The 72089-nt window shown below is 43.6% G+C and overlaps 1 protein-coding gene across 1 annotated transcript; it reads right to left on the reverse strand.

Annotated features, from left to right (window-relative positions):
• Positions 1-23868: 23868 nt before the first annotated feature.
• Positions 23869-43164, reverse strand: Smim13 (small integral membrane protein 13). Its single transcript, XM_059263129.1, has 2 exons — positions 42975-43164; positions 23869-24228 (listed from the first exon to the last, which is right to left on the reverse strand). The coding sequence occupies exons 1-2, from the start codon at positions 43048-43050 to the stop codon at positions 24041-24043; spliced, it is 264 nt and encodes an 87-aa protein (XP_059119112.1). The 5' UTR covers positions 43051-43164; the 3' UTR covers positions 23869-24040.
• Positions 43165-72089: the final 28925 nt, after the last annotated feature.

Below are 72089 nucleotides of genomic sequence, written 5' to 3' on the forward strand. Positions count from 1 at the left end.
ACCTTCTTTCCCATGGAAAGGAGATGCTAAGTGGCATGTGGCTTCTCGAAACCCAAGTGTGAAACCCGAGGGACATAAACGAACGCCACAAAGAGGACTGTCTAAATTATGGATGATAGGCACCAAAGATGCACACATCATCTAAACCAGCGCAGAACAGCCCTGCTGTGCAGCTAGCTCTCCTCTACGAGTATCCACACCCCAGGACTGAGTCACAGAACAGCGAAGAATGGACCTTCAGTTGCCTGCTAGGAGCTGTGAATGCTAAGGTCACAGACTGAAGTTCATGGCCTCTGGTTTCAGTAGCTTGTGAAGAATTAACCTCTCTGCCCAAAGTGTTCTTTGTCTAAGCTTAAATTTCATTTTGGAAACTCTGGGCCAGCTCTCCCCAATTAAAATGAATCATGTTTCTGCCCTTGCGAAAAAAATCTTCAATGTTTCCGAACAGAGTTGGTGGAACTTGGGAAAGAAGCTGGTCAGAGGGAACGAGATCTGTCAGGTCATTTTCGTCAGAAAGATTAGGGACTATACAATGCGGCTTGTGCAAAATGCTCCGCGGGGACACGTATATCTCTGGAATGAGCAGTTTTAGGAAATAGAATCTGAACAACCCTACACTCAAGTAGGAATAATGGAAATGTGGTCACCGGCTTTCCAAGTTTCTCTAGAAAGTTACCTAATTTCTACAACCAGCTACAGGTTTCCCTCCTGCAGGTCAGTCAGATTTCAATGGGAATTCTCTCAGACTCATTCTTTGTACAGAATAACATAACTAACACACTGCCATATTTGGAACACAAAATGATGTTTTCGGGTCTCTTCAAAAGGCATCTATCCTCATATTCATATTTAATGTAGAGCAGCATCTCCAAAAAGGCAAATGGATTTATTAAGGAGCTAAATTAAATAAATAATTTTTACTCAAAAGAAATTTTTTTAAAGCTGAAACGAAGAATTGATTAATAGAATGGAAGCAGAAATGATGAATAAAAATTTTAAGTAGAATGTGTGGGGCAGGTACGATGGTGCAGCAGGTTATGGCTCCTGCTGCTGAGCCTGAGGAGTGAGTTTGGGACCCAGCACTGACATGGTGAATGAGGAAAACTGACTCTGGAAAGCTGACCCCCACAGGCACACTGTGGCAGATGTATTCCCCCTCCCTCACAAGGTAAATAAATAAGCAAATGATCTTCTAAAGTAGAATTGTGGTTAAAGCCAAGATTTTTGTTTTTAAAAGTCCTACATCAAGTTAATGCCTGACAAGTATGCACAGGGGGAAGAATAAAACCTGAGTCTGTAACGTCAGGAGGAGACCTCCGTACAGGCGGAGAAGGAACAGCTGCACACAGCTCCGTAGTAACATGTTTTAGAATTTAGCTGAAGGAGGACAGTTCTCAACAAAATTAACTGTCAGGGTAAATAAAAAAGTAATAGGAACTTACACAGAAAGCAATCCCTAGGAGGGAAAATGAATGTTTTCAAATAACTACCCCCAATAAGCCTAGAGTCAGATGAATTTTAGAGTTCATGCTACCAAAGACCCACAGAAGCTATAAATAAGCCCTACATGAGTCAAACTATCTGAGAATAAAAAACAAAAATGGTGAATGTCTTCTATTTCAAACCTGGAGATTACAGCATTCTCAGACCACAACAGAGAAGAAAAAAAGAAATGTAATCTAATGAGGCAGATACAAAATCTCTGAACAAAATGTCTATGACCTAAAAGAATAATATATCTTCTGTGCATTAAAAGAATTATATACCTCTAGGCAGTGGTGGTGCATGCCATTAATCCCAGCACTTGGAAGGCAGAGGCAGGCAGATCTCGGTGAGTTGGAGGCCAGTCTGGTCTACAGAGTGAGTTCCAAGACAGGCATCAAAACTACACAGAGAAACCCTGTTTCAAAAAGATCAACAAACAAACAGAATTATATAACATAACAAAGTAATATTTATCCCTGTTAGAATGGCTAACAGAAGTTAGCATAAATTATCTCTACTAGCATAAATTATCACAAAAATAAGTTAAAGTAAAATAAATCCATAAGACCATCTCGTGTTTTACTCAAAAGATTTTCCAAAGAATTCCACGTCCATCCATAACATACAGATATCTTCCCTAAACTAAGATAGAGATGATTCCATAATCTGAAACCTAAAGTGAGCATCACGCATACTGAGGAAATAAATAATGATGTCATTTCCACAAAGCTGAAACAAAATTGTTCTAATCAGCATAATATAACCATGAAAAAAAAGATTAAAAGATTGATTTGGGTTTAAAACCAAACATGTATAACAATAAAAAAGTAAGTGAAAGTGAATTTCTTATAAATATTAAAGAAAAAAAAGAATAGGAAACAGGTGAGCCTTACAAGGGACTAGAACCAGAAATTTCAGGGGAAGAGAGCAGCAGACTGAAAAGCCTTTGCCTCTGTCTTTACGGGAGCAACAAGATCCTGAATTTGATTCAGTATCCTCAAGGAGTCTGTGAACTCATGCTTATACATGTCATCCCCCATGCTGATCCAAAATTCAACTCAGCTCTCAAGGCTATCCGTAGCCTGCTGGGTCTCTGGCAGACACACTCTTAGAACACCTCCATGCCACATTCTAACTCTTCTCCGCCCTTTCTGTGCACCCAGTCAAATGAGCATTAGAAGATTTTCATGAGCTATGTGTCTCTCACTGCCTTTAGATACTTCGTGTCTTTTTGTCCAGCTACACTTCTCCTAACTTACTGTTCAGTTTGCAAAGTCTTTCCTCAGCTGTGTCTAAACTGCTGTGGTAAATTATTCTTTTCAGTTATTCTATTTTCCAGTTCTATAGGTTTAAGTTAGTTCCTTGTGGATTTGAAAAATCCAGTTTTATTAGTTCTAACTGAAATTGTTTCAGGATTTCAATGTGTGATTGATAATTCCACTTCTTCATTTTGCTTTTACTAGCTATAATTATTCTACAATTAATATCCTTCCCTCATCAGTCATTTTGTTGTCTTGAATTGTCATGGGAAAGAAAAATTCATTCCAGAACAATAGTTGATGCTCCTGATATCGCCAGAGGAATCCAAAATGTTTTTCTGTTTGTAATATTCTAAAATTTAAAGATAACTTTATTCAAATAAAATAGATGTACCTTAATGTTGGCCACTTAACTGCAGCATTGTAGAATTTTTCATGTGTTTCTAGAATTATGCAACCATTTCTGGGTGTGATGGTACATGCTTATGATCCCAGTACTTGGGAGGCTGAAGAAAAAGGAACATCACAAGTTCAAGGCCAGCCTGGACTACAGAATGAGCCCCTACATCAAGACAACAAGAAAGAAGGGGGGGGGAGGGAGGGAGGGAGGGAGGGAGGGAGGGAGGGAGAGAACACACAAAAAGAATTCTGCCATTCTCACCATAATGTAACTGAAAACGTTTTTATTACCTCAAAGAGATTTTGTATCTACTAATAGTCACTCCAAGTCTGTCCTCTTCTGCTCTATCCAAGTTCCAGGGACCTACAACACACTTTCTCCCTGTGGACTGACTTATGCTTGACTATTCCGTACAAATGATGTCCTAGCATATGTGGTCTTTTGTGACTGCTTTCTTCCATGAAGCACTGTGGTTTTGAGACTCATCTGTGGTCTAGTATGTATGAGCAACATAGTTTTCTTCACTGCTGGTCAGTATTCTGTTGTATGCATTCAGCTTACCCATCAGTTGATAGACTCAAGATTCCATGCACCTTTTGGCTCTTGTGATAATGTTACTATGCATATTCATCTGCAAATTTTTGTATAGACATGTTTTTACTCTGCTTGGGTAGATGTGCGGGAGTGCAACTGTTTGTTACAGAACATACTGACTATAACATTTTAAGGAACTTCCAATTTTTTTTCCAACATGTCTGCAGCTATTAATAGCCATACTGGGGAGATCAAATGTTCTGTTTTTCTCCAAGTGTGCACTAACACTTATTCTTGTCAGTTGGAGTCATTCCAGTGGGTATGAGGTGGTGTACCTTAGGGGTTTTGTTCACATTTCTCTAATGTCTAATGACAGCAAGCACATTTTTATGTATCTATTAACTTTTCATTGTGTCCTTTGGAAAAATAGTCAACACTTTCTTTCCATCTTTAAATTCACCTGTCTGTCCTTTTATGTTGAATGGCAAGGATTCTTTATATATTTTTGATACCAATCTATTTTCAGATACATAATTTGGGAATTTTTTCCTGTGTGTTTTCCTCCTACTCTTGGGGGTGGGGGCAGGCCCAGGAGACCAAGGGCCCTCTTTCAAGCTAAGAAAGTCCTCTACCTGAATTATAATCCAGTTTTCTTGATATCATTTGAAGTTCCCAGAGTTTTCAATTTTGATGAAGTCCAAGGTGATAGCTATATTATCACTTGACCAGACCTAGAATACCTAGGAGTTAAGCCTCTGGGCATGGAAGACATGCCCTGGAAGAGGTAGCAACACTCCCTGCGTTTGGATCCTGGACTACACGAAAAAGGAAGAAGCTAGCTGGACACAAGCATTCATCTCTCTCAGCTTCTACCTGCAGATGCAGTGACCAGCTGCTTCAGGCTCCCGCCATCTTGACTTCCCCTCTGTGCCAGCTAGCTTTCTGTCTACTTGACTCAAGCTAGAGTCGTCAGAGAGAAGGGAGTCTCACAGCCTCCATGAGATCAGGCTGTAGGCAGGCCTGTAGGGCATTTTCTTAACTAGAGGCTGATGTGGGAGGGCCCAGTCCTTTGTGGGTGGTACTATCCCTGGGTTGGTAGTCCTGGGTTTTGTAAGAAAACAGACTGACCAAGTCATGAGAAACCAGCCAGTAAGCAGCACCCCTCCATGGCCTCTATATCATCTCCTGCCTCCAGGTTCCTGCCCTGCTTGAGTTCCTATCCTGACTCCCTTCAGTGAAGGGCTAAGATGTGGAAGAGTGAGCCAAATAAACCCTTTCCTCTCCAACTTGCTTCTGGTCATGGTGTTTCATCACAGCAGTAGTAACCCTACCTAGGATACCCTCTATGATGGATTGTACCCTGGAGTTCTGTGTCAGAATGAACTCTTTCCTCCTTAGGCTGCCGTTGTCAGGATATTTTCCATAGCAACAGGAAAAGGAACTGATATGCACCTGTACCTTGTTATCATACTAAGAAATCATTACAAAATCCAAGATTATAAAAGTATTGTGTATTCTTCTGTGGGTTTACTGGTTTTGTCTTTTACATATAAGTCTATAATCCATTTGGGGATAATTATTGTGTATTGTGTGGTGTGGGGGTAAAAACTGAAACTTCTACATATAGTATTCATTTTTTTCTGGTTCTGTTTGTTGAAAAAAACTATTATTTTTGCCCTGAAATTCATTGGTGACTTTGTTAAAAATAAGTTGGCCATAGTTGCACAGATTGACCTCTTGATTCTCAGTTCCAGTTCACATTTATCTTGTGCTAGCACCTCACTGTCTTCGCCACTAGAGCTTGGTGGTGGATTCAGGAAGTTAAGCGCGCCCTCTTGCCTTTTCAATATTATCTTTGAATATTCAGATGAATGTTGAGAGGGATTGGGGTTGAAATCTGTAGATGAGTTGGAATTATTGATATTCAGATAACAGCCAGTCTTTTGATGAGTTATCATGAGATATTCTCCTACTATATAAAATTCTCTAGTTTTTTCCAATACCATTTGCCAGTTTTCAATGTCTAGGATATCTTTTATTTATTCCTGATCTCCTAAATCAGAGTCAGAAATCTGCACTAGGGTTAGAAATGAAGATTCACCCGTGTGTTCTTCTAGTATTTGTGCTGTGTGTGGATACTTGTGTGCATGCAGTTGTACATGCACATATATGCATGCCCATGTGGAGACCAGAGGTTCAAACCTCAGATGTCATTCCTCAGTTACTGTCCACCCTGTTTGTCAAGACAGAGTATCTCACTGATCTAGGACTCACAAATTAAACTAGGCTAGCAGGCTGGTGAGACCCAGGAACCCGCCCATCTCCACTTCCCAGTGCTGGGATTACATGCATGCTTAATTTTTTTTTGTTTATATCTGTAATGCATTTGTGATTTATTCTTGTGTTTAAACTTTTTTTTAAATCCAATTTTAACCTTCTCTTTACAGCAACCCAGTTGCCCCAACATGATTTAGGAGCCAGGACTAACCCTCTGACATCAGAGCTGATTTTGCTGGGGATCCCACTAATGCACTGATCTAGAGACTTTTCTTCAGGCAGTATCTCGCTGCTTCAGTCTGGAGGATTTACGGTGTTTTTGCTGAAACATAACAGGATTAGCCATGCATGACAGTGCGGTCTTTCCAAGTATTTCCTGGTTATTCTCATGTGCTTATTCTTTCATATAAACTTTGAAATCAACACATCTCTTTCCAGGGGAGAAAAATATAAGGAGGTTTATAATTGAGAGTTACAATTTAGGACAAAATAACATTACTATGATGTCAAAGTTTTCCTATTCAATAGCGAAGTATAAAAGCCAGATACAGTGTCACATCCCTGTAATCCCAGCATGGAGGAGGCTAAGACAGGAGGGTCAGAAGTTCAAGGTCATCCTCAGCTACATGGAAAGTCCAAAACCAGGTTTGGCTACATAAGACCTTTTCTTGAAAGATCAAGGAAGGTGCAATGGAGAACACTTCTGTTTAAAAGTATTGTTAAGCCTTTCAAAAATATTTTAAGTTTTCCTATATATTGCATATTTATTAGATTTATATCTAGACATGCACAGTCTAGATATAAACTAAAGTTTACGTGTCATTTCATTATACTAATTCAGTGTACCATTCCCTCACTTTCATATCTGTGTACTGCTTTCCCACTGATTCACTGGAGTTGTCCTGACATATAACTGTATTTTCTACAAAGGAAGGCAGTCTGCCACTTCCCTTTCCAACACGTATGCCTCTAGTTGTCTATTCACTTACATGCTAAAGCTATGTGACAGGACTGTAGAAACAATGACGATCCTTGTCTCAGTCCTCATTTGGGAGGATGACTCCTGCCCAGCATGTTAGACATGGGAAGGTTAAGAATGAGGGGGGCAGCTGGGCAGTGGTGGCGTATGCCTTTAATCCCAGCACTCGGGAGGCAGAGCCAGGTGGATCTCTGTGAGTTCGAGGCCAGCCTGGTCTACAGAGTGAAATCCAGGACAGGCACCAAAGCTACACAGAGAAATTCTGTCTCAGAAAAACCTCCAAATAAAAAAAAGCAAAGAATGAGGCTGGCTATTGGGTTGGCAGATCTCTCTCTCTCTCTCTCTCTCTCTCTCTCTCTCTCTCTCTCTCTCTCTCTCTCACACACACACACACACACACACACACACACACACACACACTTTATTTGGTTAAAGAAAAACTTGTGTGCCATTTTTTCAATTACATATGACACTACATATTTGCCTTTGAAAAAAAATTATAGAAATAACATGAGACCTAGGATCTTGAGTCCTACTCCAAGAGAGGATTCTTGCTATTTATGCCACAATCCCAGGGACGCGATCAGCAGTCTAGACTCACCGTCTTATTTTTGGATTTGGCGTTCTAGACCTGATGAGTCACGTGAGGAGAGACTGCGATCCATAAGTGGTCCGTTCAGTTCCCATCCATCCTTCTTTCTATTGGTAGTTCCTTGGAGTTTTATCCCAAGTTGTAAATACATGTAGGACCTGTTGGACTGCAGCTTTTACTCCCACACCTCAAGGCACTTTTCAGAAATACAGCTAGTCGTGCATTCAAGACCTGAAAATGTTTATCAAATCGTAGGTTTGCTCTCTGGATCTTGTGATCTCCAAGATTTCAACCTGTAAACCCTCATTACGTTCACAGTTTTGCACACTAGTTCCCATCCACAGTCATTCTGACCATCTTACTCTGTGTCTCTTGCGCTAATCATCTTCAATTGCCCTCTAAATGCCCTGGCAAATAGGCAACCATATGGGGCTTTCCCACACTCCTATAGCCCCTTTGCAAAATGACTGGCGTCTGATTTGGCACAAAGGGATGGTTTTTCATTTTCCTAATCACATTTCCCTGCCTCCCAGCCAGAATTCCTCATTGGCTGAGTTCTTCAAGGAAGTACAATCTTCCCAGTGTCTAGAATTGCCCCCTTTCCAGATTCCTCATCCTGTTGTTTGTGGATTCAACTCTTTATCTAATTTATATCCTGGGGCTTGAGAGTCCCTGCTTTTCTGATAGTGGGCTCAGGCACATAGTGGACTGCCTGTAACTTTTCAACTGTAGGGTAAAGTGAGACAAGCAGGAGCCAGCTGCAAGCTAGGGAAGACAAAGGTCTAGTAACCCCAGCTTATCTGTGATTCTCTGACCCCTCCTGGCTCCCTTTCAAAGTCATGGCCTCTTTTTTCCATTAATTGTTGTTACAAGCATATTTGTATATGCATATATATTCCTAAATATAACATGCTCAGTCTGTACAGTGTTACTTGTATGTATGTTTTCAGGCTGAGCATTTGGTGTTGGATAATCAATTGATGTGCTCTTCCCTAGGGAAAACTATTTCTCCCACTCTCAGCATTCCTTGGTTGCCTGTAGTTCTCTGTGTAGAGTTGAAGCCTCATTCCCTGTCCACTTTGGTTTGTCTATTGGTGGTATTCTTGTTCAGCTCATGTTTAAACAGTCATGTTGGGGAGACTTTATAGGTGTAACTTGTGACGTTACCAGGAGACACAATCTCACAGTAAACTTCCAGGCTCTCTGGCTCTTACAACCTTTCCGCCCCCTCTTCCACAATGTTCCCAGAGCCGTAGGTGCAAGAATTGATTTGCAGAGGTATTCACTGGGACTGGGACCTACAAGTCTGCATTTTATTGGTTGTGTAATGGTCTCTGTCTGTTACAAAAAGAAGTTTCCTTGATGAGCGATGAGGATTATACTTAACTATAGGAATAAGGACAAATATTTTGAATGTAGTTAAGGATTATGCTAGTTTAGTAAAGCGTTCATTACAGGTTCTCTTTCAAGATCTATGACTTCACTGGTCCTGGGTAGCTGGTTAGGTTTCCAGTACCAGGCATGGTTTACCTCTTGTTGAGCAGATCTTAAGTACAATAAGAGAGCTGTTGGTTACCACCAACATATGTGTGCCACTACTCTGCCCTTAAGGTTATCATGCTAACCTGGTCATTGTTGTGATTCATAAGCCTCACAGCTGGGTAGACTGTTGGTTGCCTCCTTCCTTTGGAAGCCTGCCTGGTGCCTTCTGGTACCATGAAAGTTAGTCCTCAGGGAGGAGGCTTTCAGGTCATATCTAGTTCAAGAGCCTCTGAGCCCTATGTCTGAAGCACATGGTGTCTTTAGCAATATGGACTTAATTTCTACCTCTAGGGAGCAATCAAGGACAATATCAATAGTCTGGAATGTTTTGGGAGTCTCTTGGACAGCCCTGATCAACAACTCAAAAGAGGGCTTCTCATGTTAGGTGGTCTTTGGCTCTTGGAGGAAGAATTGCCAGACCAAATGAGAAAATTTTATTTGTACTATTTATGTATACTTCTACAAAGACTTTCTGTGTATTATAGTTTTTTAGGTAGATTGTTAATAGTATGACTCATAGCAACCAGTGTGCTTTAATATCATTCTTCTCCTTCCTCCTCCTCTCCCTCCCCTTTGTGCCCCCTCTCAAACCTGACCCACTTCTACACCATTCAGCAGCACTTTTTCTCATCAACTAGAACTCTTGTTGGCTCCAGTAGCCACCCTCACCATCGTTGGATGAAACCCTCCACTGAAACACTCTGTGTGCCTCAACTTGCCTTTACGTAGATAGCAAAGACTGCTTTCAAGAAGATGGCAATTTGTACCTTTCAAAATTCCTCATCCCCAACAACAAGAACCAGAAGACAATGGAACACTGACTGCAAAGTGCCATCAGGAAATAGCTATCACCTAAGATTCTTCATCTGGCTTGTCTGTGGGGGAAGCAAGATAAGACAGACTAGGATAAAGACTAAGAGTTGACCACGCAAGACCATCTCTAAATGTACCAGCACATGATGTTCTACAGAAAAAGAGACCGAGGCCAGAGGGAGAGTGAGACTGCAGAGACAACGGAGAAGAAACTGGGGCTTATGAGAATGCAGCTGGAGAAGCTGAGCCTTTTAAAATGTAAAACTCATCTGGACACACTGCACACACCTCTAGTCCTAGCACTTGGGGGGCTAAAGGACGGAGACTGCTGTGAGTTCAAGGCCGGCCTGGATACAAGCAAAGTGCTGTATCTACAAAACTAATTTTTTAAAGAACAGTCATAATGACAGTCATGGTGATGATGAATTAATGACTAGTAATAATTGCTTAGTTAAAACTAAGGTGGAGCAAAAGTATCCAACCCAATAACATGAAGGACAGAGAACACTTGCTATACCCTTGCCTCATGATATTGAGACAGAAGCACTGTGGTGTCTATCAGCTTTTTCCAACACGTCCATGTCTAGAAAGAACATGCATATCCTTCTAGGACAACTGGACTTTTTAGCTATAGGCAATGGAAACCAACTGGAACTGATTTCAGCCACAAAGAGGTTTACAAAGAACACTGGAAATTTCACAATGTCTCAGGTAAAGCTGGGCACTGTGCCCCTGAGCAGTTGGAAGACAGGCTATAGAGCATTGCCAGCAATACTCAGAACCCCTGAAGGGTCTCCTGGGGAAACCAAGGCACTTCACTTGCTACTGCTGATCCAGAGGGAGGGCTCGCTACAACACCCACCCATCCTAGTACTGAGTGGATCTGTTGTTTCAAAGAGGACAGGGGATGTGCTTGCCCAGTTACTGTACTGAAGGCAGGGAAACTTACTGCTCTGCTGAGAGAGATGGGCTCAGCATTAAGACAACAAGGTAAGTAGTTAGCCACTGGACCACTGAAGAAAACTGACTATGGACTGAGGAGGATTAGGAGGCGTGGCCTTGAAGAGGTGTTCCACTGGGGGTGGGCTTTGAGGTTCCAAAAGCCCATACAGGCCCAGTCTCAGTCTCTCCACACCCCCACCCTTAGATATAAGATCTCAGCTACTTCTCCAGGACCATGCCTGCTTACCATCATGCTCCCTGCCACAATGGTCATGGACTAACCCTCTGAAACTATAAGCAAGCCCCCAATTAAATGTGTCCTTTTATAAGTTTATAAGTCCTATGACAAGTTTATAACTTGGTCATGGTACTGCCTCACAGTAATAAAACAGTGACTAAGACAATGTATCTACAATAAAATTAAAATCATTTAGTAGGACATATAACTTTCCATACAAGGACAGGGAAATAAAATAATCAGGATGGTAGATGGTGGGGGAGAATAAATGGAGGGGTTTCCTAGAGCCACAGTACCATTCTCAGTCTTGAGACTAGCAGGCTTGATTCCTTCTTGGAGACTCGGAGGGACAGTCTGAGGGTCCCATGCTTCTGTGCTAACTTCTGGTGGCTGGGCCTATCCTTGTCTTTCTTTGAGTGGAGATGAATCACTCTACTCTCTGCCTCCTCCACAGTACTGCTGCTCAATATGTCTACATTTCCCTACTCTTAGACACTAGTCATTAGGTTAGGGATTAGGGCCAGCCCTCATCCTGTGACTGCATCTCAATGTGATTACATCTGCAAAGACCCTGACTCCAAATAAGGTCATATTCACAGGGTCCAAGTTGACATGGATTCTGTAGAAAAACTATTCAGGGTAGTACAGAGGGTAAAGGGAAGGTGGAAATCACCCAGGAGAAAATATGCTTTGAAATACAGACACTCTTGTATTGGGATTATATCACTATCAATCCACAGAGTCTATTTAATGAGCAAAGAAATTTATTTGGGGGTTAACTCACAACACAGAATAAAAGAATTTGTCATGGGATCTTAGAAGGGCAAGGCACGATCCAATGCTGTTCTCTAGCTAGCTCTGCCCTGGTCTGTTCCAGCATCCAAAACCACGAAGTAGAAGTAGTGAAGACAAGCTTATGTGCATCTCAGGTCTTAAGGGTCCCCCAGCGGCCACGCTCCAGGGTCATATACCTCAAGGTCATAGGCAGGTGCTACCTCACTAGGGGCAGTGCTTCAGGGCATGGCTCAAACAGCCACCCACTACACTCCTGACTAAGGAAAGGGAGAGGCTACTTTTAACACATACCTTGGCAATGCTTCTGTGTGTGAGAAGTGGCACCCTAGATACCAGAAGGCTGCAGGGTCGCAGGGGTCCAGGGAAGCCTGCAAGAGAGAAGTGGCCCTTTAATACAAGATGAGAAGTGATCAGACTGGCTAAGGAGTATATGCAACAGCATGGGCACAGTGCTGAGCAACAGCAAAGGATCAAATCTGATTGGCTGACGGTGTGGGGACAGACAAGAAGGGCTCTGGTGTGGGATGGGAAATCTTTCTGTATTTCATTTTCTAGTGTAGGAAGGAGAACTTGGGCTTTGTCTAATTTGTAATCACCAATATATTTGAATAAAATTTGCATTCATGAAAGATTTCATAATTTTGGTTTTCTTTACATACATTTTATTTCTACATCAAATTCAATGTGACTCTTGTTGTACTCAGCACTAAGTGAGGCATTCAGTATCAATTATTACTGACATATATACTTTCCTGCTTAGAAGCCAGAAGGATACTGCCACAACCCAGAAAGCATCCTGTGATGCTTCATTCTGGCCCTGGTGGTCCATAGGAAGATAGGACACCATGGAGATGGTGGGATCACTCCCTGGGCCCTGTGTGGCCACTGGAAACATAGCTGCAGTTTACAAACTACAAGCAGGTGTTCAGACCCCCAAATTATAAGCCACCCTCATCAGAGTCTTGCCAGCTTCAGAGCTAAATGAATAAAGGATTCATATTTCTGCTGCCAACCCTTAGCAATCCTGCCACTCTCCTCACGTACCACTGTGTTACTCTCCCTAAAGGCCCCCCAGACCCTTACAAATCCTTCACCCTACTGGATAATCCATAATTGGAGCTGCCCTGAGCCCAAGCCTGCTGAGTCCCTGCGGAGTGAGGAGAGCCAGCAATGGAATACACAAAGGTCGGTTTCTCTGCCTTGGGCATAGGGATGAAATCAAAGGAAAGGCGCCACCATACTGGCTCACAGACATAGGTTCCTCATGTGCTTGCATCTGAGTATGTTTTCCTTTGTGCTGGATGACACAAAGTGACCCGGAAGCTTCTAAAACAGAAAATATTTTCCTCTCTAAGCAACAAGACAGGAGCCCAGGGTTTGGTGTTTAATCATGGCATCCACTGCCAAGCTCCTGGGACCTCATGAGTATCTCATGAGGATAACATCTTCCCTGCCTCCCATACCTACTGCAAAGCAAAAAAAAAAAAAAAAAAAAGAGGAGGAGGAGGAGGAGGAGGAGATCATTATCCATGAAAACAATACAGGAGAAAACTTTTTTCAAATTCAAGGCACAATACAAAGCATTACTTCCACACTCCCGTAAGTAAATAAACAGGCCTTTGGGTCAACCACGCTTTCCCTGTTCATCTTCTGAAATCCTCTAGCTTCCCTGGGAGATAAAATTCGAAAGCTATCTTTGACTGCTCTTGTCCTCGGCTTTCAGCCCCTCATCAATGGGAGTCACGAGGACTAGAATTCCAGCTACCTGACTTATCTTTGCTCTGGATGGGGAGGGTGTGACCTGCTGTCCTGGCCCAGCGACCTGTGATCTGCCCCCAACTCCTCTGTTCTACTTTGAGCAATGACTTACTGCATGTTCGCCCTCACTGCCTTATGTAAGTCAGATTAAACCTTACACCTATGGCCCCATATAGGATGCCATAGATTACCAAACTTCATCCCCAACACCCTTTTAAAAAGCACACACTCCTGACCCCAGCTGGAATAGAAGCTACACTTAATTTTAACTCTTAAAAACTGTCGCCACCTTGTGGTCAAAAGCTGCTGGTTTGGGACAGGCTCTTTTGACCTTTTCCGAAGGGAGTGAAAATGGACAATAATGGAACTAGGGCCTGGCAAAATGAACAACCCATTAACACACTCTGGTGACTGTTGGTTAAGCAAAGTGGCCTGTTTACAGGAGCTGCTGAGGCTGAATTGGGCTTCTTGGATTTTAGGCTCAGATTCAAAGAAGACTGGATCCAGCCAGTGGCTTGCAGGTGAAGTGTTATTTTGATATAAGCCCTACCATGTATCGAAATATTATTAGTTCAGCATAATGAGGATGGTGACATTTAGCTAAGTGAATCCACCAACCTATGTTGACTCCCTGCCTGAGATCAGGCTGCTGAAGGAAGGAAGTCTGTTCTCTGAGAATATGTAATAAAGGAATGGTTTGGAAAGGGTTGGATGCTGAAGAAATCCTCTCCTAGAACAAAACTTAGAGTTGATAGGGTGATATTTTATTTTGTGCTGAAATGTGATTTTATTTGTATGTTAATAAAGTTGCCTGGGGATCAGAGCTAAGAGCAAACCATTAAGCAGAAGTCTGATAGTGGTAGCACACGCCCTTAATCCAATCACATGGCAGGCAGAATCTGTGTGTTCAAGGACACAGCCAAGCGGTGACCCGAACCTTTAATCTGAGTACGAACCATAGAGACCTGGAGGTCTGTATAGACAGGCAGTGACGAGGAAGTCATGTGGTTGGGTTTAGAATCAATAAGAAGGCAGAACAGAAAGGCAATAAAAAAAAACAGGACACGGGAAGAAGGTCTCTCTCTCTCTCAGGGGAAGGGCGGCAGCGAGTGGTAAAATAAGGTGGTCTTAGCTTTTGGCTACTGCTCGATCTCTGAACTTTTAACTCTTTATTTGGCTCTGTGTTTCTTATTTAATAAGACCATTTAGAATTCCATCTACAAGTGGAAACAGGGAGACTTACTAGAAGGTGAGGAATGGGGAGACAAGCACTCATAGCCTTTGAGAGGAGGACCACGTTGATGGCTGCCATAGCTGTGGACATGGAAAGTGGAGATCAGGAGCTAGTGCTGGAGGGACTCATATATGCAGTCAGATAGAAAGGCACAAAGCACATCAAAGATTTCTCTTTTCTTCCCCAAAACCAACAGGAAACCAGCCACTTGTTATAAGCAAGGAGGTAACAAAATTGAGTGTCAGAAAGATCCTTCTGGTGAAAGTGAGGAGAAACCCCTAGAGACGTGCCATAACGGTGCAATACACGAGTAACATAGTCCAGGTGAGTATCGCAATAGTAGGAAATGCTGAATGTACACAGGGCACAATAAACACGCCATCTGTACTGATTCCTTTTCCCTGTAAGATCACATGAACTACACTGACTATTCTAAAATCTATCTTACAGATTAAAAGTGAAGTGTACAGAAAGCTAAGTCCAGAGACTACACCTGTAACTGCTGGTCTACCAGCATTTGTAGTACAGTAGTTAACAATGGCATGGAGAAAAGTATATGGAACTATTTCAGAAGGAGAACTGACAAGGCCCGATGAAGTTGGATACAGGACACCAGGCAGGGAAGTGCAGAAAGCCACATCAAGGCTACTGACTTGAGCAATTGTTGAGGGGTGCTGAAAAAAAAAAGAAAGAAAGAAAACCACGTTAGAATGGACCATACACAAATTTGATATTGACTCTGACCTGTTTGTGTGTGTATTGTGTGCAGGGGATACACACACACACACACACACACACACACACACACACACACACACACGCATGCATATGTGTGGAGGCCAGCAGTCAATGTTGAGTGTCTTCCTTGGTCACTTCTCCACATTGTTTTCAATTAGCACAGAGCCATGCTTTCCTTTCTTTTTATTTTTTAAACAGTGTCTCTCCCTGAACCTGGGGCTCACTGATTTAGCTAGGCGGGTTAGCCAATGAACTCCAGGAATCGACTAATCTCTCTCTCCACGACATTAGGGTTACAAAGGCTTGTTGATCTGTACACCTACTTCTCAGCACCCCCAAACCCTCAGCCACCAGTACTAGGAATCTAAACCTGGGGCCTAATGCTTTGACAATGTTCTTACCAACCAACCACTTCCGCAGTCCCTTGCTCAGTCTTTAAGACAGCCCAAGGAGATCCTAAGAAGGGGGCTGGCTCAAGAGAGAAGAAGGGTCCCAGGGATGGAGATGAAACATTTCAAGGCACAGTACAATGGCCCAGAGAAGGAGCACAGGGTAAGGCTCGTGAGCTGTGAGGTCCAGCTTCAGGCTGTTCATGAGACTGGGGCAGGGCCAGATGAGCAGGAACACAATCCAGAATTTGTGCCATAAAGCCAAGGAAAAGCATATTTTGAGAAAGGAAGAACCAACCACAGGAAGTGCCCATGTCAACTTGAGGACCGAGAACTGTCCCTCAGATTCTGCCAGAGACATCACAGAGGCAGCTACTGAGTAGGGTCTGGCACAAAGAGGAGAAGGCCTTTTCTTCATCCTTCAAGAATACACTTGATGAATATTTGTGTTAAAGGAACAGATCCAGTTGACAGGGAGTAAGAAGTCACTGGGAGTGTCAATTTGCTGCAAAGGGGGAAAGGAGACATACCTAGACAGACAGAGGGTCTTGCTATGTCAGGAGGGAAGGCAAGGTGGGAGTAGTCACAGAATGTGTCGGATTCCAGGCTAAGGTTCCCATTGGCTTCCAAACAAGATGCCCAAATCCATCCTGAGTAGGATAGAGGATCAGTGTATGTGCACAGATCTGTTCTCACTAATGAGTCTTACGTTTAATGAAACTCATTCTCAAACATGAATATGCATACTCTACTTACCTCTGGTACTGTAATCACATTTTTGACTAAATATTACAGTAAACGTGAAGAGAGAGGTAATGTTCCTATGGAAAATTGTTTTAATATACTGGGAAATTTTCAAAAAGGCAAGATGCTAAAAATCCTGTCCATCTAAGTAGTTAAGTTTAAAATACACATACTGAGCCAGATGCAGTGGCTCACATTTCTAATCCCAGTTCTAGGGAGTCTGAGGCTAGCTGGAGTTACACAGTGAGCCCCAGACCATCATCACAGGACAGAGTGAGACCGTCTCAAATATATGCATGCACACAACACATTCTATGGTATCACGAATGATAGAGTAACAACTCTTTGCAAAGGTCTGTTCTTGAGATAATAAGACTGAATCAGAGAATTATGTCTGACCTTTGCAAAGACAAGAAACTATATGGATCTGCAAACAGGTTAAAAAGGGAGCGGGGAGAATTGGCTTGGTTTTATTCAGAAATAATATAGAATGAATGCATGTTTTGTGAATCCCTCTTAACTGACCTTTTTAATGAACTGAGCAACTCCTAGACCAACCTGTCCTTGGAAGACTTCTACAGTTACAACAGAGAAGGAACAGCAGGGACAGTTACTGATTGTTTATATATTAATACAGGGAACATTCTAAAAATCAGGCTTAACTCTCCCATTTAACAGATCAAGAACAGGCTAAACAAACCATAAAGTACCAAGTTATAACATTTGGATAGGGTCTATTTCTCCTAACTTTTAACTTAGTGTTGTGGGATATTTTGATTGCACTGTGACACTCTGAGACTGTTAAATAAGTTAAATAAAGTTTATCTTAAATGGGGGGTGGGGTGGGGAGCCAGTGACTAGCTAACCAGAATTAGCCATGGAGACGCCAGCAATCTGGATAGAGAAGACACACAAGAAGGAAAGGGTGGAAGAGGGTTTGAGCTTTCTTTTGGGTCTGGGACGAGGGAAGAGATGTGTCTCTTGCGGTGTATCCAGCCAAAAAGCAAGGTCAGCTAGTTGCTACTCCACCTCTCTGAGCTAGCAGGTTTTCACCCCAGCCTTTGATTCCCAAGTCTTATTGATAAATAAAATGATAGAGACTTAATTTAAACCTACATATTGTAGCCATGGCAGAGCCAGGCCACAGGACTGGAAGGCCTGCCAAGCTATGGCCTGAGTGGCCGGTGGGGCACTAACTGCTGACGATAATTAAAATATCAGGTTTGTGTATGGCTGCTAAGCTGACAGAAAAACATCAGCTAGGTTCTAGGTTGGCCATTTTTATTGTTGTCACATGACCTGGTCTCACTCTCAATCTGTCTCTTCCAACATGTTCCATCCCAGCATCCTCCACCACTAGCTCATCCACGTTCTTCACCTGTTGTATCTTATCACAGACCCTATCAAATCAACTCCCATAAAAAGCTCTTCTGATTATCCCTTTCCAGCCTTATAGTCTCATACTTAGGCATGAACCACCGCACCAGCTTCCTGTTACCAATTCCTGATCCATGGACCACTTCCCTAGCTTCCTGTTACCAATTCCTGATCCCTGGACCACTGCACCAGCTTCCTGTTACCAATGCCTGACAGTCAGACCGCACCGTCTCTCAGCTCCAGCACTTGCTCTTCCCATTCTGTTTTGCTTCCAGCACATCATCACTCTGCTGTAAGTGTGCTCCTGTTTCTCTATCAGTCCTTCTCAGCATCCATAACGGACTTTTTGTCAATGTCTGAAACAGTGAAATGTTCTTTAGGGACCTGTTTCTGTGCTGCTATCACAGAACACCCTAGCCCAGGTAATTTATAAAGAACTATTTCTCTCCATTCTGAAGCTGAAAGCCCAAGAGCAAGGCATTGGTGGAGTGATGTCTGATTCCAGGATGATGCCTCTTTGCTCTGTCCTCACATCATGTAAGAGCAGAAAAGAGAGCAAGCTCACCCCCCACACCATTTTTACAGTGTCCTTAACCATTCATTAGGCAGAATCCTCCAGATCCAAACACCTTCCCCGAAAGGTCTTATCACCCAACACTATGGCACTGGAGGCTACTCTTGAAACAAACTGTCAGAGGGGCAAAAATAGACCATAGCTGTGCCGTGTAGAGGTTACTTCCAGCTCTTTCCTGGGGAGGGGGGCTGTCATATCCTTTGCCTATTGCTTCAACTGTATCCACATACTCCTAACCACTGAGTTACAACTCTCATACTTCATACTAGTTTTACAATTGGCTCATCATTTCTGCCAAAGTGCAGTGCCAAAAAGCACTGCCAAATTCAGTTAGAGGCCTTCAACTAGACTTGAACCTTCCAATACTCAAGCTCAAATCTATTCCTACATGCATTGCTCTGTTACCAAGTACAAACCTAAAATGTTGACATTATCATCCACCACCACCCCCTTGCCTTTACAGGCCAATCTCATCTTATTAACTCCAAAGGCCCCATGGTTATTACTCCTGTCCAATTGGTCATGATATCTTTGCATAGGCCAGGGAAAGGGATATCCTGTTTATGTCAAATCTGTCCTCATAAGTAGCATGATATTTCTAAACCATCTGCACCCAGTCCAGGTGCCTGGAAGAATAGTCATTCAGTATCTTAAGAATGTCAATCTGTATTCTCATTTTTAAAATATTTCAAGCCTGCTGTGGTTGCCCAAGACTGTGATACCTGCACAAGGCTGAGGCAGGAGGAGGACAACTTGGGGTCAGCCTAGGCTATATGCAAGCAGCAGCTATCAGATACGTCAACACTATCACACATGGCTTGTCACTGTTTGTCACTGCGAAGCCCTCTGTGGTCCAGATCTTTCACACATCTCTACCCTCAAACCATTTACATCCTCGATTCCAGAAACAACTATCTACACCAGCTCCCCAGGCAAGGACTCTTTACCGGTCCTCATGTACACTTTCATCTGAACTCCTTTCTGCCTACCACCTGGAAAACTACAGTAGCTAGTGCCTCCTCGCCAAGTCCTTCATAAACAGCATCATCTTTATGCCAGCTTGTTAGACCACAGTGGTGGGGATGGGAGTAAGAACATTCTCATAGTTCCTCCAGAACATGTTGCTCATTTCTATTAAGTGCTATCCACCGTCCCAAGCCTTTGGCACCAGAACTGATTCTCCTAACCAGCCCAGATCCCAGACCAATCTCCAGCAATCTCCGACAGACCTGCCTTACAAAGCCAAGCCCTGGCAAAGTCCCTTTTCCAGTCCTATATTCTTGGCACGTGAGCCCTGAAGAAAAACATCAGCTCAGTCACTAGAATCCATGGTTTCCTACCTCCAACAAGTTCTCCCTGGATCCTCTGACTTGACAGTATTCAGTTCCCTTGGTCTTCCTGGTTGTCAGTGCTAAGTCTACAGCAAGCAAATCAGCAAGCTTCTGAGGCTGTTGGACGGTATAAGGTTAAGTATAATTAAGCATACCAACAGAGCTGTGCTGTGTGTCTTTTAGGCTCTGAGTTGATTAATTTCCTAGCATGGTAGATGCTATCCCTCCCAGTTCTGAGACTTGAGTTGGTGAAGTGAGGTGCTGAAGTGTGGACCATAAGGAAAAAAATACCTTTAAAATCTCATGTCCAAAGTACCCATCACACCCATTATCCTTAATCAATGAGACATACACTTGCTTATTTTCATTTTCATTTATTCTGTGCAAGAAGCTTTAGATATCCTAAGACAGGAACATCGCTCATTTGCATATCCCTCATCTGTAGTTTACATCTTGTTATATAAAGGTACTATTAACACACACAGTTCTAATTCCTTACAATGTATTTGTCAAGCAGCAGGATGACAATGCATCACAGCACAGGACAGAAGTGCTCCTGTAAGAAACCACAGCAGCAGCATTTGGTGAATGGTTATGCATAGAACTGGCGTGGAGGTTAATGCTAGACAGTCCTCAACAAGGAGTGTGTGCTGAAAAATGGAGATGCAGCTTCTACTAATACAGGGTAAAAATGTAACTTGCTACAAGTTTCAAACTCTGGGACACTTTAACAGCAGACAATACAAGGTGCTTTAATTCTAAACTCTATAATCCAACGCCATCCTACAGTCGCCTGAGCTTTTCTGGGCTCTGAGGACCGCTCACTGGCTTTAAGAAGTCAACTTCAAATATAAAAGCACTTAGTTTACCAGTCAAGATCAGCAATTACACTGGTTACCAGTCACAGTCAGACACCTTCTGAGGAAAACTGACTTTAAAACAGATTGCACTGTGGACTCAGTAACTTCAAACATCGTTCCTCTTAACACGAAACATGTACTACTTCCCATCATGTTTTAGATGTCGGCACACGCACACTCTAAACTTTTAGCAAAATACCATTTTGAAATGATTCTTAAGTCTAGTCTAAACAGAGCGGTCAACATGTCCATGAAATAGCTACTTCCACCGTGAGAAGCCATTCGGTTCAAAAGCTATCTTCAGGTGTGGGTTTAACGCCTCAGCTAACTTATACAAATCTTTAGTGTTTTGGCATTTAAATCTGAGTCATGCCACCATATGGGCACACACACACATTCCTTCAGAGGCAAACTACAGATTTGGGAAGGGCTGGCTGCAAAGGAACTGCGACAATCTACCTGAGTCCTCAAGTTTCTAATCAACCCTCAAAGAGATGACGTCATCAGGCAAGACTCTAGTATTTGTATGTTGTGTCTTTAAACTTTGAAGTTGAGTACACCCCTTGCACTGAGAATACAGGTGTGACAGTTGTAACAGCTACAAAAGCACTCAAGACAGGAAACGGACAGAAACCCACAGCACACAGGAATCCTGGAGGGGCAACGGTTTCTCCTCTCTCCCCTGGTGAGGAAAATGAGATCCATGAAACCAATTTTACACAAAAGACTGTGCCTTAAGACTCTTCATACTGGCATCCAAAATGTCTTTGCATTCTTAAGTTAAAACACACAAGTATAAGCTGTTATACCATAAGGTATTATTTCTCCAGCCAAGCACAGTTTTTATTAAAGTTTTATAGGATATGCTGGAAACATAAATACCAATAAATAATGCCCTGTATGTATCTTTACAGAGATTAGATTGGGCCTGGTTCTAGGTTGGGGGGGGTGATTACATCAGCCACCATTCTTTAATACTGACACAACAGAGCACTCACCTGCAGCTTCAAGTTTTTCCTATTGCTATAGAAACCTTAGATACCCACTGTAAAACATAAGCAAAAAACAAAACTGGAGCTCACAACATTAGATTATAAAAAAATCTAATGTAAACAACCTCCCGGTACCAAGATGCCTTGTGGCATATCTTGACCCGTTTAGTGATGTTTAGTTAATATAAGAAATATCAAAAATCAATGCTAGAAACAATGTCACTGCTCTTTATGCCTTCTGGTCACATTATGCCCCAGAAGAAGACAGAACAATCGCACCCAACTCTCAGCTGTTAGGCATCTTCCCGAGAAAATGTCTAAATGAAGGCTGTCCTCTGTAACTTTTCTTCTGGTGTGCCTAAAGGGCTATGGTGTCTACAAACAGTTCTTTAGGGACTCAACTTGGGGTAGTGCCAGTAGACAATGAATAGACAAAATCTGCCAGGATGAAGAATGAGGTATCAAACAAGATTAAACACAGCCATGAATGACAAGAACCAGGAAGATAACATGGCTTTGCAGTTCATTTGCAGTATAGAGCAGACATTAGAAGGTTCATGAATTCATCTCTCTTCTCTAGTAAACAGTCCAAAGTTCAGTTAAAACAAACATGGACTCCTGGCAAGAGGAATTTTATACAGGTAAGCACTTTTTTCAACCACTACTCTTTCAAGCCCTAGTACTCTTTGAGGTCTGAAGTATTTTCTCCACAAGCTCAGAACATAAGGTCCCCATATAAAGGGGGACCAATCTCTCTCCCTAAAGGAGAAGACGGTTCTTAGATTCCTAACTACAACTCTAAAACCCCCAACAGGTTTACCCCAGAAGTATTTCATAGAAAATAATTGTTAACACTGTAAGACTTATAATTAAGTTCTCCAATAAATAACTGCTATCTTGAAAAGTAAATTTACAAATTATCACTTTTACTTAATCTAGGTGACCATCAATTGTTAAGATGCACCATATGTATCTCTAAGAAAAAAACACTGCCCATTAAGCTATGGCATATGCCTTGTATCACAGAAAAATGTTTTATTTTGTATTTATTCGTGTTCTAAAATATTTTTATCACATAAATCTTGTGCCTATGTAAAGAATGTGTGAAATAAACTGGTTAAGTTATAACTATAACTTCACATTCCAAGTCCCCTTCTTCCACACCATTTTTCAAATTAGTCATAGGGATCTGCATATTTTCCCAAACATGTCAAGAGTACTGGAAATTCGGCATTTCCTGCAGGGGTGCTTTCCACTGCCTTCCGTCTAACACCAGCAGGCAGCTTTGGAGAAAACGTCTGAGGTCTTAATGGCAGTCCTCTCCACGAAGCAGCCACACCAGTCTCTCCTTGCTCTGAACTCTGATATATCATTTCTGAGGACTTTGGCAATTTCTCCTGCCTTCGACTGCAATTGCTTGGCGTGAAGAAGACAGGCAACTGTTGTGCAAGTGCCCCACTGACAAGATGTAGCATAGCTTCGTCAGCTTGTGGGTATCTTCCTCTCTTAAGTCCTGTAAAGCATTTTGTTGTTTCTTTGCAAGGGAATACGGAATTGTGACCATTTCTCCAGCAGCAAATGTTGGCATCATTCACATCAAACACGATCCACTGGTGTCTGCACGGTTTTCTGCATATACAACCACCTTCCGTTTCAATGCCGATTCACAGTACTTTTGAAGATATTTTAAAAATGCCAATTAAACCCGATATATTTGATACCAACAATATCCACATCAGCTGAGGTAATGACATTGTAACAAGCTGCAAATTCACACATGCATGAGCTGGAATAATGACAAGACCATCACCTGGTTGACAGTAATGAGATGCTCCCCAATTTATGACAAGTCAAAGTGTCAAGAAAAGGGTACATTTTATGACTAATAACATGTTTTTTCAAGCCTAAAATGTTTACAGATTTACACCAGTGCAAAAAAAAATAAGCCAAAGAGTAAGTGTATTAAGTAGACCCAGTGAAGCAAAATATCCAAGATGAAATCTGTAATGGTCCAATTTGATTTAAATTCCCTTTATTTCTATATGGCTTACATGTAAATCTTTTTTGAACTGGATATAAATCCAATTACAAATGTTCCTCAGTCACTTAGTAACTTTCAAAGCTAGGTCACTAAAGACAGAGGCTCATAACTGCCTTAGACCATATTCTAGTATGGCAGGTGTCTGGTCAGTGGCCTTCATCAGCGGGCGCCCTCCTCTGACGAGCAGATCTGATCCTGTGTGGTGAAGCTGAAGGGTCCTCTTCTGTTTCAGACCCTGAAGGCTCATGATCTCCTTCCTGGGATCCTGTGTCTCCCACCAGTTCCCGTAGAAACTTGAATTTAGATAAAAAGAGATGCCATACAAAATACCAACCTAAAGAAAGACAAAAACATTGAGACAGATTATTACACCGTTTTCACTCAGAACACTACAGTAAACGGAAAGGTCTATTACAAGCAATATGTATACTACAGTGTGCATTCATACAACAAGTACAATGCACTTACGATGTGTGAGGCAAGAGGAAGAGATTCTAGAATCATACAGGAGGACAAGTTTCTGCTTTCATGGAATTTCAAACCCAGCATCAGCATTATGCATGGTATGGTGGCATATACACACTCGGATGACTGAGGCAGGTGGATGCCAAGTTCAAGGCTGGGTTATATGGTAAGATGCCAGGTGAAGCCCGCCCACGGGGCACCATGTCTGCCGCCATTGTTCTCCTCATGCTGTTTACTCAATGAGGCCAGTGGGCCCGGCATTTTCTGGTGACATGCACTTCAGGAAAACAAAGCCCAATGGCTTCTCCAATCCGGTGTTAAACTAGGCCATGATAATGGCCGCCACCTAGGGGGCAGTGTTTAATTTGTCTTGTTCCCTACAGTCACTAAAAAGGAGCCCAACACTCATTCCTTAGAGCAAAAAGACTAACCTGGGAGACTTCCTGCATTTCTTGGGTTTTGTCATCTCTTAAGACTGAATACTGCACGTTAACCAAACCCTGAATATGTCAACTATGTGCATAAATGGCCCAGCTCTGCCAAATAACATTTTATGAAATTTCAAATTAACATGCTCTGCTTTCACCCAAAATTCTCTGCTAAACAGATGGATCAATTAGAAGGAAGACCACAGGGTGGGGAACCACTTCTGACCTAAGGCTCACAAAGCTGCACTTGCTGCCTCTTGAGGGCTGGGAGAAGAGTCACCTAGAGGGCTAAGGTTCCTGTCACTTAGTAAGTGTTCCTTAAACTGCTGACATGAACTCAAATGCTAACAGGTCAGGGAAATCTGAGGTAACTTTTTGTTTTTTCAAATTATATTTTCACAGCATACAACTTAATGGCTTCTGGAATATTCATAAGGTTGTATAATCAACACTCCTGAACTCTTCTGGGGCATGTGCACCAACTCTAAGAGAATCCTCCAGAGCCATTCTAGGCTAGGGAAAGATCTCTGCTGACAGAGAGCCTATCTAGCTATATAAAGTCCTGGGTTCAATCCCCAGCACCGCGTAAAGCCAGCCATGGTGTGGTGTGGTGTTACACACCTGTGATCCCAACACTTGGAAGTGGAAGGAAGCAGGAGGATCAGAAATTGAAGTTTATCCTTGACTATATAGTGAGCCTGAGGTAGCCTGGGCTACACGAGACTTTGTCTTTTAAAATAAAAAGGAATCCTGGTACTCTAAGAATCTCTCGACATAGCTGGAGGTGATGACTCACACCTTTAATCCCAGCACTCCAGAAGCAGAGACAGGTGGATCTCTGTGTACTCAAGGCCAGCCTGGTCTACACAGGCCAGCCTAGGCTACACAGTGAAAAAAAAATTATAAAACAAAAAGTTGAAGATGACACCAGTTGTCAAAGGCTTTGGATATAAGGACTTTCCATCCTCTCTTCCTCCTGAATGGCACTGCCAGTAACAACAACAGCAAGGTAAAAATGATCCGGTGTCCGTCAACATTCAGAAGGTCGCATCTGGCACAGCAAACAGCAGTCACTAATGTGCATCACATCACTATGGATTTACCACTATGAACATGCTACACAAATGGAGTCAGGAGCTGCCATTTGGGTCTGGCTTCATTTATAAAACCTCTCTCAAGGCCCAGACTTGCTGGTGGCTGCAAGTACATCCCACCAGCAACATGTAGGTCCAATTTCTCCATATTGTGTATGAAAGATTGGCAATAAGAAGTGACAGTCACGCCGGGCGGTGGTGGCGCATGCCTTTAATCCCAGCACTCGGGAGGCAGAGCCAGGCGGATCTCTGTGAGTTCGAGGCCAGCCTGGGCTACCAAGTGAGTTCCAGGAAAGGCGCAAAGCTACACAGAGAAACTCTGTCTCAAAAAACCAAAAAAAAAAAAAAAAAAAAAAAAAAAGAAAGCAAGAAGTGACAGTCAACCCACTAAATATGAAATGGCACAGTACAGTGGATGGTGGCTTAGATTTTCATTGGTCTATATAACTAATAATCTGTTTCCATTTTAATTTTTTAACTATTAGTCAATTTTTTTGTTTTGCTTTTGAAAAAAAATTCTGCTTAGTTTAAAGCTCGTGTTTTTCTTGTTTTGTTTTGTTTTTGAGCTGTAAGCGCTTATGTGTTCTAGACAGTAGATACTTTCTCCCCATTCCATCCAGTGTCTTTTTACTATTTTTGGAATGAGTTTTGAAGAACACTGTTTAGCTCTGAAGAGACCCAGTAAATCACTTTAACTTGGCTGCCTGGGCTGTTGCTGTCACATCGAGAAAACGACTAGGGTGATTCAAGATTGTTAAGATTTACACTTGTCAGTCTTCTAAGAGTTCTACACATTTTAACACATAGATAAGTCTTTGGCCTGTTGTTAATTTTGACAAGAGAGATGGTTCCACATTCATTCATTAGCATATGAATATCATGTTATCCCAGATCATTAATTGAAAGGACTACTCTCTTGGAAACTTGGTCAAGACCCAGTCAGAAATGGCAACTTTCTTCTGGCCTTTTAATTCACCATATACCAATCTTACGCTGACACACACTATCTGAACTACAGGCTTTGCATTACAGTTTGAAGCCATGAAGTGTATGTCCACCAACTTTGTTCTTTCCCAAGACTGTTCTGACTACGTAGGTCCCTTGCATTTCTAGGTGAATCTTGGAGTCAGCTCATCAGTGCACTGAGTCTGTAGGTCAAAGTGGGGCCTGCATTGATTCTGTAATGACATTCTAGTCAACTAAAATTTCCCACAATGAGCACACATGGTTATATGTGCATACACATGTATGTGCATGTGTGTATGGAGGTCAAAGGTCAATGCCAGTGTCTTTCTCTATTGCTCTGGAATTATAGATGTGCACCACCACTCCTGGCTTTGTACATGGTGCTGGGAATCTTAACTCAGAAGTTGTGAACAGAAATGTAAATTTACTGTCAGTAAATTATAATAATTCTATTCAAAAAAGATGAATAGTATTTACATCCTTAAGACCAAATATTCTCTAAAGAATGAGGGAAGAGATGGGTAACAAGATATCTCTGGCTTAAAAGCACCAACTATCTATCCCTCAAGACAGTGTGGTTCCCTTTGGGAAGACAGATGTCTACAGAAGGATGGCAGCAGTCGTCAGAGACCAGGGATAGGAGAACAGGCTCTTAGATCAGACTCTCTTCCCTTCAATTTGAACACAATTGAGATTCATTCATGCGGGGTGGGGGCTGGGGGTGAGGGGTGGTTCAATCGAAGGTAGAATTCAGAAGGCTATGGTTGCTGCACCCCTACTCATGATTTTCCCAAAGTGGCCTGTTAAACCACTCACACTTCTGCCCCAAATCTAGACAAACTCAAAACATGCCTATATGGCCCTACAGGGGTTGGAGAGGGATTGAGTGAAGGCTGGTGGGAAGCTGCTCAAAACACATACAATTTTTGTTTGCTTGTTTTTTGAGACAAGGTCTCACTTTGTAGGCCAGGCTGGTCTGGAACTTCAAGTGTAGTCCAGGTTGGCCTTACACTTGGGACAATTCTGATGTGCAAGCCTCCCAAGTGAGATTACAGACACACTATCACAACCAACTCACAGACAAATCTGCTAGTTAAAGTCTAACTAAAAAGCTGGACTTGGTGGCGCCTATTATCATGCTTGAGAGGTGAGATAGAAGCAGAAGAATCCTGACTTCCAGGCTAGCCTGGGCTATAGCAAGATCCTGCATCAACCCAATGAAACCAAAACCTTCCCTGATTCCTTTAAAAGGTTAACACACATTACCTTGAGAGAATGTTTATACTGTAAGAGGCTCCAACTGATAGAGCCGAACAACTATTTGGTGTGGAGGCAGAGGAGGGTGGCGGGCATAGTTTCCCTTTGACGTTCAAGTTCACTGTAAACATAAGGCGTGGTCAAAACAACCCAATGTAACGACCCTACTTACAGACACTGCAGCAATTCCTAAATGGTATCACTCAAAGTGACCACTCATCCAATCTGCTAGGGAGCTCTCAGAAACCAGATTCTCGAGGGCTCATCTCACAAACCCCAAATCAATCTAGGAGCTGTGCTTATTCATTTTTTATTTGTTTGGGTTTTTTTTGTGACGGGGTCTCATTATGTAGCTCTGCCTTGGAACTCATTGTGTAGACCAAGCTGCACTCCAACTCAGAGATCCACCTGCCTCTACCCCCAGTGGGCTGGGATTAAAGGCGTGTAATCACCATGCCTGGCTGTGATTAGTCGTTTTGAAGCTCCGTAGATGAGTGTACATTCAAGTTTGGAAAACCCAGAAACGGCTGTCAAAGAGTGGATCAATCGAATCCGACTGGCCAAGGGAGAGGAGAAAGGGAGACTCCTGGTTGAATGCCCACAGGGAAGAAATGAGGACCAGTTGACTAGAAACTGCCTCCAAAGACTCCATTTCCAAAAGCCACATTAGTATTTATTAATGAGACACGATGATTACAGAAGGAAGATGTTCTGGCTAGTTTTACGTCAACTTGACACAAACTAGAGGTATTTAGGGGGAGGGAACCTCAACTGAGAAAATGCCCCTACCAGAGTGGCCTGTGGGCAAGACTGTGGTACATTTTCTTGATTGATAATTGATGTGGGAGGGTCCCACTCACTGTAGGCAATGCCACCCTTGAGCTGGGAGTCCTGGGTTCTAGAAGGCAGGCTGAGCAAGCCACGGAGAGCAATCCAGTGAGCAGCACCCTTCCATGGCCTTTGCATCAGCTCCTGCCTCCAGGTCTCTGCCCTGACTTCCCCAAATGATGACTACAAGGTATAGGCAGAAATAAACCCTTTCCTCCCTGAGTTGCTTTTGGTCATGCTATTTTACTACAGTAATAGAAACCCCAACTAAGACAGAAGACTATAACAGAGAAACTGCACAGAAGTGGAGGTTATAACTCACTATACGGCATGTGTAAGGTCCTAGTTTCAATACCCACCACCTCAATTAAAAATGTTTCCCAAGTATCACCACCAATGAGTTGGGTGGTGTCACAGGAAGTTCATGGATGAAATAATTGATATAATGGTCAGAGTTGTTTATATGTCCCCTCCAAAACTCATATGAATATGTACTTAAGATCTTAATATAAAGAAGTGATTAAGAAATATGAAGAAATGAGTTAGTGTCAGCACAAAACAAGTAAGTTAAGTAACTCAAGGACAAATTGTCTCTCCCTGCGATTGCCCTTCCACCCAATAATGCCACAGCAAAGGCCCTCACTGGGCATTAGTATCACAGTCCTCCACAACGATGCACCCACTAAACAACTACCATTTGTGATTTACCTAGTGTGCGGAACTCTGTTGTAACAGCAGAAAACAGATTCGTCTTTTTACCTAACTCTGTCTGCCTAAGTACACCCTAGTTAGAGTTGTACTGAGCCTGCTCCATAGACCTGTTTTTATATAACAACTATGTCCGGAGCTCACTCTTCTGTGTACTCGGCATGTGAGAAAACACAAGTGCAACGAAGCCTTACCCTTGACATTTTACTAGAGAGACAAACACACCAGATGGGCCAGGGCTGTGCACAAGGAATGTGAGTTACCAAACCAGAGCCACACAGACACAAAGGACAGCATCACCAGATCAGATTCACAACTTCACCTTCGCCTAAGAGACGACCGGCCTGATTTGGACTCGGAGCTCTGGGATACCTTCTCCCAGGTGTGTGCGTGTGTGCACTGGGGGAGCAGGAGGATGGAAGAGGAAACTCATTAAAACTTAGATGACCTTTTCCTGGGAAATGTTTACCTCCTTAGACCCTGCAGCATATGGGCTAGCTTACCAGATCCTCCCCACAGAACAAACTTCTTGCTTACTCTTGTTCTATGGACACGAGTCTTATACCATGTCCTGGGATTTAGAAAGAAAAACAGGAAGGAGAGAAAGGGAAGGAGAAGGGGGGCGGGGGGAAAAGGGGAATTATATTTGCATATAATCAAACACTAAGGCTGCATGTTAAAAGGAGTTCTTCATGGCTTTTTAAAAGGTAGGTCTGGGTCTTGTTCCATCCTTAGACTGAGAAGCACTGTAAGTCAGAAAAGCTGGCTGGCAACAGAGGCCCTGGGTTCTGGGACAATAAAAGGTGACTCACTTGTGTGTGCCAGTAATTAAGCATTAGTACAAAGGTGAATGTTATAAAACACACTGTATGGGATTTCTACAGATACACACGCCAGAAAAATTCACCGTCAGTAGTAGTTTTCAATCACACAGTGAATTTACAGTCAACATTTCACTTAATCCTCATAATCTCTCTGCATTAGTTAAGGCTGCCAACCATTACTCCCATTCCTATATAAAAGACTCAATGATTAACAGGGGATTTTTGTTTATTTTGTTTTAAGCTTAGGGACCAATTTGTTAAGAATCTGAGAGAAAAACAACACAGGGTAGCAAACTGTCAGGCTCAGCAACCGCTGCGAGGAAGGAGACAGAAAAAGAGGAAGAAAGTCATGCCGTGGGGTAGGGGCCAAGAAAGCAGGTTCAGCAGTGGAGACACAGACTACCCAGAGTGTGAGCAAGTGTGCTTAAGATCTGGGCCAGTACATGGACAGGACGGGGAAAGGAAAAGTTACTTTGAGCCAGAGCTCAGAAAAGTGAGGTCAGGGGATCCTGCAGAGGAGAGGGAGGAAGGATTGTAGGAGCCGGAGAGGTCAAGGACACCACAAGAAAACGGCCCACAGAATCAACTAACCAGGGCCCGTCTGGGTGATTGTCCTGTCTGGGTCGGACCTACGTTCTCTGCATGCATGTTACGGCTGTGGAGCCTGCAGTTCCTGCAGGACTACTCACAGTGGGAGCGGGGTCTGTCTCAGACTCTTTCGCCTGCTTTCAGGAACCTTTTCCTCCCACTGGGTTGCCTCATCCAGCCTTACTATGAGGGGACATGCCTAGTTTTATTATAACTTGATATGCCATGTGGTTGATATCCCTGGGAGGCCTGCCCCTTTCTGAATAGAGAGGAGGAGGAGGAGATCTGGGGGAGAGGAGATGTGGGGAGGGGAGGATGGAGGGAAAAAAAATTTTAAAAAGAAAAAGAAAACTAAACAGGCTTTTACAAATAAAGATCTATAAGCAACTGCCCCCACCCCCTTAATAGGGTCTTGCTATGGTAGTCCAGACTAGCCTCAAACTTAGGATGTCGAGATCCTCTTGCCTCAGCCTCCCAAATGCTGGGACTGCAACACTATCAAAGAGAGCCAGCTACTTAGGACAGAGCAATAAATTTAAGTATATCAAGATATTGGGTTTCACGGCAGAAGTTTGACAAGGCACTCTCTCAGGGATGATCAGTACCCGCTACAGTCAGATGTTCATGACTGCCCAAATTCACACTGCGACGCAATCCCATTGTGACTACACTGGAGGATGGCCCTCTGGGAAGTGATTAGGTCAGAAGGTACAGTCCTTGTGAAAGACTCGGGCATGGCCACTAATGCCTGTCTCAACTAGTGCATCCTGTATTCTGTACATCTCAGGTCCATTTGACGGACAGGATTGTTCAATATCTTTGTAAAAAGGCACCAGCAGTTGGGGCTGGATTCTGTAGTTAGTACATTATCCAGTAGGAATCTTCAATTAAGGCTGGCCTAAAATAGTCAGTTGATAAACCATTTTAAATCGTTACATTTGTCTGGTGTGATGGTGCACGCCTCTAATCCCAGCACTCAGGAAGCAGGTGGATCTCTGAGTTCAATGTTCACCTGGTCTACACAGGGAGTTCCAGGCCAGCCAGGGCTACACAGGGAGACCCTATTTCAAAAAACCTAACCAACCAACCAAAATCCTTAAATTCTTGTACAGTTTTGTGAGGGAATGTAGGGCCAGAAAGACGGAAACTGGATGCTTGGTTGTGAGTGTCTAGTCTGCCGATGTGTTATGCTTTAGGGAAGACCGGGAGCCTGAGGAAACTTCGTATTTCACTTCCTTAAGAAACGTGCATCCCGTGGAGAGGAATAATCCCTAGTAATGCCTTCTCAATATTGGCTTGACACTGAAACTTTAATTACCTTTGTTGTTGTTGTTGTTGTTGTTGGCATTAACATTTTCTGTTAATTATTCTTAAGGCTGACTAAAATCATAACTTAAAATCAATTACTTGTCAAATTTGTAACAACCCTTTAAAGAAGCCATCACTTTCAGACTCTAGAGCCTTGGATTCTTACCCAGTCAGGCTGAAAGCCACTTGTCAACAGGGAAGTCAAAAGAGCCCGCCCACTCTGAACGTCCAGCCTCTCACAAGACACTCCCTGAACTTTCAGTATTTTCTACCTGGTTTGCTTCCAGAGCCTTTTATCTCGGGCACTTTGCTGAGCCCCAACACCATGAGGTATGGTGCTGCCCGACTTAAATCTCTTTTCCTAAGACCAGAGTAAACGAAAACCATACTTATCTTTGAAAACCCACTTCCAAGCACTGATTAATTCATACCAACTCGTCTGTACTTCAGTGCTAGGCACATGGAGCCATTCCCAGACAGCTGGCTATCAGTGAACTTGTCTTTATTAGAGGCTGGGAATGTTGTTCAAAGCAGTCACGGGTCTGCTGGAGTCCGTTCCATGCACTCTAACCTTGGCTTTGCCAGAAACGGCAGGAGCCCGGCTCTGCAAATCAGTAAGCTCAGGCTGGAGCAGGGGGCACAGCCTTGACAACTCATGAGGAGAGACAACCCCTCTGCTCGTACAGGCGGACACGCTGACCTCCTAGGAACTGTGTGGATGTAAGTTCTAAACCAGTCCTAAAGCTTCAAAGCTCACGTGTTCTTCACTGACAGAAGAGAGAAGTGCCACCGCTGTGGCCCAGTCACACGACAATCGCAAAGCCATGGCATTCCCAGCTCTACTACTGTCTCCTTAGCTAAAACTGTCATCAAGACAACGTAAACCTCCTAACTGGCTTCCTTCCTCCTGGGCTGTAGCTCTAAGAGCCTGGAGAATCTTGATGTTTCCATACAACCTCTTAGCTGCCACTCTGTCCCAAAATCTTGACGACCCCGTACTCACTATCCCTCATCCCAGCTAATGAGTCAAAGGCTGAGAACTGGCTCATTTAGTCGTTCTTACTCAAACACTGTCAGTGCCTCCTAGGGTCCAAACACTATCATGCTGCAATGTGTACATTCAACGACAATGAGATCTAGGAAGAGCGGAGGAAGGCGGAGGACAGGCATGCGCAAGGGAAGCTGTTTATCTCCCTGACAACTGCGACATAAAGGTGTCCATCAGATGGAGAAGCTGCACAAGCCAGGTCTGAATGCAGTGAATTAGTCCTTGTACTCACTGCTCCAGAGTGTGGACAACCCAAGCTCCATGCCTCCCTGCCCCCTCTAGAGGTCAGAGTGTGGGGCTCAAACTCCGCTCTCCGCCGGGCGGTGGTGGCGCACGCCTTTAATCCCAGCACTTGGGAGGCAGAGCCAGGTGGATCTCTGTGAGTTCGAGGCCAGCCTGGGCTACCAAGTGAGTTCCAGGAAAGGCGCAAAGCTACACAGAGAAACCCTGTCTCGAAAGAAAAAAAACAAAAAACAAAAAACTCCTGCTCTCCAATCAGATGCTTGGTGTTTTCTGTAACCAGTCTTCATCCTAAAATAATCTAGAGCCCCAGAGATACTTCATGGGTATAAACCCTGGTTGTGACAGGTTCTGATATCACGGCTCTCCTATCACATAGGCTAGTCTAAGGAAGTGCAGTTTCAGGGATTTGTGCCAAATCTATTTGTCATGATAGCGCAGAGATAAACTCCGAAGTCTTGGGGGAGTGGGGGAGGGGTTAGAAAGGAGGGTGATAAAAGAATAAACATCCAAGTCACCCTGATGAAATTCATCTGCGAGTAAAGTGTACCAACATTAACCGAACTGTTCAGACATCAGAAGTGTTTCTTTTTGTTTTTTGTTTTTCAAGACAAGGTTTCCCCGTGCAGTTTTGGTGCCTGTCCTGGATCTCGCTCTGTAGACCAGGCTGGCCTCAAACTCACAGAGATCCACCTGGCTCTGACTCCCGTGTGCTGGGATTAAAGGCGTGCGCCACCACCGCCCGGCTTCTGAAGTGTTTCTGAATGACTAAGCTTCCAGCATGTAGCTTAAAGACAAAACCAGAGTGTGGTTATCTTTATACCTCAGAATACACGTCAAATATTTAGGTGAGTAAGTATGACACCTGGCCCAGTGACCAGGAAATAAGGAAGACAAACTCATCCAGCAGGGTTTATAGGAACCAGAAGAGTGTGTTTTAGGTGAAGATTCAGAGTCAGGTGAGGATGTCAGATAACCAGTGGTGTACATAATAAAGACTCTGCCAGAATGCTGGCCCAAGCAGTTGATCCTAGCCTGCTGGAGGCAGAGGCAGGTGAGTATCTGAGAACTCCAGGTCAGTCAGGTACACAGTGAGACCCTGTCAAAAACAAACAAACAAACAAACAAACAAACAAACAAACAAAACCTCAACTTTCCAGGTTGATAGATACACCAAAACATTTCTGGTTTAGTAAGTACAGCCACTCAGAGAGAGGAGCTCCAACAGTAACTCACAGAACAAGGGAAATCCTTTTTTACAGACTACCTAGTGAAGGTACAAGATATAACAAGGCATCCTTTCTCTACAGGGGCTATGCTCTAACAACCAGAAGGGGAAGCCTCGACTACTAGTTACCTACAGTCTGGAGGACCAAGGCCTGGGGATACAGGTGGTGCTTTGTTAATTCTGGATACCATGACTACCCTCCCCAGCAAATGTACCCAAGAATCTAGGAAGTATATTTCCCTCAATAAGAGTTATCCATTTGAGGCAATCCTGGTTTATACCATACTTAACCATTATTACTGGATTGTCCTTCATTCTTCAGATGAGGGCCTACTATGTACGTGCCAGGCCTAGAGATGAGGGCCTACTATGTAGGTGCCAGGCCTAGAGATGAGGGCCTACTATGTACGTGCCAGGCCTTACCCTAGGGTCTAGAGACGTTGACCCAACAAGTGAAGTCACTGACGTCACAGTGTTAAATAACAGACCGCACTGTTTCAACTGACCTTCTGACAAACCAGGCTGAAAATCACAGTCATTCTTGCTAAAGCTGTACGTCCTAAAGCCAAAACTATTTCCTTGACCTTTCTCAAGAGATCAGGATTAAAGAGATGCCAAGAAATCAGTTTTAGATAACAGCCCAGTCTCTTAACAGGCCACTAGTATCAATTGGCATGAAAATCAAGTTCTGCCTTAATCCTTAGACGCCCCCTCCCCTCCCCCCCCCCACGTGTGTGCACACACACTCGCACATACACTCCTACCTACCCCGTGAGTAATCTCTATCACCCAGTTGTTTTCCAGGTGTTCTGTCATCTCTACCTCACAAGGCAATGAGCAACCTGTTTGTACTTCCTGTCTAGAAAATTCACCATCTTCTGCTAAAACTATCACTAACACCCACTTTGTAGAATACCTAATTCTAGAATAAAAAGAAAGTCCATTACCCACACACACACCCCACCTTGTTGTGCTAGGAATACTGCTGAACTACACACCTCCAGACCTCTGCTGAGTCTAAGGGAGCTGCCCAACTCAATGTTTCTGTGGGACAAGTCAGTCAGGAAGCTCCACCATGCCCATGCTTAGATACTGAAAGATACCAGCAGAACCCAAGTGTTAAGTCACTGGACTGGAATTCCCCTAAGCAGCCTCCAGGAGGAGTCTCTTGGAGGTGTGAGCGAGCTACTCAGGTGGAGATGCAAAGGGAGACAAGAATCACGTGGGGACACCTTGAGGTGGAGCTTCTGGACTGAGAGTGTTTCTGAGTAAGAACCCAGGGTCACAGGCTAATGGGTTGTTAAGTAGATCACTCCCGGCCTATCAAGCAAGGCTGAGTTCTCCACTGCAGGTGCCTAAAGCCACTCTTAATAAATGATCAGTTCCTTTAAAAATCTGATAAGAAAAAATGGCTAAGGAGTGGAGAGATAAGGAAGCTTAACCAGCTAGCAGGTGTGAACTAAAACCAACAACTGTTCCCTGGACTGGACTGTGGATCAGACCCTGACTTAAACCCCAGCAGCCATCGTCTGCCCATATCCACACTGATGAGTGTCTAGCATCAGGCAACCCACCCTACTTCTCCTTACAGACAAGTATCTAGTCCAAAACTTAGGCTCTTTGTGAAGCCCACCTGTACTGCTTGGACCAACCTAAAAGAGTTGAAGACAGGAAGCCACTCTCGGCTCTCAGATCCAGCTGCCATGGATCCCCTGCAGAGCCTGTCCCAGGACTTGGGCCTTTTAGGCTACCTTCTGTACCAGCTCACTAACCCTTTCCATTTCAGAGAAGCTCTACTCTCACTTCTGGTTTAATAGCACCAAAAACCTAACGGTAAAGGGGGGTATACCAGTTAGATGCAAAATACAATCAAGAACCAGAGGAAAAGGCAGAGGAAAGAAAAAGCAACTGGCAAGTAGAAGTAAGAATTCCTCTCTGAGAGAACAAGACAAAACAAAACAGAACCAAATGTGGATACTCTCCATGTTAACAACTGAGGGTATGTGTAAACTAGAGACTACGTACATCATTACCAAATCACCACACATGGGTAAGCCCACAGCTAACAGAGAAACAACCCATGGGTGGTTTTTCTGTTGTTGTTGCTTTCATGTTTTGTTTTTGAGACAGGGTTTCTCTGTGTGGCCCTGGCTGTCCTGGAACTCCCTTTGTAGACCAGGCTGACCTTGAACTCAAGAGATCCACCTGCCTCTGCTGGGCAAGTGCTGGTATTAAAAGTGTACGCCTCCACACCACCACGTAAGAGCCTATTGTTTCGTTTTAATTACCTCATCCTTGAATATGAAGGAATCAACCCCTCTCTAGATGTCCAAGAAAAGAGTCCAGGATGAAAGCCTGGGTTCAATGCCCAGGGAAGAAGGGAGAGGAAGAAGTAGTAGTAGAAGAAAAGACAAGTCCAAAGGAAATAGAGAGAAAATAAAGACAATGCAGGAAAAATAAAAAAACAAAACCTTCAAAGCAGCATAGGAAATTATCAGTAATCTAGAAGAAAATACTCCCAGAAACGAAGGGGTGTTCTCAATTTCATATGTGGAGGAAAACAAACCAAGCCAAAATGAACCAAGGTGCATGCTGACGTTCAGTACACCAGTGACGAAAAGGCTATTCGAAAGGCATCTGGAGACAGGAGCCAAGGCAAGGCACACACTGGACTTCTCAAAATTAGCCCTGGGAGCGGAAAAAACAGGCTCATTTTTAAAAGTCTAGATTAAAAACAATTTGCAACTTCCAATCTACTCAGAATATTGATCAAATCTCAGGGCTGAAAAATCAAAAGACTTAAGCATGCAGCGCAAAATGTTCTCTTTCATGTACCTTTTCTTCAAAAGCACAGCTCGCTCCTACAAAGACTATGTGAGAAAGACAGGGACTGAGACCCAGGACAGGGCAGCAGAGAAAGCGCAGCTCATTATGAAAATGGCAGCAGCTGAGAAGAGGGGGCTCTGGGACGGTGGGAACAAGCAACGGACTGAACATACGGGAGATATTTCTCGTGACTGTAGATTCTGGAGGCTGGAGGGGAGAACAAACAATAGGTGCATACAGAGAACAAAACACTGGACGGAGCTCACTGTTAGATCACTCGCCTGGCATGTACAGGAACCTGGGTTCCATCCACAGCATTGGAAAACAGAAAACAGTGGGTAAACTTAAAAGGCAATCGCTAAGTTCAAGCAGTAAGCTATGAGTGGCCAGATAATACTGTTGGTCCAGCAGTGAATATTTACAGTCCAAATAAAACCCTGAGAATTAATCTGGCCAAAATTTGTTATAAATGGTAAGCAAAGAAAACTAACTCAGCTACTAAACATCTCAATTACAGAATCAGGTGCAGCAATGAAGGTTACCAAAACATGAGAACTTGTCTCTAGGGGGAAAAATTTTGGAAATGATTATCAGCCACTATGGAAGGAAAACACCAAGGTCTATGAAAGCCCAAAGTGCTTCTTCTCAGGGAGAAACCTCAATCATACAGAAGAGGACTAACTACTAAGTGAACACCCATTCAGTAAGATGGAAACCATTTATTACCCACCTTGACATAAGACAGTTTCAGTGAATGGTACAGGCAGAAAACATTTTAGAACGAATGAAAAATGAAAAAGCAGAAACAACCATTGTGGTGACAGGGTACATTGTGTACCCTAATAAAATTTGTCTGAAGATCAGAGAAGCAAATGAATAAGCCACAGACACCTCTTACCTCTAGAACTCCTCAGCCTAAAAAAGCCTCTAGTTCCTGTTTCCTCACGCCTTATATACCCCCCCCCCCCCCCCCCCCCCCCCCCCGCCAGCCATCACTTCCTGGGATTAAAGGCTAAAGGCGTGTGTGCTTCCCAAGCAAAGGCATGAGATCTCAAGTGCTGGGATTAAAGGTGTTTTGACTCCCAAGTATTGGGATTAAAGGTGTATGCCACCACTGCCTGGCTGTTTCTCTCCTAGACTGAGTCACTCTCATGTAGTCCAGGGTGGCTTTGAACTCTCAGAGATCCAGACACATATCTGCCTCCCAAGTGCTAGGATTAAAGGTGTGTGCCACCACTGTATGGCATCTATGTTTAATCTAGTGGCTTGTTCTGTTCTCTGATCTTTGGGCAAATTTTATTAGGGTACACAATATATCACCACAAACCCATATATATAGAAGGAAAACCTCCCTAGGAACCCGAAATTTGAAAATCACAATTCACTGAGTGAAATAGCTTGTCAGTGTTCTCCAGCAAATTCAATTTTGATTCCTTAGGGCTAACATGGTGACAGATTTTGATCCAGTGTCTAGTGGGCACTAAACAGAAAGGTGGCTGAATTAATGAAATCAGAAACAGGAAACTCAGCCCAAAGGGCAGAGGCTGGTAATTTGAACCCTCTGTTCTGTTAAGAAAAAAGGAAAAGAAAAAAAAAAGTGCTAGTAAGAAAGAAAAATAGTGTTTATACATTTTTTTTTCTTGAAAATTTTGAAAACATTACCCAGGTTCTCAAAAAGAGCCAATGGCCATCCAAAAGGTAATGTGGTGATATTCTGTTGTGCTCTAACAAATAAAGCTTGTCTGGAGATCAGAGTGCCAAGCTAACTACTAGTTAACTACTAGAAGCCAGGCAGTCGTGGCACACACCTTTAATCCCAGCACTAGGGAGGAGGAAACAGGAAATGACGTGCATGGACAGAGAGGACTATAAGGTAGGAGGAGATAGGAGCTCACCCCCTTTGCGGCTGAGGAGTTGGCGAAGTAAGAGGTGACTGTGGCTGCTCCCTTGTATTTCTGATCTCTCAGCATTTACCCCTGTATCTGGCTCCAGGTTTTTATTAAAACCAATTAGGATTTGTGCTACAGGTAAGAATTATTTTAAGGCCATACGTCTAAACTACTTAGAAAATTCCTACCATTCAGCAAGTGCTGGAGACATGGTACATGTTACAGACTGAACTGTGTCCCTTCTCCTGTCAAATTCACACGTCCTAATTCCCAATGTGACTCTGTCTGGAAAGTCACTAAGGTCATAAGGGCCAGGGCCCAGATCCAATGACTGGTATCAGGTACATACAGTGAGAAGACCCTGGGAAAGGACCAGGAGAAGAAGATGGCTACCTCCACGCCAAGAAGAGATGCTCATAAAGCTCTTGGAGCCCCCAGAACTGTGAGAGAGAAATTGCTGTGTGGGAGGTGAGCCAGTCTGTGGTACTCTGAAATGTAGCCCCAGCAAACTAACATAGCACCCAAGTCCCCAAGTCTGGTCTGCCCCCTCGCTCTTCTCTTCAACCTTCAGCCACGTTCTAGTCAAAACAAAAGACTGCCTTACCCTATCATAAGTTTCCGAACAATGAACAGTTTGGACTACTTTATAAAGCAATTAGTTCTTTTTGTTTGTTTGTTTGTTTAAGATTTATTGATTATGTATACAGTGTTCTGCCTGCATGCATCCCTGTAGGCCAGAAGAGGGCACCAGATCTCATTCTGGACGGTAATGAGCCACCATGTGGTTGCTGGGAATTGAACTCAGGACCTTTGGAAAAGCAGCCAGTACTCTTAACCTCTGAGCCATCTCTCCAGCCCAGCAATTAGTTTTAAAGTATCTTACCTTACCTCTCGCCCATTGGGTTTCCTGAAACTAACAACAAGGCCCTTTAGGGAAATGAGGAAAGCTGGCAGTAGTGTGCAATGGTGGGACACGCCTTTAATCCCAGCACCTGGGAGGCAGAGCCAGGCCATCTCCTGCCAGTCTGGTCCACACATCGAGTTCCAGGACGGCTACACAGAGGAACCCTAACTCAAAGAAAAAGAAAAAAAAAAAAAAAAGAAAAGAAAAGAAAGAAAGAAGGGGAAAAAAGCAGCCTGATGGCCACTGAAAGTTGAGAAAACAATCAGGAATTAAAATGTCTCAGAGTGCCGGGCGGTGGTGGCGCACGCCTTTAATCCCAGCACTCGGGAAGCAGAGGCAGGCAGATCTCTGTGAGTTCCAGGCCAGCTACAGAGTGAGTTCCAGGAAAGGTGCAAAGTTATACAGAGAAAAACAAAACAAAAACAAAAAACAAAAAAAAAAAAAAAAACAAAACAAAAAGCCGGGCGGTGGTGGCGCACGCCTTTAATCCCAGCACTCGGGAGGCAGAGCCAGGCGGATCTCTGTGAGTTCAAGGCCAGCCTGGACTACCAAGTGAGTTCCAGGAAAGGCGCAAAGCTACACAGAGAAACCCTGTCTCAAAAAACAAAAAAAACAAAAAAAAAAAAAAAAAAAAAACACAAAGCTATACAGAGAAACCCTGTCTCGAAAAACAATAAATAAATAAATAAATAAATAAATAAATAAATAAATAAATAAATAAATAAATGTCTCAGAGCAAGTTGGGCAAGTGTTCTATACAAGATGTAGCATGGTTTGTATGTCACTCACGTTCTCATTCCAAGGAGAAAGGGTAACATATGCTTTCATCCTTCATTCATCCAACTAATGCTCAAGGATTTGTTTTTTTCTTATTCCAAGAATCCTGAGCTGGGACATAGCTTGCCAGAAGCCTGGAGTACACCCCTAGCATCAAATAAACTGGATGTAGCACTCTGTGGATCAGCAACTCACGGTAATCCTCCACCACACAGCAAGTTCAGTGCCAATCTAGTTTACCAGAGGCCCCCATCTCAGAGGGGAGGGAAAAAACTTAAACATTAACAATTAATGAAATTACCTGCTCACACATCAGAAAATCGAGAGAGATTATTTCATTGTTTTACATCATGAGAAAAGAAATACTGGGCCAGGTGTGGTAGTGCACACCTTTAATCCTAGCACTTGGGAGGCTGAGGCAGTTGGATCTCTCTGAGTTCAAGACCAGCCTGGTCTACATGGTGAACTCCAGGACAGCCAAGGCTCCATAGTGAGACCCTGTTTAAAAAAAAAAAAAAAAAGAAGAAGAAGAAGAAAAGAAAACAGACTTTTAGCCGGGCGGTGGTCCCAGCACTCGGGAGGCAGAGGCAGGCGGATCTCTGTGAGTTCAGGGACAGCCTGGGCTACAGAGTAAGTTCCAGGAAAGGCACAAAGCAACACAGAGAAACACTGTCTTGAATGCCCCCCCCCAAAAAAAAGGAAGAAAGAAAGAAAAAGAAAACAGAGTTTTAGCTCTAGTGTCACTAGAAATAGCCCAAAATTTTAGGGTTGGGGATCAGCTCAATAGCTCAGCATGTGCTTAGCATATGTGCGGTCCTTGCTTTAATCAGCATCATTGACAAAAATTAATAAACATATAGGTATCTAAATACAAGTGCATACATATCTTTTCCAAGTACAGCCACTGGACTGAGCATTAACTGTGTAATAATAAGCTCTATGGCATTTATAAAATTTTAACCAAATACTCCATCACATCAAACCCATACTTTGGTCTTGTAAATAGCAGTGTTCACTGGCAACTATATGAAATACTTTCCAGATTCTCACAATTGTTTGGCCTCTTTGCTAAGACCTGTGGTTATCAGCTACTGTGCATAACGAATCAAGAGGGATCGAAAACATGCCTTGAGAACAGTTTAACGTCCTTTCATTCTGAGAAGGAAAATACACACAGCAAACCAAACAGCACCATTACAGCAGAACCAAGAATTAGGTTACCGGACCCTGTATGTTTATTACAATGTTTTTAGGCTCTGCCCAGTATCACATCTGCTCGGAATTTGGTTAAAGCCTGAACTCGAAGTAAACAAACAACTTCACGTGCGCTGGAAACCCAAGCATGCTCCAACACATGGTTTTTATGAAGGTGGTGAAATCTCTCACCAGGCTCAGAACCTCCAAATAATCACTTCTCCTCTGATTACAGACCACGGAGAAAATCTGCGTAGACTGTGGCATTAATGGCAACCAAGGACAAACCTGTCCGGGAAGCAGGAACGCGCTTCTACCTAGAGTCAGGATGCCAGCCCTGAATGCTGAGCTTTCCACCGTGATGCCCCAGCGATCTGCCCTGGGCAGGAGGCATGGCTCCTCTTAGCTCGATCTTGGGAGGCCAGGTGACCACCGAGAGAGAGCTCCAAGACACTGCCCCAGGCACGCTTTCTCGACCCCCACCCCCCACGGCGCGGCCCCCACTCACCGCACACCATCAGCAGCAGGACGATCAGCAGCGTGGCCACGAACACCAGCAGGGTCAGCCCCACGTTGTGCCACATCTTGAGAGCTGGAGGGTGGACGCGGGCTCAGCGGCGGGCGGCAGAGCGGCTGGGCGGCATGGGTGGCGGGCGCCCGAGGGCAGCGCCCCCAGGGGGCGGGACTGGGCGGTGCGGGGGCGGACCGCCGCGGCGGGGCCGGCCCGCAGACCTGCCCCCCGAGCCGGGGCGACCGAGTCTCCGGAGGAGCGGGCCGCGAGGCGCCACTACCGCCTCATCGCTCCGGGGAGCCGGGGCCACGGCGTGCAGAGGCCGGCGGCGAACGGACGCGCTGCCATGGCGGACACCGAAGGGGAAAGCGTGAGCCGGAGGTGGCGCGGCGGCCGCAAGGCCCTGGCGGCAGCTCGCGCGAGGTCCCCACGGCCCTCGGAGACGCCCGAAGTCAACCACTCCCCGAGGCCGCCGCAGCTGCTCCTCCGCTGCTCCCTGCCCCCTCCCCCGCGGCAGCTCATCACCAAGCACCCTCTCCGCAGCGACTCCGCCGCTGCGCGGGGCCTGCTGGGAAATGGAGTGCGAAGCTCCGTACCAGCTGCGGGTCTCCGCCCAACAAGGAACTACAACTCCCAGGACTCAGCACTGCTCAGGGTTTTGCCTTGCTCTCCTTTTTCTGTCTCCTGTGCCTTTGGTGTTCTGAAGCCACCACCTCTGGCTAGTGTTCTTAAAAAGCCTGTGTGTTGGGATGTCTCCCTTACTAGGCTATGTCGAGGCGCCAGTGACATTTCAGCCATTCATCCAAATACAAAATGGTTTTTAATGAGCGAGAGGGAAAGGGGAAGGCGGTTGCCTGAAAAACTGGTTGCACTTGAACCCAGCCTATTGCCGCCGGCGAATGCTGGATACTTGGGAGGAAATAAGTCCCAGACCGACAGATGTCAGAATCTGAAAAGCCTTTTCCCCTCCCCCCAGCAACAGATGTGTTTTCACAGATACTATACTTCAGAAGTAACTGGTGAGTGACTTAGGGACATCTGTGCCCTTAATTCACCTACCTGCTTAGCAAGTTTTGTTCAACTGTTTCCGTGAATTCAAGCGACTTATGACCCAAAACTAAAGTTTTGCCACATTTGCATGAACTAACTTCTGAGAAGCAAGGTACAATCTCAAGCACTTTCCTTCACTTGAAGTTGAAACTCACTAGTTCTGCCACATCCGTCAATGCAAACGGTGCCCCACAAAAAAGGGGGATCAGCGCTTTCTTGAGAATTCAGGACCTGCAAGTTCCCCTGCAATTCTGTTGCTCCCCGCAAGACTTTTCCACAAATTCCTGTCCCCTGTCTTCATGTCTCCACACACACATAAATCTAAGAAATCTCTTGATTTAATAAATATACCCTAGCCATTCCCAGATAACCTGCCGTGTAAGCTGCATTCCAAATAAGAAGCAACACTGTCAATAAATGCATATAAAAATACATTTAGGCACTAGCTGCTTTGCACAAGATTTAATCTACAGTTCCTGTGAAGAAAGTGAGCTCAACTCAATAAATTTAGAAATCAACTTACTCATTTTTAGTGGGTGATCCAATTCACTTGCATAACACAGCACATTTTATTACAATCTGGTTGAAAGGAACATATTTGAATAGATCTACTTCAAAAGAAATCAGAAAGAATTCAAGGTTTTTACCTTCTCTTTCATATATAACAAGCCCTTCTGTGTGCCATGGATTTCTTTGAGGCACCGAGGACAGAGTTGTGAGATGATGCTCAGATGGTACCTGAGCTCAAGATGACCATATTGTAGGTGAAGATACAGACGATAACATAACTAGGGATGTACAAATTCCTAATGAAAACAAGGCAAAGTGGTGAACATTGGAGGAATCAAGGAGACCTACCTGAGGAAGTGACCATATGGTCTGAGTCCTGAATAAGAATCCAGCCATGGAGAGAACTACAAGAAGAGATCCTGAATAATAAGAGAGAGCAGCATGTGCAAAACCCCCAAGGACCAAATAAACTTGACCTTCCTTCTGAACCCTGACAGTGTTTCTCAAGCCTGGATGCACATTTGAATCACCTAGACAGACTTAAAAAACTACAAATGGCCATATATTATCCCCACACTGAAAGAATTCTAGTCTCCAGGGCAAGGCCCAGGCAAAGTGTGTGTGGGTTTTTTTGTTTGCTTGTTTTGTTTTTTTGGTTTTTGTTTTTTGTTTTATTTTGTTTTTGCGTTCCCAGGTTATTGGAATGTATCCTCCAAAACCGTGATTAATCTCAAAGATTAATCTCAGATCAGCATGTTGCTCTGGGCAGGTGTCAGAACTGCCCCAGAAGCACTATAGGAAATCTAAGCCAAAGGCTTGGATGAGGGCACTCATCTCTGGCTTGATGAAAAGTGAACAGATATAAGACACATTTTGGAAGGAACGCATTAGGATTAGAGGTAAAGACCAAAAAACCAGAAATCTAAATTAACTTGAAAAGCCTGGATCAGTGGTGTATACCAGTATTCTTAGCACTTGGAAGGAGGAGGCAGAAAGATCAGAAGTTCAAGGCTAGCCCTAGGTATATAATGAGGTCAAGACTAGCATGGAATATATGAGACCATATCTCAGAAAAACAAAAGACTCCTGTGTGGAGAAAAGGAAACCCTTACATACTAATGAAAATGTAAATTTATACTGTGATTATAGAAAACCACATATAGGCACCTCAAAATACTAAAATTAGAAGTACCACATGACCCAAGAATCTTATTGCTGGGTATATATCCAAAGGAAATGAAATCAGTATGCTGAAGGGACATCTGTGCCTCCATGTTCATTACAGCGATAGTGGACAGTAGCCAAGATGGGGAATCAAGCTAATTTTCATCAACAGAATGAGTAAAGTAAATGTGGCTGAATAGAACACAGAGCATTCTATTCAGCAGTAAAGAACAAAATCATACCATTTGCAAAAAACATGGATAACTTAGAGGATATTATATTAAGTGAAATAAGCCATCCAGACAAATACAGCATGATTTTATCTGAAAATGTTGATCTCAGAGGAGGTGGAAGTGAATCCACCCCTCCCTGAAAGCAGCTGCTGGATAAAGGGAACTGGGAGAGGAGAGGTGTTGGTCAAAGTTTATGTATTACAGTTAGGTAAGTTCAGGAGATCTTGTGTGTGGATGGCACTCATCATAACACATTATATCTTTTGAAGAATGGAAAGATAGTGGATGTTAACTATGATAACTCTGAGCCTGAAGAGACAGAAAGCACTTAAGAGTTCACACTGCGTTTGCAGAGGAAACAAATTCAGTTCCCAGCACCCATGTCAGTATAACTCCAGCCCCAGGGGACCTGATGCCCTCTTCTGGCTCCTATGGACCTTGTACTCATGTGCACAAATACACAATGACACATATGTATACACATAATTTTTTTGCATCTTTAAAAACTAGTGTGAAGCAAAGCATGTTTTTATTACATTTATATATATTACAAATACTTCAAAGCATCATGTTATGCACATCATACAATACAGTATCACCTGTCATTTAAAACTCCCAAGTTTCTAACCAAAGCTCCTGGGTGAATGGCAGCACAATTTCCTGCCACAGGGAAGACAATGTAACCATTTTCTCTGAATACTTTGAGAATCCCTGTTTTCATAGCTGTGGTGGTTCCTGTTTGTAATCCCAGCATATGGAAAGTGAGGCAGCAGAGATCAGGAATTCAAGGACAGGCTTGAACACACAAAAGCTAAAGGAAACCCTCCATTTTAAAAGCAGGGTCATAGAACCAGCCTAGGACTTAAAGGAACCTGCCACCCACAGAATACCAGAAAACAGCCTGGGGCCTCAGGGAGGGGTAGAAGTAGATAGGCTAGGAAGGATGAGCGAGAGGGCTCTGTCTATACATCCATGGGGGACACACCATCCCTGCCATATTCAGACTTTCTAGTGTGTCCTGCCCATCACCTCTCACCCATTGCTCTGTAAGAAGCCTAATCAACTCATTGATTCCCCAGAGTAAACTCAGATGGACCAGTTCCTCGGTTTGTTAGGATCTTGGGAGGAGAAGATGTTGTTTGTGTCTCTCTTATGGAAGAAATTTTAGCAGTAGGTCTGATCTCACTTGAACTTGCAATCTAAAATGGTTAATCGCATCTAAATTAGGAGCAGATAGATGTTACAGAGACTGGGGGTTGATCCTACTGGGGATAAGGGAATGCAGGCAAATGGCTCAGTACCAGGTGTCGGCCCAGTGTCTTCACCTGCGTTTACTACACCCCTCTCCAAACAACGCCTCTAACAGCCTCAGGACTTCCTCAGACCCCCTACCTGTAGCAGACTATACACATCCCTCCATCTAAATTTTTCCACCCCTAAAAACAGTCAGATTTGGATAGTTTCTATTCGTGGATATTCCCAATGGATCAGGGTAGGAATAATGAAAAGGTTGATGATTCAGCTTGAACTGGTTTGGAGTGCATACCCAGTGAGGCAAAACAGTTCAAACAAGTGAACTTTTAGGGAGAACGTCCTATTTACCATCTCTAGTTGGTTTTTTTTACTCTTTGCTCTTTGGGAGCCCACCACTCTGCTCCCAAATAAATGCACAGAGATTTATTCTTACTTACGAATGCCCAGCCTTAGTTTGGGTTGTTTCTAGCCAGCTTTTCTTAAATTATCCTGGCTACCTTTTGCCTCTGGGCTTTTACCTTTCTCTATTCTACTTACCTGTCTTTTCTTCTTACTCCATGGTTGACTGTGTGACGAGGTAAATGACCCCTGGCATTCTCTTCTCCTTTTTCTCCCTCTTCTCTCGTTTCCTTCACTTATTTATTCTCTCTGCCTGCCAGCCCCACCTATTTCTCTTTCCTGCCTTGCCATTCAGCTCTTTATTATAACTATCAGGTGTTTTAGACAGGCAAAGTAACACAGCTTCACAGAGTTAAACAAATGCAACATAAAAGAATGCAGCACATCTTTGCACCATTAAACAAATACTCTACAGCATGAAAGAATGTAACACATCTTTAACTAATACTCCGCAACAACCATATAATTATGTGCATATAATTAAAATCAGATGCATTACTCATAAAGCAAGGACATGCACAGCAAGGGGAAAAAAGTTACATAATCTGTCCATCAGAACAGAGAATCACCCTCTTGAGTACATAAATATCTCTTGAACCATATAGAAACAATAACCAAACAATAATCAAAGCCTTAAGTGCCCTCAGTCATGTGACCTTCTTCAAACTTGACAGAGTACCCTCTTTAATGTATACTATCACTTTGCCTCAAAAATTATTTTGCCACTTTGCAATCTATGTGAACTCTTATTTTCAGTTCTCGGGACAAAAGGCCAAGAACCTGCAAACAACAAGTCCTCCCCTAAATGTATTTTGACTGTGCTTTCTGTGAAGGTAGATTTTGTAGATAAGGTCTGTTCTCTAGTTTGATACAATTAAGAAATCAAAATTTAAAAAAAGACCTCCTTGCCAATATCAAACAACCAATAAGCTAGGAGGAGCAGCTGGGCCATGATTGAGAAAACAACAGGAATAGAAATGGAAGGTGAGGCATGGGGCTTTTGCTCTGGGTGGTGGAGGGGAGGGAGGTTGGGGGGAGCTAAGCACACTGAAGGATGCTGCCCTCCATGTGGAAGACAAAGTGGGCATCGGGGCTAAGGCACGGGAGACTGGAAGGCACACGGGGCTGAGGCAGCAAAGGGCAGTTGCACAGGAATAAAGGCACCAAAAATAAACGTGCAGCCTGAGTCGGCTTTGTCTGATCCTGTGACCTAGAAACATTCCAATTCTGAAATTGGATTAAGGAAATCCTGGATTAGTACAGCCCTGAGGCCTGGGAGACACAAACCAAGAAGCAGTTGTCGTAGGCCTCAAATTACTTCTACGAATAACTCCCAATGTGATTTCCTGTACATACTCCAACTTGGGCTCCATGTGTGTATGTGTGTGTGTGTTCAAAGACAGGGTCTTATGTAGCACACATATGCTGACTTTGAACTCAAGATCCTACTACTCTGCTCCTGAGTATTCAATCCAAAATGGGCCCCCAAAATGGCAATGGTGGTGACAGTGTCCTAAACAGAAGGACTGTAGCTAGAGTTTTCCTGCCTGGCCCAGAGTCAGGACAAATCTCTCTCACCTGCCAGTCCCAAAGCCGCTCAAACCCAACCAAGTAAACACAGAGACTTATATTGGTTACAAACTGTATGGCCGTGACAGGCTTCTTGCTAACTGTTCTTACAGCTTAAATTAATCCATTTCCATTAATCTATACCTTGCCACGTGGCTCGTGGCTTACCGGCATCTTCACATGCTGTTTCTCATCGTGGTGGCTGGCAGTGTCTCTCTGACTCAGCCTTCCACTTCCCAGCTTTATTCTCCTCCTTGTCCCGCCTACACTTCCTGCCTAGCCAATGGCCAATTAGTGTTTTATTTATTGACTAATTAGCAACACATTTGCCATACAGAACATCCCACAGCAAAGGACTCTGACTGGGTGAACAGAAGGATTGTTACTGGGTAAACAGATGCCTAAATTCAGCATTCCTCAGGAATCTCATAAGGTGGGATTTTGTTTCCCAGGGCCTCTCATAATCAGCTACCTCAGTCAGGGCATCTAGTTCCCAAGTTGAGCCAGACAGCCCGGATCAGCTCAAAGGCTCCACTCTGATGACTCTCATACAACATCTGCTTGCTTTTCAGACATTTTGCTTCTCTCTGCTCTCCCCACTACCCCAGAGACAGCCTTGGCAGTTGGATTCCCAATAAACCTTTCTTTCTACCTGAGGAGTGGTCTAGTTTGGTGGTTTCAGTGCACACTCACTTACACTGAATACTGGGATTATAGCCATATGTCACTAGGTACAGCTTCAGACATTTTAAAAATGGTATCTATACCATCTGGGTATGGTGGTATATGCCTGTAATCCAGCACATGGGAAGTGGAGGCAGGAGGATCAATATTTCAAGGCTGTTCATCAGCAACAGAGTTTGAGGCTAGCCTAGGCTACATGAGACCCTGTCCCAACAAACAAACAAACGTAAAAATCAAGTATACTTTTCCTATTTTAGATTTAAAAATTGTACATAAGCACTTAGACATGTCTGTTTATAAATTATCACACTTAAGCCGGGTGTGATGGCACACACCTTTAATCCCAGCACTCAGGAGGCAGAGGCAGGTGCATCTCTGTAGTTCAAGGCCAGCCTGGTCTACAAAGTGAGTTTCAGGACAGCCAGGGCTGTTACACAGAAAAACCCTGTCTCAAAAAACAAAAAAACAACAAAATTATCACTCTTGTTACTTTACATTGTAAGGTACAAAAAAAAAATGGGCAAAGAGATGAGATGAAGACAAATACAATGTTTAACTCTTGGGTGTTGTTTTATCTGAGGCACAGTGGCTGCACCTGAACCTAAGGCTGCCTCAGCTCCTCCATCCACAGCTGCCTCTGCTGCTACCACAGCCACTTCCACGTAGGGAGGCAAATGTTTTTGACTAAGTTCCTGTCTTTTTATTTTACCAATAAAGACTCCAGAGCCAGATGCAAGAGTGAAAACTTACTTGCTCAGAGAGACAGAGAAAGCACCCAGCTACTTCCTCCTCTCCTCCTGTCCCAGAAAGAGGGCCCTCTCCTAGGCCATCTGAAACAAAAACTCCTCCGACAGGATGTCCCTCCCTCTACTTCCTGTGTGTGCTGGCTGATTTTGTGTGTCAACTTGACACAAGCTAGAGTCATCAGAGGAAGGCGCCTCAGCTGAGGAAATATCTATGAGATCCAGCTGTAAGGCATTTTCTCATTTAGTGATCAACTGAAGCTTAAGAAAAGCTAAATAAACTTTTGAAGGCATAGGAAGTAGCAGAGTTGTTTTTTAAATAATGTTTTTATTCCTTGAAAATTGCATTTAATGTTATCTTGATCATCTTCACACAAACCTTATCCATCCGACTTCATGTCCACATTTTTTAAAGGCCTGTATGCAGATGCCTCTAGCCACTGACTCATAAATACCCTTGAGAATGGGATGGTGTCCTGGACATGGTTGACCTACCAGGGGTCACACCCTTAAAGAAAACTGGCTCCCCCTCTCCCAGCTGCTATCAATAGCCAATAGTACCTCAGCTAGGGTTGGGCTTTCAAACACCAAACAAGACTAGAAAAGAAACTCCCCATGTCACATAATAATCAAAACTCAAAAAGCAAGTAATATACATCTTCTTATATGGCCTAGTTTAATCCTTACGAATCACCAAATAGCTTTCCTTCCTTAAAAAAAATCATAATCAAAAGTTATTAATATCTCAGATTCAGCAGTTCAGTAATCTATATTAAGTATCTCTTTTCAAAACAAAAAACAACGGGATGAGGGAGATGTCTCAGCATTGAGGAATGCTTGCTCTGAAGTTCTTAGGACTAGAATTTCGATGCTACAGTTGAAGTTCACAGCAAGGGGCAGCAGGCTGGGCAATAAGAGTGTAGCCAGCAGTCCAAACTCAGTGTTTAACACTCAATGTTTATCACACTACTTTAAAATACCTGTCATAGCCAGGTGGTGGTGGCACACACTTTTAATTCCAGCACTCAGGAGGCAGAGGCAGGCGGATCTCTGCGGGTTCCAGGCTAGTCTGGTCTACAGAGCCAGTTCTAGAACAGTCAGGGCTACACAGAGAAACCCTGTCTCGGAAACTCACAAAAAAACTGTCACACGACTAGAAATACACATTTCTCTCTGCCTCTAGTTCCTAACTTGGAGCTCCTAAGCTCTTCAAAGTTTTTAGAGTAGTCAGGGTGCTGGGGAGAACTTTTATTAATTTTTTTTTCTTTTGAAACCAGAACATTTATTTTATGACTGACTGAAATTCCTCAAGATGAACCGGATGCTGCAACAGCTGCCCTCTTGGGTTTCGGTGTCGTCCCTTCCCGGAATCCATGTCTGAATCTTGGACAGACAATTTCCAGGTGCCTCATCCGCCCAGTCCCGGTGGTGTTTCCTCTCTTAGCCTTGGCACTCCAGTTACCTTTCTCTTGCACTTGGCCGGGTAGCCATGTTTGCCACAGATCGACTTCTGAAGGTGGTAGGCCTTAGAGCCACAGCGGCGGCACAACGTGTTCATCTTATTGAGGCCAAAGAGCTCAAATATTTTTATTTTAATTCTGGTTTCAGAAACAGCTTGCAGTAGCTTGGAATTTCCATAGTGGCAGATGCAGCTTTCCTTTTCATGGGTGATTTTTGCTAGACTCTTGGATGGGGCCACTCGACAGAAAGACCATGATTACAAGCTTGGAACATTCAGCCCTATTCCTGTCCTCGTGGGAGAAAAGGCCAGACACTGAGTTAAGCATCGGTCACACCGAGGTTATAAAACCTCTACAAACATCCCCAAGATTCTGGTTGTTGAGGACATCTGCGTGGCAGGAGCGTGGCACACCCAACCCTATGGTGACAGGAGCTTCTGTACTTGGGACCCCTCTGGACTGTGCTCTCTGTCGCCCTTCATTTGACAGTCCATGTCCTCCCGCTGTGGTGGTCAATCTTGTTGTCTGTTGACTGGATTGAGGAACACCTCGATCAGTAAAGCTCACCTTTGGGGTGGGAGTGGAGGGTGAGAGGGTGGGGGTACACATCGCTAAGGGTGTGTCCTGAGAGGGATTGTGAGGTCTCTGGCCTTATGAATGCTCTGATGCTTTCACACATTCAGACTATGGGATATGGGAAACTGTGTCAGGTGAGTTCCGGTTGGAGGAAGTAAGACACTTGGAGTGAACCTCGGAAAGACGTGCCTTGCCCTGCCTCTTCTTGTCTTTGCTGTTTCCTGGATATTATGAGTTGAACAGTGCTGAAACCTCTCAAATGGGGAGCTGAAATAAAGCCTCCTCCCTTGAGTTGTTTCTGCCAGGTGTTTTATAATCTCTCTCTCTTTCCCTCTCCCTCTCTCTCTCCCTCCCTCTCTCACCTATGTATGTATGTATGCCTGTTTGTCTATCTATCTATCCACCTATCATCTATCTGTCATTGTTCTACATCTTTTGAAATAAACCAATAGATGAAAGTAGAAAATATCCTCGAGTTCCACAAACTAGTCTAATAAATCAGCTGGTTCCCAAGCTTCCTAATGCTGTGACTCTTCAATACAGTTCCTTATGTTGTGGTGATCCCCAACCATAAAATTATTGCATGGCTACTTCATCACTATAATTTTGCTACTATTTATGAACCATAATGTAAATATCTGATATACAATGACATATGATCTGCGGCCCCTGTGAAATAGTCGTTTGACCCCCCAGAAGGGTCACAACCCACAGGTTGAGAACCACTGTAATAAATTATGGGGCTGAAGAGGAGATCATGGGAACTTCCAGTTTACAGACAGTTGTTTACAAGTACAAGAGCCCCAGACCTGTGACTAGCCACTGAAGTGGGAATCTGAAGGGAGCCCTCATTTGTTGGGATCTGTACCAATTGGTATCTAAATATTTGTGTGTGCACGTGCGCACGCACGAGCACACACACACACACACACCAGGTTCAGGGACCAACATTGTCAATAAGTGAATACAGTTGCTTCAAAAATAGTTTTTCCCCTTGAAGAGATACTGTGAGAAGGCTGAGTGTTGGTGGGTGTGCGCCTTTAATCCCGCACTCAGGAGGCAGAGGCAGATCTCTGTGTGTTCAAGCCCAGCTTGGTTTACATAGTGAGTTCCAATTAGCCAGGGATGGATGCACAGTAGAATTCTGTCTCATATACATAAATTTCCAGTGTTGAAAAAACCACACAGTTGTGTCATCTCTGGGACAAACTTGTTTAAATCTCCCCAATAGTTTCTGTGGGTTTTTACTCTATTTATAAGACAATAAAAATACACTATTTCCCAACTAGTGTTTAAAACCAACTAATTAATACCAGACAGATGGTAATTTTCTAGCTGAATTTAACAACAACAACAACAAAATCTTTATATAATTAAGTATGCGGTATTGAAAAAAAATTTCTTTTTTAAAAACAGGGTCTCATTCTGTAGCCCAGACTGACCTCAAACCCACAGTGACTCTCCTGCCTTAATCTCCCAGGGCTGGCATTCCTGGCATGAACCACCATGCCCAGCTCACAGTTTAGGAGGCTGGGGGTTTGGCTGAGTGGTGTAGCACTAGGCTAGTGGCACAACCTTTGATCCCACGCAGCTTTCACTTGTCTCTGCATCTGTTTGAGCCGCAGAAGGAAAATTGTTTCTCTCTTCACCGCACCACTGACACCATCAGCTGCCCATCATCCCCTTCACCTGCCCAGAGGGATAGAGACGGCAGCCATTGAAAATATTAACATGGAAATCATATCTATATTTTTCCTGTGAAACTATGAGACAAAGTAAGTCCTTTTAAAAAGTTGATTATCTTTTGTATTTTGTCATAGTGATGGGAAGCTGACACAGACCTTAACTAGAAACAGAGCATTACTTCAAGCAGTTTGTCCCCTACTCCCATTCTGTCCACACGGAAACACACGTGAAGTTCCTGTGGCTCAATTATTTGGAGTGCTTTGGCCAAGTTGTTAGGAAGCTCTAACACACATCAGCTTCCCTGTGGCAGTAAACAGCTTATAGGTTGGGTATCCCTTAGCTGAAATGCTCAGGACCACTGTGGTTTGGGGTTTGGTTTTGTTTGGGGGCTTGGGAAAATTTGTATTCACAGAGTAAGATATGGTAGGGGTGAATGGGATCCATGTCAAAACACAAAATTCAATTTATATTTCATACATACCTTATACGCATAGCCTGAAGATAATTTTATACATCATTTTAGCAAACCTGCACTTGAGTTTCATCTGTGGCCTCTCATGTGTGGTCAGGTATGGAGTTTTCCATTTGTAGTATAACAGTTATGCTCAAAAGGTTCAGATTTTTGCACACCAGGATTTGGGGGTTTTCTGATTAAGGGCGCTCAGTTTCTAATAGATTTTTACCTATTTTATTAGTTACTTTTTTCATTGTTGGGACCCACTACCTGAAAACAAGCAACCAGAGAGAGGAGGGATCTATTTTGGCTCAGAGTGTGAGAGTTCTGTCTGTCTGTGTAGGGAAGGCATGGTGGTAAGGGCAGCTTGCGGCTGGAGGAGGAGGAGGGAGGCTGCTTGTTCACATCTTGGTAAAAGAGAAGACAGAGGGAACAGACAGTGGGGCTGGGATTTAAACCTCAAGGTCTTCTCTGTTTAGACTCTACCTCCTAAAGGTGCTGAAACCTCTCACATATGTCTGTGCCTGCTGGCCTGCAGAGGCCAGAGAAGACATTACATTCCCTGCGACTGGAGCTACTGATGTACACACAGACAAACACATAAAATAACAATAATACATTTTTAAAAGAAAAGAAACCTAAGTTGCAATATTCCACCATCCCCGGGGATCCATGGACAATTGGTGTATAAAGCCCTTCCACATACTCATGTTTGAACACTTGGGTCCCAGGTGTGAGCTTGTGGCACCCCTAGGCTTCCCCCTTCCCATTCCTCTTCCATTTCCTTTCCTTCCTCCCTTTCCTTACACGTCACTCCACTTCTCTTCCCTTCTTTGCTTGTTGAGTCAGAATCTTATTGTGTAACTCACTGTACATCCTGAGAGGACCTTGGACTTGGTGTCTTCCTTCTTCAGTGTCCCAAGTGCTGGTGTTACAAACCACTGAGCCTGTCAGTTCTGCGTTTTGACGACCTTCCCAATTAGGTCACATCTTCATAGAGAGTCATTTCTTCTCACAGCTCATAGTCAGAATGCTTCCCGATTCCTTCCCTGAGTGGCAGTCTTCATCCCTCGAGGTTTGTAGGTTCCCTGAAGATATACCTCTGCTGATAAAACCTACTCCCCACTTACTCACACAGTGTCTGCAGCCTGGCTTTCTGAGCGAATGAACAGGGCTGCCAGAATCTAGACTGAGATTTGGCAGATAAATTGGAAGACACTATAGAGAGATTACAGTCGGATATATATATAAAATTTGCCCATGAGCATGGGTAGCAGGGGTGATTGTGAAGGAGAAAAGCATAGTATTATGGTCTTCTCATTTTCCAATGTGTTTTAGATTTTTTTAATGTGTGAAATGTGTGTCTGCTAATGACTATGCACCTAAATTTCATTTTCTTTCTTTTAAAGATTGATTGATTGATTGATTGATTGATTGATTATGTATACAGTGCTCTGCCTGCACACATCCCTGTAAGCCAGAAGAGGGCGCCAGATCTCATTACAGATGGTTGTGAGCCACCATGTGGTTGCTGGGAATTGAACTCAGGCAGGACCTTTGGAAGAGCAGCCAGTGCTCTTAACCTCTGAGCCATCTCTCCAGCCCCCTAAATTTCATTTTCTTTGGGATCTGCAAACGGCAAATACTGTTGGTACATGGGTAGCTAGTTAGAGGGCATTTGTTTAAAGAATATACTTCTTTTGGTATAGATTTTAGATAAAATCTTCTCCAGAGCTTGTGTTTAAAAGGTACAAGTCATGCTGTTCCCCCTGCACCACCTGCCCCTACCCCCCAATCATATTGACAGTAGTCTCTTGTATTTACCGGAGACATACCTAATTCCTCCAGCAGAGGGTGCTCAAACACAACTTCGGCACCGTGAAACGCCATACACCTTTGCTGAATACTAGAGATACCAGTTCAGCCTTGTCAAGTTCCTACAGCAAATATGTGTCCAGTCTTGTAGAATATAAGGCACAGAGGTCATAGAACTAAAGGGTTTTTTTTAATGTGCCTGTCTCTTATATATGGGTGCTGGGGGTCAACTCAGGTCCACACTTCATCCACTAAGCCATCTCCCAGGTCAGTAATCTCTGCCCCCTCCTTTTTGAGGCAGGGTCTCATTTATCTAAGGCTAGCCTGGGACTTGCTATGCAGCAGAGAATGATCTTGAACTTTGAATGCACCTCCCACATGCTAGGATTACAGCCATGCCCCACCATATCTGGTTTATGTGGTATTGGAGGTCAAACCCATGGCTTTAGCCATGCTAGTCAAGCACTCTACCAATAGAGCTGTATCCCAGTATCCCAATTCCCTGGTGTCTTAAAGCAAAGCACACACCTCCAGAGCTCCGGAATTGCAACTCTACTGTGCTTCTGGAGACCCAGAGGCGTCCAAAAGATCAGTCACAACTACCATGTTCTGTGCAATGATCATAAGAAATAGTACTGAAATTTTTAAAATGTCATCATAGGCAGAGGAGCAAAATTGGCTTAGAAATGATCCTAGCAGCTTCCGAATTAGCACCTATGGGCTGTACTTATTAACTCCACATTGCTGCCTGGTGGTGAGACCTGCTAACCTGGATTAATGAACATAACTTGTTTTTGGCTTTTTAATCTGTTGCTGTATACAGCTGATGGGCTGGAATAAGTGGTAGGTTATCTCTCAGCTTAGGCATTTCTCTAATTCACAAAAGTAGCAAAATTACAGCTATGAAGTAGCAACAAAAATAACCTTATGGTTGGGGGGGTCACCACAACGTGAGGAACCAGTGTTAAAGGGTCACAGCATTAGGAAGGTAGAGAACCACTGTTCTAAATCATGTTCAATGCTTTTTTATTTTCTTTCTTTCTTTCTTTCTTTCTTTTTTTTTTGTTTTTTGTTTTTTGTTTTTTTTTTTTTGGTTTTTCGAGACAGGGTTTCTCTGTGTAGCTTTGCACCTTTCCTGGAACTCACTTGGTAGCCCAGGCTGGCCTCGAACTCACAGAGATCCGCCTGGCTCTGCCTCCCGAGTGCTGGGATTAAAGGCGTGTGCCACCACCGCCCGGCACTTTTTTATTTTCTTAAGAACACTGTCGTTTCTGGGTGCCCGAGGGAGCGAAGAGAACACAAGGTGTGGAGCAGAAGGCCAACAACCCTAGGGCTGAGCTGCTGCTGCAGACAGGGGACTGAGCAGGAACAAAAATGTCACTGCTCCGCCGACACTTCTTGCTCAGTGTCATAAAGCCGGGGTAGCAAGCATGAAAGTCCGGAGTTCGTTCTCCCACGGTCTGGAAAAGAAAGAGTCCATGATCTCTTACCTTAGCAGACCTGAGAGGACTCTAAGATGAGTTTGCTGCTAAACACAGGCTGCGGGCCTCCTGCCACGATGTGCTCCCACGCACTCAGAGCAACCCAAGACTAAAATCCCTGTTATCAGAGAGGCTCGGACTGGTCGTCTTGGGAACCTAGGCCCTCCTGCCAAGACAGAACCCGCAAGTGCCTGAGCAGAACGAAGCTGAAGGATGCTTTATATCAGTGTGTAAGTGACACAGGCAGCAGGAGGAGTCAACGGGACCAGAGCTACCACACATTCAAAGAAAATCCTCGGCTTTTCACACAGGCACTGGCGGTTTCCACGAATGGACTTCCCACTGGGGGCCTGCCAGGAAAGTCAGCCAGGGCATGGTAAGGGCTCTCATCTGCCTACACGGCATGTCATCAGGTTGCGGTGCGTGTGTGGTGCCTTTCCATACAAGCACTGGAAGGAACAGAAGCCGCGGTGAGCTTCATCAGCACATGCTCCTCAGCCCCTAAACTTCATTTGTTAACACCCTACTCGAAGGATCTGTGCTCCTCACACTAAGTAGAAAAGCCTGCTTCCTGCTCTGACTCCTCTCTTCAAAGTTGCCTTCTTTCCACTTCAATCGCTTCCATAGGATCCCGGAAGTCCTCCCTACCACCCACTTTTTACTGAACAAGCACGTCTATCTGTTTACAATCTCTAGGTGGTGAGTGGGAGACAGTGACCATGCCTGGCTCACCTGCTGATTTTACAAACTCCCACTCAGTTCCACAGACTGATTGATCAGTTCGTCTTTGTTGGTTTAGCTTGGCTGAGTGGCTGTTTTACGATAACATCTGGTTCCTTTGTTAAGAAATATTTCAAAAACACCCACGAAATACCCAGAATAACGTAGCACCACATTAACTTCTCGGGATGCGTTTACTCTGATGTGGAGGCTACAGGTTAAGGACATGGACTTTGGAGTAGGAATGACGTGGTCACCAATCTCTGCTCGGTTTCTTATTAACTATGCATTCCCAGGAAAGCAACTTCACCTTGTTAACCCTTGGCTTTCTGTCTATAAGATGTAATTGACAACCAGCTCAGTGAGTTGTAGTCAAGATTAAGTGAGATAAGAGAGGCTGAGTGTGCCACTCAATGGTCAGGTACATGCTTCGTTAACAGGAAGCCCTGGGTTCAGTCCTCAGCCCTGGGAAATAGTCAAGATGAGATAATGCATGGAAAGTGCTTCCAAAAAATGCCTACCTCACACAAATACCTCAAAACAGCCATTAATATAGCATATTTGCATTCATAAGACTGAGACCTAAAGTGCAATAATAATTAAAGTTGAAAAGCATATTGTATAAAAACTGTATAATTAATAAAAACTGTATAATTAAGGAGAAAGAGACAGAAAGTATAGATCAAAAGGAAATGAAAAAACATATCAGTCCTTTGCAGTGTATGGGACTTTCTTAGATCCTGATTCAAACTAATTAAGTACTGGTTGATGGTATAAGGAATTATGGCTAACTTAAAATGTAAAAATCGTATAGAGATCATAGTTTCATAAAAGAAAAGTTTGGGGTCTGGGGATGAGCACTTGCCTAGCAGGCATAAGGCCTCATGTTCCATCCCCAGCACCACTAAATAATTAATTGATTGGCCAATTAATGAGAGATGGCTCAGTGGATAAGAATACTTGCTGCTCTTGCAGAGGACCGAAGTTCAGTTACCGGCACCCACATCAGGGGGCTCACAATGTCTGTAGCTCCATTTCCAGAGTTTCTAAGACCCTCTTCTGTTCTCCATGAGTACCTGTCTGCATGTGGTACACATACACTCAAGCTGGCTTGCACACATGTACACACACACACACACACACACACACACACACGCACACACACACAAAATAAAAAAAACTTTAAAAAGCAATCAGGGATCAAACTCAGGTTATCAAGCTTGTACAGCAAGGGTACTTACCTGCTACCCAGACTCTATTTAAACCCTGACCATGTGTTTCCTCAAAGAATCATTAAGTGTTACAAGGGGGAAGAAACAACTTGATATGCTCATAGATTAAAATTTATAACATGTGGGATTTGCTCTAAGCTATTATAGGACAAAGAAGGAGAAATGATGAGGTGTTTAAATGAATCAGACTTGGTATTGAGTTGATAATCAGTCCCTTTGTGCAACTATAATATAACATCACAATAGAGTGGTTTACAAACAACAGAAATATCTGCCTACGTTCTGGAAGTGAGGAAGTCTTAAAATTGAAGTACCAGTGAATTTGGTATGTAGTAGGGGCCCCCCTTTCCAATCCACAGACCATATATCTTTTTTTTCTTTTAAAAATGTATTTATTATTGTTGTATATGTTGTGTATGTATGGTATGTGTGTGTTTTGGTGCGAATAGTGTGTGTATATATAGTGTGTATATATAGTATGTGTATTGTGTTTGAATAGTGTATGTATATAGTGTGCATGTGTAGTGTGTGTGTGTGTGTGCGTGTGTGTGTGTGTGTGTGTGTGTGTGTGTGTGTGTGTGCTCACGTGTGTAGGTACATGTGTATGTGGGAAGGTAAGAGAACAACTTTTGGGAGTCAGTTCTCTCCTTCCCACGTGGATTCTGGGGGTTGGACTCAGGCTGTCTGGTTCGCAGGACAAGCCATTTTATCTAAAGAATCACATCACTGGCCCAATAGACTGCGTCGATTTGCTGTATCTTCTCAGGCAGACTGTCAGGAGAGTCTCTGGGATCTGTTTTATATGAACATTGATCTCAAATATGATGCAGAGTTCTTGTGATAGTTCCTCTTCATTGTTCACTGGGCTGGCTTTGGAATCACCTAGGAGACACACTGTGGTCATATCTGTGCAGACGTTTCCTAGAAATTTCCAAGAGGGAAGACCCATCATGAATGTAGATGGCTCCATCCCATAGGTTTGGGTCCGATAAAAAGAGGGAAAAGAGGAAGCTGACTGTGACATCCATCTCTCCCTGTTCCTGGCTGCAGATGTAGTGTGGCCAGCTGGGTCACATTCCTGCTGCCACAGATACAGCCACTCTCTCCACACCTGCTCAGATTGTTGACCAAAGTAAAGCCACCCTTCCTTAAATAGTTTTCACTGTGCATTTTGTCACAACAACATGGAAATTAACAAACACAGTTCTACTTAGCACCCATCTTGCTCCCAAAGAGCCCACTTAATCTCATCACCTTGAGGATTAGTTTCAACATAATGGATTTAGGAGAGATACACCCAATCAGATATATTTATTGCGGGTTGGTTTCCTTTGGGAAGTAGATGAAAAACAAGTGCTATAAGGGGTAGCATACTTCTCTTCCTCCCTCCCTCTGTGTGTACGATAGAGAAAGAGGGAGAGAGAGCCAGAGAGATGGAGAGAGAGATGGAGACATAGAAAGAGATAGAGGTAGAGACAGAGGTAGAGACAGAGCAACCACACTGGTCGATGGAACCATTCCATCCCCGGAAGAGCCTAGGACAAGGGATCTGGCTAGCACTTTCTACTCTGGCATGAGCCTGTGGGTACAGTGTTGGCAAAGAAGCAGTGAGGCCTAGATCCAGGCTTTGCTTCAGCCTGGGGCAACTCCCTGGACAAACACACCTGGCTTTCTGAAGCCACAACTTGCAGAAATGGGGGAAATAAAGTGATAATGCATAGTGATGACATTGTTCAGGAGCAAGAAACGAGATTTTTAGATCTCTCTAATAAAGATGGCCTCAAGCAGGAACTTCTCTCTTTGTGTGTGTGTTTGTGCTGGTGTGCATGTGGTCACGGGGGTTTGACCTCAACCTCAGTGCTGTTTGCTTTGTTTTTCTAAACAAAGTCTCTTCATTAGCCTGAAGCTCACCGATTAGGCTCAAATGACTGGCCAGGGAGCTCTAGGGATCCTGCTGTCTCCATCTTACCAGTGCTGGTATTACATGCACACACCACCATGCACTCCTGGTATTACAAGCACACACCACCATGCACTGCTGGTATTACATGCACATGCCACCATGCACTGCTGGTATTACAGGCACATGCCACCAAGCACTTTACTGACTGAGTTAGCCCCGAGCCTCAGCAAGCATTTTAGTTTTTCATGTATTTAAGGAAGTCAACTTTTTCTTCACTACTCAATCTGCCGGTTGGTACTGGTATCACAAGAAAGCATTTCTGTGATTCTCCAAAAAGCTGCCAATGAGGGCGAATGTGTGCTCATGTGCATCCTTAGGCTGCACTATGGTGTGGATCTTGAGTGTCCCCCAATGAATCATGTACTAGGGACTTTATCTTCAGCCTGGCACTCTGAGGAGGTGGTGGGATCTTTAAAAGCTGGGGTCTAATGGGAGGTTTGGGGTCATTGGAGGCACGCCCTTGAAGGGCAGATTGTGGGACCTTGAGCTCTTCTCTCACTTCCTGGCCAGAGATGAACAGCTGTGCTGCACCATGCTCTCACTGATATGATGCCCTTTGCCACAAATCCAAAAACCAATACAACCAACCCACCTTGGACTGAATCCCAGATGTTTTTCCGCAGCAACAGAAAGCTTATTAGCAAAGCTTGTTAATGAGTAATTTGCTCTTTAAGCCACCTTTAAGAGGAAGCTAGAGGAAGTAAATATAAACACTGAAAATTCCTCGATAGCCACACTAATTAACACGTTATCCCATCCAGTTTTGTTTCCTCCTGTGTCTGAATGGCAGACTTCCAATTCCATCTCCCAAGAAAGCCTTGGCTTGTTGAGCCCAGAGCCATCTGTGTGCATCTCCAGAGGAAGGCTTACAGCCAAAAGGTGGTGAATCAATTTCAGCCGGTGAATCAATTTCAGCGACACTACAATATTCATTCCTTTTACCATGGCATGCAATTTTTAAAAATTTGAATGTAGAAAAAAGTACATTTTTATTCAATAAAAATACATGTAGACTCTCAGTATCTGAAGCAAAATTATTTCATGAAATTCTGTTATTCAAATGCACATTGAAAAATTGTTGTTAGCCTACACATTCAACTTCTAGATACTGAGTAACCCTGAATTATTGTTAAACAGTGAGGTTGATCCCATGTGGTTTTAAGCCTTTCCATCTGCACTAGTCACTTTTTCTCATAGTTACGGTGACAATGCCTGATAGAAGGACTTTCTTTGAGCCTTTTGGTTTTAGAGTGTTCCATCCAGTTATCAGAAGAGTTACCATGGAGACCAGGAAGCAGGGAGCGTGAGAACACCAGCATCTGCCGTTTGTCCCCCTTTCCCCTTTACTGTCTAGAACTCCAGTCCATGGGATAGTACCACTCAGGGTGAGTGCTCCTCTTTTCCTTAACCCTCTTAGGAAATACCCTGCCAGACACACCCAGAGATGTGCCTCACTGGTCTCCTAAGTGACCCTAAATCCAGTCAAGTTGACAACGAGAATTAATCATCACATTCTTATCTACTGGGATGTGCCTGGAGGGGAATACAGATCAGTTGGCTCTAGATCCAGGAGTAATTTTCTGGAAGGTATTTTATAATAGATTAAATATTTTTCTTGTCCCGTGTGATTAGATTATGAATTTTGGGAAGGGACCTGCTGTGCTGTACTTCTGCCCATCATGGAATCAGCTAAGGTCACTGCCCCAACTGAATTTAGTAAGTACACGGGCTGGAATGGAAGGTCCAAGGTCTTACATCTGGTCTTCCTTCACACTGGCACTTCTGAAGCGTGATCCTAATTAGTCTTATCAATAAAAATCAGGAGTCAAATATCGGGGTAATAACCTGAAAGATCAGAGAAGCAGAGCAGCTACCAGTGACTTCTTACCTCTACAAATCCTCAGACGGAAAGGGCGGGCAAGATCCTGTCTCCACCTGCCTTATATTCCTGTCTCCACCTCCAGATTGTACTGAGATTAAAGGCATGAGCCTTCCAAGTGCTGGAATCAAAGGTGTGAGCCTCCCAAGTTCTGAGATTAAAGGTGTGTGCCTCCACCGCCTAATCTCTATGGTTAACTAGTGGCTAGCTCCACCCTCAGGCAAGCTTTATTTGTCAGAGCACAAAAACAAATATTACACAACATTCTTCTATTTCCATACTCGGTCTCATAATTCAAGTTTACTTGAGCTCAAGGTGTCTGACTTCTTCAAGCAAAGGCAGGTGTTGCTGGCACACTCTGAAGCCTAGACACAGCATTGATGAATGCATGGGGATTTCTGCCATATTTGTTCATCTATCAAACCACAATGTCAGACCACGCTTAAGGAAAGGGGAAGTAGATTCTACCTCTTGATGTGCCTAAAAAATTAAAGAAATTAATACCATGTATCTTTAGAGACTTATCTGCCTCAAGTGATACATTCAAAATTGTACATGCATCTGGGACAAACAAGTTACAGAATTCACTGCTGAAAGACTTGTGCTAAAAGAAATGGCCAAGGAAATTTTCCGTGCAGGAAAATATGGTGATAGCCCAAAAGTTGGATCTTCACAAATAAATAAACCTAACTAGTTAACCCAGAAGTACAAAATCAGAGACACTTTCATTTTAGCAGTCCTAAATGTTCTAAAAATGCATTGGTTACCTAAGGCAAAAATAAGAGCAATGGCTTATAAGATGATGGAATATGTAAAAGTAAAATGTACATGAACAATAACACTGAAGAAAAATAAATGCAAAGTAGGAATACAAAGAGTTTTCATTTGGTTCTTGAGTTGGTTTTGAAACACGGTCTCATGTGACCCAGGCTGGCTTCAAACTCTTTTTCCTCTGGCTTCTACCTCCAAAGTGCTGGGATGTTAGGCGTGTATCATCATGACCAGCTAGTTGGTTGGTTTTTAGAGACATGGTCTCCATAGAGTCCAAATTGTTCTCTTATTCCCAATCATCCTGCCTCACTCTCCCAAGTGCTAGGATATTAGGTTCACTCCCCCACACCTGGCCTTTAGAGTTCTTTTATTAATTGAGAAGTAGTTTGATATTATTTGAAGGTAGATTAGGATTAATTACAGGTTAGGGCAATGCAAGTAGACAGAAGACCTAATGTTGTAAACAAAGTAACTCAGCTTAAAATGGATAAAATGACCACCTAACTCAATGGGAAAAATACCCATTCTTCTTACATAGACATGGACTATTCACCATGATAGACTGTAAGGGTGTGCACATGCCAAGGTGTGAGCGTAGAGGTGATAGGGCAAACTTGGGGACTGGTCCTTGCTTTCTCTGTTGTCTGGGACAATGTTTCTTGTGTTTCACTGTTCACATCCCAGGCTAATTGGACTGAGAGCTTACAGGGGTCTTCCTGTCTTCACCCACCACAGCACGAGAGTGCTGGGATTACAGGTGCCCACTATTGTGTCTGGCTCTGCACAGATTCTGAACATCCGAATCAGGATCCCCACACTGGCACAGCAAGCTTTACCCACTGGGCTATCTTGCCAGCCTTCTCTTCCATTTCTTTAGACACATGGGGTCATATATATCCCAGGGTGATCTTGAACTCGTTATGTAGCTGAGGTTAGCCTTGAATTCCTTGTCTTGCCTCCTCTGCCTCCCAAGTGCACACCCCACCACACCTGGCTATTGTTTCATGTTTAAAATTTTAACTTGCAACATACTTTCTGGAAAAATATAGGTTTAAACTAATCTCATTTAAAAACACAGGTGGATGCCAGGCTGGTGGCTCATATTTATAATCCCAGCACTTGGGAGGCTGAGATAGGGGGACTGCTAAAAGCTTGAGGACAAGCAGGCTATACAAGCAGTCCCAAGTCATCCAATGCTGCATAGCAAGACTGTCTCAAAACAAAGCAAAACACAAACACAAAAATTAAACATGGATGGTTTGCTTTTTTTTTTTAACCTTCATCTTTTTACTTGAGTAAGGGCTGTTTACCTGTTCCTTAAAGGATCTAAGTTAGTGTCTAATTGTTTGTATAAAGAATTCAAAATATGGCTAGACATTTGCTTTATAAGTATGTTGTATATTCTGAGAAATGTTATAGGAAAGCATGTCCAAGAGATTGTCTGGCCACTGAGTACAGCTTGAGGCAGGAGATAAAATTGTGTACCTCATCAGATGATCACCTAGCAAAGTCCAAAGCTATGCAATGTTTGCTAGGGAGAGAGGAGGTGGGATGAGCATTAGGAGAGGTAGGTGCACTCAAAGTTGCGTAATAAAAGCGCCAACTGTCTAAATGCTGGGCTGGCCCCTAAAGACTTCTGTGTATCAAAGGTTGGGATTTCCTGACTTCAGTTCCTTAGGAATGTCCCATTGCCTTTGAAGCAGCAGGCATCACCCTAAGTGTAGTTGAGTGCAAATTCAACTGGAAACGTCACCAGGCTTCACCCAGTTGCACATCAGGGCAAATGATTGGGACAGATACCTATGAGGTATGTGTCCATCGAAGGGCCAGAAACAGAATATATGACTTGACCCCTCACTTGCTAGCTAACCTTAATCTACGTGAGCTTCCTAGAAGTGAGTCTCCTGCAGAATGAACACAGCTCTTGTTAGAACTGGACAGGCCCTCCGGGCACCAGGTGGCACTGGTTTCCTCACTGCTGGCACTACATTTGAAAAAGTGTTAAAGCCTAGAAAACACAGACTTCAAACGTGCTTAACAGCTAGGACAGTCGTTTTTGCTTTTGTGTGACTTAACTGTTTTTTTGCATGTCTTACATCTCAGCTTTGATAGCTGGAACCATGTGTCCAGTTGTTTTCTGCGAATGTGTCTGCTCTGTCTGCATCGTGCAGAACTTGAAGGAGCAAGAGCCACATTTATTTCCTATCATCTGTGTAAACAGCATCATTAAGTTAGTGTTTACTTAGGAACTATATTTCTATTAACAAATAAAATTAGTATACTTTCGGAAGATCTCTGAGCCCAATTTTTAGACTGTCATAGAAACCTTGGGTGGCATGGAGTGAAAAGAAATGAAAAAGACCATGTCTGTCTCCCATCTGAACTGAATGTGTAAGACAGTTGGCAGTTCACATTTTCAGCTAAATACTAAACTAACCTGAAGCATTTGTAGAATCCATTACAAATTTTCCTTTAGCAGAACTAGTTGTACGCTGATGTTAGGCTATATTTTGTCCCAGGAGTTCTACCATCTACCTGCTTTGGAGAGGCAACCCAAGAAGATTTTGTTTAAAACTAAAATAAATAAAAACCTTCTTCCTGACATCTTCTCCTGCACTCTGATCCATCCTCTTTAGAAGCATCACTCACATTGAATCTTCTGGGGTTTTTCTTACGCTGTCTTTGAAAGAGTCACTCTGTTTCCAGAACAAACGGAAACGAAGTAACAACAAGTTGAGCAACAGCAGCCTACGTGGCAGTGCTGATATGGGCAAGTATTTCCAAATACTATTTATTCTTTCCCATTTTTTTTTCTTTTGAGACAGGGTCTTGCTATGCAATCACCAACTGGTCCCAAACGGGTGATCGTCTCGCCTTAGCCTCTCAAATGCTGGGATTACAGGCGCGTCATCACTCCCAGCTAGGATAAATACGCTTTATCCTTGACCTGTCTTCATAGCTCAGTTTTGGACTTGGCCTCTTCCATTTTGGGCGCTGTTAGTAAATCCACTTTTCATGTTATACCTGGCGCTTACCTTGTCTTCCTACATGCATTGTATTCCTCAGTTAACTGAAGAGACTCTTAGAGGGTGTTTTCTTTCCAAGCACTCCAGCTAGCATGTGAGAAAGGGGTACAGGGCTAACAGAATACTACAACTGTAGCACTAATGAATCAATGGGTGTAGCCAGTTACTGTCACCTAAACATCATGTGACAATCAAATTTCTGGTTTGTTTGTTTTTGTTTTTTATTTTCCTTATTAGGAGGGGGAAAAAAGACCTTCTCAAGTATTCCTGTTAAAAATCTAATCTGAGTCTGACATAACTTTAGTTATAGACCGCAGGGCAGAAAAAGCACAGAGCTTAGAAGTTCATAGGAGTGGGATGCTGGCAATAAAATCCAGACTGCCGGAAACTCTTTAGTCCAGATGAATAAATTTATAATCCATCCATTTAGAAGACAATGCAAAGATGGATGAGGAGAAATGAGGTTACTCCGCCTATGGTGATTGAGAGTTTTGCTGGGTATAATAGTCTGGTTTAGCATTCGTGCCCTCTTAGTGTCTGCATAACATTTGTCCAGGACCTTCTAGCTTTCATACTCTCTATTGAGAAGTCTGGTGTTATTCCGATGGGTTTGCCTTTATATGTTATTTGGTCTTTTTCCTTTGCGGCTCTTAATATTTTTTCTTTGTTCTGTGTGTTTAGTGTTTTGATTATTATGTGGCAGAGAAATGAGGTTAAAAGAGAGTTGTAGATAGAAGAACTGAATGCAGTGTTAGGAAAAGGGACATAAAGTGACTGGAAAGTTGTGGGTGCCTTGTCTGTGTTTAATGATGTTAAGTTATGATTAGTTTTCAAGATGTTACATAGTATTATGACTGTGGTTTAGTAAAAAATAATTTTATCTTTTGGGACATACTAAAATACTTACAGATAAGGTATTATATCTGTTTTTTGCTTCAAAATAATGGAAGGGAGATCTAGATAATACAAGATTAGTCACAAGTTGCCAATTCTTGAAGATGGTGTCTTAGTTAGGTTTTTTATTGCTCTGAAGAGACCATGACCATGGCAACTCTCATAAAGAAAACATTTAATTGAGGGGACTCGCTTACAGTCCAGAGGTTCAGTCCACCATGACAGGGAGCATGACTGCATGTAGGCTGGCCTGGTGCTGGAGAAGTAGCTAAGTATCCTACATCTTGCAAGTAACAGGAAGTTGACTGACTATCACACCAAGGAAAGCTTGAGATAAAGAGCTCAAAGCCTGCCCCACAGTGACACATTTCCAACAGGTGTGGCCCAGATTAAAGGTGTGTCATCCAGCCTTCTCCAACAAAGACCACACTTCCTCCAACAAGGCCGCACCTCCTAATAGTGCTACTCCCTGTGAGCTTATGGGGGCCAAATACACTCAAACTACCACAGATGGTGATAGATGAAGCCCCAGGATTCGTTATGATTCTGTCTGACTATTTCCCCCCTTGGGATTTTGATTTACTTTCACTGTGTTTTGAAACAGGGTCTCCCTGTACAGCTCAGGCTTGCCTGGGACTTGCTATCCCCCACCACTCCCCGCTTGAGTGCTGAGGTCACAAGTGTGTGCCACCAGGCTTGGGTATTCTGGAAGAGTTTCATAATTAGAGGGCGTGAAATCTCTTGAAGTCGCACACTGCTTGTTCTTCTAGCCTGCAGTACTCACGGCTGGAGCAGGAAGATGACAGAAGGCAAGGTTTTACAGTTTCCCTCTACCAACCAAGCTACTAAAGGACACGTGAGCTCACCTTCTGGACCTTGGCAATCGCTGTAGAATTCCCACTTTGCTATAACTACAAGATTACTCTGGAGCTCTGTCCATGTCATCTTTAAGTCCTATAGATAGAGTTGTCCAGTTTGCTTCAACCCAAGCCTTTGATCAACGCTGTGAGACTCTCCTCTTGTCACTGAAGATTACCATAATTTGATCTGCCAGATTAGTAAGGCCTCTCCCCCCCCCTCTCTCTCTCTCTGTGTGTGTGTGTGTGTGTGTGTGTGTGTGTGTGTGTGTGTGTGTAAAAGTTGAATACACAAGCAGGTACGTGTGGAGCCAGTGATGGATGCTGAGTGACATTCTCAATCACTTCTCTACCTTAATTTTAAAAACACGGTTGCTCATTGAACCCAAAGCATGCTGTTTCAGCCAGCCTGGCTGACCAATGAGCCCCAGTAGCATCCTATCTCCACTCCCACCCCTAAGTCCTGGAATTACAGGAGCCCGAGGCTTTTATTGTGTCCTGGGGATAGTAAGCACATTAATCACTAAGCTGTCTTCCCAACCCCTGGGACTCTTTCTGTCTTCTTTTCTCTTTTAAGTTAATTCATTTATTTTACATCCCAGCTGCAGTTTTCCCTCCCTACTCTACTCCTGGTCCATCCTCTACCTCTGTTCCCACCCCCCAATCCACTCCTCATACATTTCTGTTTAAGAAAGGGCAGGTCTCCCATGAGTATCAACAAACCATGGCATATCAAGTTGCAGTAAGACTAAGCACCTCCCATGTATTAAGGTTGGGCAAGGTGACCCAGTATGAGGAGTAGGATCCCAAAAGCCAGTAAAAGAGTCAGAGGCAGCCCCTGTTCCCACTGTTAGGAGTCCTACAAGAGGACTGTATATATATACAGAGTGCCCAGGTCAGTCCCTTGCAGGCCCTCTGGTTGTCGGTTAGTCTCTGTGAGCCACTATGAGCCCAGGTTAGCTGATTCTGTGAGTTTTCTTGTGGTGTCCTTGACCCCTCTGGCTCCTACAATCCTTTCTCCCTTTCTTCTTCGGGATTCCCCAAGCTCTGCCTAATGTTTGGTTGTGGGTCTGCATCTGTTTCCATCAGTTGCTGGATGAGGCTCTCTGATGACAGTTAGGCACCAATCTCAGCACATCCCATAGGCAGAACAGACTGTAGGTCAGAGGTTATGTGGCTGGGTTGGTTTCCCACTTACTCCACTTGAAGTCTTGCTTGGTCACAGGAGATGGACAGTTCAGTCCAAGTATCCACTATTGTTTGGAGTCTTAGTCTTAGCTGGAGTCATCCTTGTAGACTCCTGGGAGATTCCTTTGTGCCAGGATTTTACCTTACCCCAAAATGATCCCCCTTTCCAGTAGTCTCTTTCAGTACCCTCCCCTTCTATCCCTACCCCAACCTGATAGCTCATGTTCCCATCCCATCCCCACCTGTCCTCAGTCCACTCACAAAATCACTTCCCAGGGAGATCGGGTATTCCCCCATGAACCCTCCTTGTTATCTAGCCTCTCTGAGTCTGTGGATTGCAACATAGTTATCCTTTATTTTACAGCTAATATCCACTTATAAGTGAGTATATACCATGTTTGTCTTTCTCAGTCTGGGTTACCTCACTCAGGATGATTTTTTTCTAGTTCCATCATTTGCCTTCAAATTTCCTGGTGTCCTTGTTTTTAATAGCTGAGTAATACTCCATTGTGTAAGTGTATCATGTTTTCCTTTATCCATTTCTCAGTTGAGGGGCATCTATGTTGTTTCTGGGTTCTGACTATTACAAATAAAACTGCTATGAACATAGTTGAGCAAGTGTCCTTGTGGTATAATTGAGTGTCCTTTGAGTATATTCCCCAGAGTGACATAGCTGGGTTGTTAGGAGGCCCCACTGGTCAGAGGTTGCAGTCTACCATGGCTGGCAGCTTTCTCCAAGCTCAGCAACATGAAGGACTCCCTTCCCAGCGAGGCTTCCTGCTCTCTACCTGCCCTTATTTGGTGGATGTCTCTAGGCCTGGATGCCTGACTTGACTCAAGGATGACACTTGTCATAGTTCCCTGCAAATACTCTTCCCTTGTGGACCACATGGTAGTTAAGTAATATCTCTAGCTATCACTAACTGTACCATCACTAACCCAGCATTATGATAGGAGTGTGCCACTTAATGCAAATTAGGGTTTGTCCCCAGGCTTCCCAATCCTATTTATTTCTCATACTCTGGAATAAAGTTGAGTTGTCTCACTGAAGTCGTATCCCGGAGGGCTATCTCCATTGTCTCCACAGCCATAGGAACCCTGTTCCTCATTCCTGCTTCCTCCACCTTTGTGGACCAGAGGCCAGTGATCCTGAGGAAGAAGGAGAACCACACTGCATCTTGTGGTACATTGTTTCCCAGTTTTTAATCTTAAATCCACACACCTATGGATACCTAGTCTTTGTCAAAGAAGCCAAAATTACAATGGAAAAAAAGAGAAAGCATCTTCAACAAATGGGTGCTGGTCTAACTGGATATCAGCATGTAGAAGAATGCAAATAGATCCATATCTACTACCCTGTACAAAACTCAAGTCCAAGTGGATAAAAGACCTCAACACAAACCCAGATACATTGAATTTGGTAGAAGAGAAAGTGGGAAATATTCTTGAGCACATTGGCACTGGGACAACTTCCTGAACAGGACACTAATGGTGCAGAAACTAA

Source organism: Peromyscus eremicus, chromosome 5 (assembly GCF_949786415.1).
Source record: "Peromyscus eremicus chromosome 5, PerEre_H2_v1, whole genome shotgun sequence".
NCBI lineage: Eukaryota > Metazoa > Chordata > Mammalia > Rodentia > Cricetidae > Peromyscus > Peromyscus eremicus.

Bases quoted from the DNA above. Each gene is read 5' to 3' on its own strand.
- Smim13 (XM_059263129.1), bottom strand. From the start codon at position 43,050: ATGTGGCACAACGTGGGGCTGACCCTGCTGGTGTTCGTGGCCACGCTG. The intron at 24,229-42,974 runs GTGAGTGGGGGC...GTCTTTCTTTAG, and splicing joins CCTGCTGCTGATGGTGTGCG to GTTGGTATTTTGTATGGCAT.